Source organism: Monodelphis domestica, chromosome 3 (assembly GCF_027887165.1).
Source record: "Monodelphis domestica isolate mMonDom1 chromosome 3, mMonDom1.pri, whole genome shotgun sequence".
Classification (NCBI taxonomy): domain Eukaryota; kingdom Metazoa; phylum Chordata; class Mammalia; order Didelphimorphia; family Didelphidae; genus Monodelphis; species Monodelphis domestica.
In genome coordinates, this window is record NC_077229.1 from 443115164 (window position 1) to 443187252 (window position 72089).

At 38.8% G+C, this 72089-nt stretch overlaps 1 long non-coding RNA gene and 1 pseudogene across 1 annotated transcript; one reads left to right on the plus strand and one right to left on the minus strand.

Moving 5' to 3' along the window:
* Window positions 1–36845: 36845 nt before the first annotated feature.
* On the plus strand, window positions 36846–36914 carry LOC130458699 (U4 spliceosomal RNA; annotated as a pseudogene).
* Window positions 36915–47341: 10427 nt separating this feature from the next.
* LOC103092465 (uncharacterized) lies at window positions 47342–52385 on the minus strand. Its single transcript, XR_001628813.2, has 2 exons — window positions 51702–52385; window positions 47342–48026 (listed from the first exon to the last, which is right to left on the minus strand). It is a non-coding gene; the product is annotated as an uncharacterized LOC103092465 (long non-coding RNA).
* Between the last annotated feature and the right edge of the window lie 19704 nt (window positions 52386–72089).

Here is a 72089-nt window from a genome sequence, read left to right on the forward strand (position 1 = left end):
CCACTGAAGATCTTCCTCTGGATTAAGACAGATGGATGTTTTCTGGGATCTGGTCCATCAACCACGTGTGAGGAGACATTACTTTATTCCACTTATGCAAACAATCCAGCATAGCTGATCCTCCCATCTAAAGCATCAAGACATGTAGCCAAGCCTGGATTTTATGTTTAACACAAAAGAAATTATGAAGAATCACTGAACTTACAGGAGAACATCATGTGTATTTTGCAGCAGGCAGTAGAATCAGCATTTCCTCCTGTGTGATGGAGGAAAAAAAAACGATGTTAATGAATATAAGAAGTTAACAATTTTCTTTCCAAAGTTATTGGATTTCTGAATATCCAGGTATTGGTATAAACTGATTATTTCCCAAAGAGTTTTATAACCAGACCAAGCCAGTAGTAGTCCTACCAGAGAATAATCTATTTAGTCTCTCAAGTTAAAAAAGAAAAAATATATAAGCTAATGACATGTCTATTCCAGTAAAACAGTTTCTAAAATATTTCTGGATTAAGAAAACAAATACGGATCTTCACAAAATTATTTTTGTGGCTCTTGAAATGAGGTAATCTGCAAAATGCTTGGCTTTGAAATGTTTTCTTCAATAACAACAACAAAAAAAGACAAACAAAAATCTGTAAAGAACAGACTACCCAAAACTTATGTAAAAGTAACATATCCCTTATGACTACAGAACTTTCTAACAAGAAAATTGTGCCTTTAATTTTACAAGTAGGAACAATGGGAAAATCCCACAGGAAAAGCATCACTACATTTTCTCATTTCAGATATCTCTTCTCTTCTATAAGAAGCAAATATATTTTCCAGGATTAGCCACCAGAGGGCAATGATGGAAAATTGATTTGAAAAGTTCTGTACAGCGTGCTAACTTTATTATGCTCCTCCTTGAAATTCTTCACTCTTAACTACAAATACTCTCCTTTTATGTTAATATAAATTAAATGGAAACATTTTATTCTTATGTGGACCAAGCAAAATGTTTAACTGCTCACAAACCCAGGAAATGGAAGCAAGAATAGGCAGCTAGGTGGATAGAGTACTGGATCTCAAGCCAAGAATTCAGTTCAAATCCAACACCAGATATTTACTATCTGTGTAACCCCAGACAAGTCCCTTAACCTCTTTCTGCCTCAGTTTATTCACCTGTAAAATATTATCTGGAGACAACAGCATCTACCTTTCAGGGTTGTGGTGAGGATGAAATGAGAAATAAAGAGCTCTGTGAACTTTAAAATGCTAGATATTCCAGCTCTGCAGATCATCCCATCTAAGGCATCATGACAGGGATTCATATAGCTATTATACAGAGAGAACCACTCTAGGGCATTCTTGTTCTCACTCAGGTCAGACTAGTTAGCCCATGAGGTCTCTTCTAACTTTGAGATTCTATGATTCAATAGAGTCCAATCTCATTTTTTTCTTTTCCTCTTGCCATTTTCCCCTTTTGTTCTTCTCCTATTTTTTTGTAGACCATTTCCCTTATTTCTCGGGTTTATCCTCTTCTGTCCTGTTTTATAAACACAGTAAATGTATATTTACATTTGGTTGAAATCAATTCAGATAGCAATAGAATTACTTTTACTCAGCCTTTATGGAATATGTCCCATGACTTCAAAAATCTCAATGACAAGAAATTTAAAAATTCAAGTGATAGCCAACCTATTTTAAACACCGTTTCACTCAAAGAATCTTCACAATCTCTTTGACTTTTCTATAATGGAGTTCAACCATATTTCAATTCTAGATACTTAAGGATAATTTTTAAGTGTAAGTGATTCATTTAGTTAGTTTTATAAAAATTACAAGCTAGATAATAAGTCAACAAATGCCAACAATCAAATAAAAAGCAAGAATTCAATCTAAATAATGTCTTAAACTCCAATCTATTTATAGTTTGATTTTAAAATGTAAATATTGATGAAATAATAATAAAAACTTGATTTTTTTCAATTCTCCCTGTCTGTGAGCTAATAAAATTTGGTTACAGGTATAATTTTTGTATGATCATGGTCAATGTGTATTTTTCTATTTTCTTCATCCAACATCATTTTATAAACATCTTCTTACTTTTTGAATTTATAATATCTCCATATTTTTTGCATTTATAATTTTCTGAACTTAGAAACTCTCTGAGAATATTCAAATGAACAAACTGAAAGATTATACAAAACCTATGAATTTAAATTATTAATAACCTCTTTTAAAATGCATTTTAACAAAAATTTTAAAGTCTTGTTTGCTTGAATGTCTCCTACTGAGCTCTTCCCTGTATTAAAAAAAATGTGTTGCTCTATTGCTGTTGTTGTTAATAGGCATAATCAAAGTCATTGTATATGTTGCACTGATCATGCCTTCTTAATCCAATACACTTCATATAAGTCTTTCTATATTACTTTGTATTCTTGTTACAGTAATATTCAATTACATTCGTATACTATAATTTTTGGAGCCTTTCCAGAATCACTGGGCAAACAGATTGTTACTAGGAACTTCTTCTGTTTTACTATTCTGAGTAACAGTTATGAATATTTCTAGACAGATAAGTATTTTCCCCTTTTAATAGAATCCTAGACAAGGTATAGCAGTAGGCTCGTGACTCAGGATTTTCAATTTTTATAACAATTTTCTTGTATTGCTCAATTGCTTTTCAGAAACATTTTGCCAATTCACAGCTCACCTGTTTCACCACAATTTCATCATGATTGAATCTTATCCTTCTAACTCTCTTTGCCAATTTAATAGTTGTGGGTAAAAGGAGTTGCCTCAAAATCATTTTAATTTGGATTTCTCTGGCAATTAGAAAGTTTGAACAATTTTTCAAATTGTTAGTGACAATGTGTATTTCCTTTGAGAATTTTCTATTCCTATACTTTAATCTCCTATCTATTGGGAAATAGATATTGTTTTAGTAAATTTGTGTTAGTTTCTTATAAATGCTAGATGATGTATTTCTGTCAAAACTCCAAAAAGATTTTTTTTTTCTGAATCTCTTTCTTTTCTTGGTGTTTTGGATACCAAGTTTTCTATATTCTTGGCTTTTTGTCATGATATCTCTCATTTTTTTCACAATCAAAACCATCAATTTTTCTCCAATAATTTCTTCCAAATGTTCAATAATTAAAGTCCTTTTCTACTCTCCCTAATGCTTCATTGCATTCAATAAACCTTTACTGGGTGATTGATTCACTAGTATTTTAAAATATATTTGATAAGGGGCAGTTAGGTGGTTCAGTGGATAGTGTCAGACTTGGAGATGGGAGATACTGGGTTCAAATAGGACCTCAGATACTTCTTGTGTGACCCTGAGCAAGTCACTTAACCCCCTTTGCCTCACCCTTACTGCTCTTCTGCCTTGGAACCAAAACACAGAATTGATTCCCGATGGAAGAAAGGGGTTTAAAAAAATAATAATAAAGATATTTGATACAGTGCACACCAATCTGGTTTGCTGATACGGGGAGACGGGTTTTAATACATTTCCAAATGACTTAGATGAAGCCTCGTTATTAGCCTATCAAAGGCTAATTATTATCAAAGAAAAATCAAAATGACTTGCTCCGGAAACACCATGTAATAATAATAATAATAACTCGCATGTGCCTAGATCCTTTATGATAACAAAGGATTTCCACACCCCTCATTTGATCTCACAAAAACCCAAACGCACAGGTACCCGCACTGTTGAGAAGAGGAAGCCCGGACTCAGAAAGCTTCGGTGATTGGCCCGGCTTCAAACAGATATCACGTGACAGAGCGGAAGCGACTCACACCCTAGTCGTCCAACAGTAAGCGCTGAGTGTTTGCTGCCCAACCATCTGGCTCCCTACAACCTCCAAATTGTATTTTTTACCTTTTCTATTCACGCGGCTGTTTATGTTTACTTTGTATAATTCTGGTTTTGCCTATGGCATTTACTCAGGCAGATTCTGGAATGAAGGGCTCCCAGAGAGGGAGACCTACATTCCGGCTTGTGCCCTCCTATTTCCAGCCTTGCCTACTGTTGACTCAGCCCTCAAGACTTCTGCTCCGCTGGCAGACAAATGGGTCTCCTACTGAAATGTTGCAGATGGGGCTTGGCTTTTTCCATTCCAGAGCCATACTAGTACAAAAGTGAAGGCTGATGGGAATGCCTGGTGACTTTCTGAAAGGCGGTGAAATATAGTGGGAAGGGCACTGGATTTGGAGTGAGAGACTTGGGTTCCAAAATGGATTTTACCAAAGTGACTATACTTTAGAAAAGTTACTTAAACCCCGGGCCCCTAGTTCTTCATTGAGGAAAAGAGCTCAGTGGTTGTATGGAGTCAGAAAGATCTGAGTCGAAATCCATCCTCAGATACTAGTTGTGTGACCATGGGCAAGTCACTTAACCTCTTCCTAAGTTACTAAATTTGTTAATCGAGGATGATAATAGCACCTGCCTCACTAGGTTGTGAAAATCTAAGGAGATATCACTTAGTATTATGCCTGGCAACATAGTAGGCTCTTAAATAATGTGCCTCCTACCCCCAACTCTCCATCTGCTAAATTAGCCAGTTGGGTCTACAATCACTACCTACAGAATCCCTTTTATCCCTTCACCAATAATATCAGTTCCTTGAGGGCAAGGACCATTTTATCTTTCTTTCAGGGGATAGAGTGCCAGGTCTGGAATCAGGAAGTCTCATCATGAGTTCAAATCCTGCTTCAGACACTTCCTAGCTATGTGACCCCAGGAAAGTCACTTAACCTTGTTTGCCTCCATTTTCTCATCTGCAAAATGAGCCAGAGAAGGAAATGTTGAACTACTCCAGTTCCTTTGCCAAGAAAACCCCAAATGGGGTCACAAAGAGTCAGGCATGACTGAACAGCAGTCTGCAGCATCTGGTACGGCACCTGGTACCTGATGGGCTCTTAATAAATGCTTGTTGATTGATCATGAACCATAAGGTATAAGTAACAATAATCACATTGTAAAGTTCTTTTCAACATGTTTTGACAAAACATTATTTATTTTTATAATATCGGTGACTGGTGGGAAGTGTTAAGTATTATCCTTATTTTACAGATGAGGAAACTCAAGTTCAAAGAAGGTCATTGACTTACCCAAGGCCACACAGGGAATAAATAGTAGTATCAGGATTCAAATTGAGGTCTTCCCATTACATATTCTTTCCATTATAGCATACTTCCTCCTGTCAAATATCAAGCTGTAGTTGGAAAGTGCTGGACCAGGAACAAGAAGAGAGGGGACAAGTAATCCCAACTCCATCGCTCAGCAAGCACAGGGAGTAGCATCGGGCTGGGGATCAAAGCTGCAATAGGCAGTGCCCCCAATTTAGAAGCAGCTCTTCTTTGGTCCTGGTACTCACTAAATCCCAATGTCCTTCGGGGGCAATTATGCTCATTTGAGGGCTCCTGGACAAGTCCTTCTCACTCTGTGTGGGCTGTAAGAATCAAGGCACCACAGACAGAAGCTAATTCCAGCAACCTAAACCTGCCATGACGAGCACGCTTATTTAATTTCAAATGTTTGTTTGTTGACCTACAGAAATCAAATATAGCAGCACCAGAGCCTGCCATTGCAGCCCTGGGAGAGCTTTCTGCTCACAGAGCAATTATACAAGCCCAAGTCTAGTTAGGGACTGGGTTGCATAGTGATACCTGGAACAAAATAGACTTTGGAAAGATAACAGTTCCATAGAGGATACGATTCAACCTGGGCACAGGATAAAAGGAATAAAGTGGGGTGGAGAAGGCTAGAGAAATTCACCAAAGGGGCTGTGCTTTGGGAGTAATTGCTGGACACAAATATTGACTCCCCTTTCTGCAATACTCATGGTCAGATTAATAAGTGACCTTTCAGGAGCACTTACTGGAGCCTTATAACAACCCTATGAGGTAGACATCCTTTATACCTTTGGGCTTTTTAGTCTTGTCTATAAAATGAAGGCACAGAAAAGCTGAATAACTTGCCAGGGATCACACAATTAAGTGTTTAATGTGGAATTTTATCCCAGGGCATCTTGATTCCAGGTCCAGCACTCTATCCACAATATTATTCTACCTATTTCAAATTAAAAGACTTCAGTTCCAATCTGCCTCATCATCCATGAAGGAGCTGCTTAATTTGAGGTATAAACATATCAGCTCAAGTTATTTTAACCCAATGCCACAGACAGGTACATCTTTTTAGGACCCATTTCTCTAAATAGACCAAATGACTAAATGGATAAAGCCTTGGTCGAAGTTTAGAGGAACCATTATAGGATCTTCCCACTATAGGACCCTAAAGAAAGCTGCCAAGTGAAGGAATGGTGAATAAGAGGTACATCTCTCATGCCTCCTTCCCCTGTCCCTCAACTCTCTAAAATTCTTCCCACTCTGATTTCCTGACTCAGTTGGTGGATAGTTCATTTCTACAACTAATGTTGAAGACCTTAGGAAAAATCAAAACTAGCTTTGACCCAGGTATCACAAAGCTCAAGGAACCAGACCCAAGAAGCCAGATTAGAGTGGAGCAGAGAGGAAAGAGGCCAGTGGATTTGGGAAGGAATCACCCGTCCATTTTGGTCCCCCAAAGTAGCCAAAGCCCTCCCTCAGCCTGGACAGAAGTCAGAATAGGAAGTGAAAGGCAAAAGATAAAAAAGTTGACCCTAACTACAAAAACAAGGCACCAGCCACTTTAGGGCATCTAGGCAATAGATATAAGCAAGGGATAGATGGGGTGTTCAGGGTCCTCTGAGCAAGCATCTCTGGTGGGAAAGCTTGCCAAGCACTACCTTTGGTGTCCTGCTCTCATTTAACTCTCACCTGTGGCTCCAAGTAGTAGCAGCCATACCCTGGTTAAAAATCATCTTAGCAGACAGCCTAGACCAGGTTGAGGACCTCAGAGCCTTCAGTGAGTTGGGGAAGGGATGTCTATCCCAAGTATGTGAAGACTTCCCCTGTTGAAATGGGCTGATGAGAAAAATTTCTTCCAACAACCAAGGGGGCAGCTGAAGCAGGTGCTGTAGAGAACTTAGAGCCTGGTCAGACCTCTAAGTGGTAAAGGTCACCCAGTGTATCCTGGGTTGTCACCAGTCTTCCTGATTTTTATCTTGCCACTGGATTTTGATAACTCTGGAAGAGAGTGAGGCTGATGACTTGGTGTAACTCTTACCTCGCTAAATCTAATTCACACACACAAATTAAGTCAAGACATAACCCTGGTGATATCATTGGTCCTGTCAAAAAATGAAGGGCAAAGAACAACAATGGACCAGGGACACTCATGGCCTCTGGTCTAAAATCTTGATTAACCCTCCTTTCCCTGCCATTAATGGGTACAACATACCTGGGGACAAGTCAGCTTTTCTTATTGATTGGGATGCTTTCTTTCCAAGCAGAATGGACTGGTAGCATTTTTCTTCCACCATAAGAAGGTGAATTTTTAAAAAGCTTTAATTCCTTTAAGGTTTTCTATATGGCCCTCATATAAAGCATTTCTCTTGGTATCAATGAATGTAAGAGAGGCAGTGGGATGCAATAGATAGAGAGCTGGTCTTGGAGCCAGGAAGACCCAGTTCAGACACTCACTGTGTTTCCCTGGGCAAGTCACTTAACTTAACTCTCTATGTCTATAACTTGGAGAGGGCATGGACCTTCTTTGTTAGAGGAAGTTTCCTTACCTATCAGGTCACTATATGGATCAAATCACAAGTCTATTACTTATCATTCAATGCTTCCCTGGAATTTTTGTGTTATTCTGGACCAGATGTCAAAATTAATAGTAAAAACAATGAAAGGTAGAATGGAATCCTTGAAATTTTTAGTCTCAAAGTCAAAACTATTTTCATAATAATACAAAGAAATTATTTATTAAAATACTCCTGTCTTCCCTAGCTACATATCTGTGTGAAGCCAGATTTTCTTCATATATTTCATTCAAAACAACATATTGCAAGAGACTGAATGCAAAAACAGATGAGATTTTTTAAATTTTTATTTATTTTATTATTTTTTATTAAGCCAGATATTTAAAGAATTTGCTAAAACATATAAACAATATGACTCTCATTATTTTTTGTTTTGAAAAATAGTTATTTTCATAAAATTTATGTTAGTATGTAATGTTGTTTTGATTTCTAATAATTTGACAAACATTTTAAATTATATTTAATTTCCAATCTGATAAATAGCAATAGATGTGGCCCACATAAACAAAAGCTTTTCAGATTCTTCAATTTTTTTTTAAACCTTACCTTCTGACTTGGAATCAATACTGTATATTGGTTCCAAGGCAAAAGAGTGGTAAGGACTAGGCAATGGGAGTTAAGTGACTTGCCCAGGGTCACACATCTAAGAAGTGTCTGTGGCCAGATTTGAACCTAGGACCTCCCATCTCTAGACCTGGCTTTCAATCTACTGAGCTATCCAGCTGCCCCTGAGTACATTTTTAATATACAATTTTTAAGAGTATAAAGGCATCTCAAAACCAAAAAGTTTGAGAAATCCTAGAGTAGATAGAGAGTTGGCCTGTCACTCAGAAAGATGTGTGTTCCAGTCCTCCCTCTGACTTACATGGGCTATATAACCATAATCACATCATTTAACCTCTCAGGGCCCCAGACAACTCCCTAAAACTCTTAAGTTACAGAGCAGATGCTGATCTAGCAAAAGGGATCTTCCTAAGCCAATGAAGTCATAGCTCTAGTCCAAAAACAACAATAATAATAACATGGTATTTATACAGCACTTTGAGGTATACAAAACATATTTTTCACAATAATCCTATGAGGTAAGTAGTATGTGTGTTATTATTCCCATTCTGAAGATGAGAAAAACCGAGTCTGATTAAAGAGGTTACAAGTTGTTAATTTCAGAAATGGGCCATCTTTTGTCGCTAAGATCAATGTGCATTCTATACATTCAATCTTCATCTCTTTTTATGACATGTACATCTGTGTCAGAATATACAATTTCCTCTTTAAAAATACTTCTTTAATCCTCACCATTTTTAAATGCTTTTGTGTTATGTTTTCATTATACCTAAAAGAATCAAGATTATTTATAGTTTATGTAGGCTGAATCTGTGTATTTAGAAGTTCTGTGTGCTCTGTTTATTACTTCATAAGCTGCAAACTCTCCGGGGACTGTCAATTAAATGAATAAAATTCTTCATGGAGAAAGTTCTATTTACTGTCCCAGTGTCATGTGTCTCAAAGGTCTGGTTTCAGTTCAATAAGTTCAACCCTGCCACAAGAGGAGGGATTAGTGAAATCAAATACCCCCTCTCTTTCCAAAGCCAGGACCGGCTATTGTCTGGAGTTTAGATTTAGGTCATAGGTTGAGACAGCACATCTTTAAATGGAAACCTCCTCACTCTGCACACTTGGTCCAGCATCATCTTAATTACAACACCCTGCTGGTAGCAGGCATTTGTTTTACAAATCCTACACACGGGCAGAGCAATGCTATTGGAACCGCCAACGCTTTAAAGCCATTATCAACCTATTTCTCCAGTCTGTCCACCAACTTGGCAGGATTTCTTATAAAGGAGACAAGTAAATGTGTAAAATCTCGTGAAAACATCAGGACTTGTTACGGAAGAATTCTTTTCCTTGTTGTCAAACCCAGGTGACAGTTCCAACTTACTGCCCTCAGCTCATGTTTCCCTTTCTTTCTAACACACTATTAACAAGAGTGTCTAACCTCTGGGGTGCAGTGTCGAACAGTTTTAAAACAAAATGGGAGCCCTACTCCTCTGTCCCGACCACATATGCCCTCCTCTAAAGCAGCTTCCAGTGTCTTTGCTTGTGAGAACCTAAAAGCTTCTTGTTCTATCCATCAAGATACCCTGCAGTGGCACTTCTACAGGTCTGTTGTACCAATGCTACCCAGAGGATCAGAATGTGAGCCCTTTTCAGGGCAGCTCATCCACCTTTCACCCAACTCCTATCTGTGGTTTTCATGAAACTGTAACACATGCAATGGCCATACCCCAGTAAAACCATCTCAGTGGATGGACTAAACGAAGTTGAGGGAAGCCAGCAGCTCTCAAATCCGTCAGTGAGTTGGTGGAAAGTCTACCACAAGCGCATGAAGACTTCCCCTGGCAGAATGGATAAATGAAAACAATGCGTGCCAGTGGCCATGAAGGTAGCTGAAATAGACATTGGAGAAAGCTTAGAGCTTCGTCAGACATCAAAGATGCCAAGGTCATCCACTGCCTCCTGGCCATCATCAGTAGTCTTGACTTTTTTCTTGCCACTGAACTTTGATGACTCTGGAAGAGAAAGGAACGCTAATGACTTTGTGCAACTTTGCCTCACTTAATTCCAATTCTCACACAAGTCAAGACATCACCTTCTGGTGTCATCAGTCCACTTCAGAAGCAGAGGGCCAAAACCAACATTAAGAATAGCAACTCTGAGGAACATGGAATTCCAAAACTTGAAAGAATCTTAAAGGTGATAAAGCCCAACCTCTTTACTTTACAGATGAGGAAACTGAGTCTCAGAGAAGCTAAGTAACTTTCTTCAGAATACACAGATCATTTCTGGCAGGGCTGAGAGTCAACTCCAGGTCTATAAATCAATCCACTCCACAGCATGCTAGCTGACAAGAAGCAATAAGCAGAAAGATCAAGGGATAGATAGTCAAAAGATCTGGGTTTGAGTCCTGGCTCTACTATTTACTATCTACACGATCGTGAACAAGTCACTTAACTTCTCTCCAGAACTTCTAGGGGTAGAACCAAGATGGCACAGTAATCCTCAGCAGCTCTGTGCCACCATGAGAATCCTCATTAACCAAAATTAAAATATCACCACAAAATGAATACAGAAGTGAAAGAACCAACAAGGAGACAGAGTAAAACAACTTTCAAGAAAAGAAAAACCCAAAAGGTAACCAACAAACATCAGGGGCCCTGGGGTGAAAGGAGAGCAGACCCAGCAAGGAGCTGTAGCAAGTAGGGAAGAGCAAGCCAAGAGCAAGCCACAGACCCCACTCCCACAGGAGGAGATGCACACATGGCTAATTGGATTAGCGGGCAGTTCATTTTTGGGGGGCAAAGCATTTTAAAAGTACAAATCAAAATTGGGCACCTGAGCATGTTAATTATTTTCCTGTACCTTGGGAAGTTTTCACTCATAAATTCTAAGCCAGTGTATTTTTTTAGACCTGGTTTGTGTATATATAGTGACTATGGATACTAATTCATTGTAATTTATAATTTTCTGTGTCAGTATAAAAATCCACCTGCCCTCTCCAACAACAGACGTGATAGGCATGTGTCGCCGCAATGTCATCCATCTGGTGAAGGGGTCGCTTTACATCACCTTGCACTTTTAGATGCAAATCAGCTTCTCATTTCTGTAATAGAAAGTTCTTCATGTATTTTTACATCCTTTGTTTTTTCCTGACTGGTATTTAAAACCAAAAGGATACTCTGAACAATGGCCAACGATTTTTTAGACCTAGCATCCCAAACAGTGTGCCTAAACATTAAATTACATACAGAAATTTTTTAAAAAATCAAATGTAAAACAAAACAAAACAAACAAACAAAAAAAAATCTACTGTCTGAGGTTTGAGAACCTATGCTCAAGCCAACATCCAGATCCTGAGGTACTGCCCAAGCCAACCCAACCCATACCTCTTGAAATTCAAACCTATGGAGAATTCTGGAACCCCAGCCCAGAGAATTCTAGTCTGGGCTTGAGACAAAGACTTAAGTCACAACTTGGGGTGAATGATAATACTAAGTACTAAGTACTAATCTTTTTGCTTAAATTTCGGAGTGTAGCTCCAAGACAGGTCAATCAAGGATGTGCCTGATTGGCTCAAGTACACAATGAAACCAAAAGCTTGAGACTAAGCCTGAGACTAGAATTTGATCAGTCCCTGACCTCATCAAAATCAGAGTGAGATCAAAAGTTTACACCTAAGCCTGAGGCAAGTCTTTAAGCTATCAGCTTCACAAGGGCCAATTGAATCAACAAGGGGAGGGGGCACTGAGAGCTCTCAGCCCTCAGACCATCACATTATCCCCCCAACACTACCTATAATTAGATAGGAAAAATGAGCAAACAACAAAAAAGCACCTAACTCTAAAGAATGTTTATAAAGACAAAGAACAAGGTACAGATACAGTAGTGGACAATTAAGGCAAAGGAAACACATCCAAAGTCCAAAAGAAAAATATGGATTGGACATAGATTCTGGAAGAACTGAAAAAGGACTTCAAAAAACAATTAAGAGAGGTAGAGGAAAAGGGGGAAAGAGAAATGAAAGTGATGCAAGAAGAAATGGACAATTGAAAAAGGAGAACCAAAAACTGACAGAGGAAAATCAGACACTAAAAATCAGAATTAACCATCTAGAAACTGATGATTTAATGAGAAGTCAAGAAACAATAAAGTAAAATCAAAGGAATGAAAAAAATAGAGGAAAAATGAAATTGGAAAAACAACTGACTTAGAAATCTAGGAGAGACAATTTGAGAATTATTGAACTTCTCTCAACTTCAGTTTCCTCATCTGTAATGTGGGTATAATGATGCTTGTAGTACCTACTACCTTTTCATGTTCTTGGAAAAATAAGATGATATTGTGTAAAGTACTATAGAAACATATGCAATTATTATCACCTCTGCTTTGTTCTTCATGGAAAAAAATGTGAACAAGTTTCTGAAATATGAAACAAATATCATACCATCATGGCTTGAGATGGAAGGGACCTGAGAAGCCATCTTGTTCAACTGCCCCATTTTTTTAAATAAAGAAATTGTTTTTGATGCCTTTGCTTTGATATCACGATCATTTCTTGATCTCTTCCCCACATACAAATATACACCCAACCAGGGCACTTTCCTTGTAACCAAGGAAGGAAACAACTGTTTATTAAATACCTACCAGTCACTGGGCTAAACTCCTTAGAGATACTATCTTATTTGATCCTCATAACAACTTTTGGAGGTAGGTCCTATTTTACAGTTGAGGAAACTGAGGAATGGTTAACTGACTTGCCCATAGTCACATGGGTAGTAAGAGCATGAGACAGAAATTGAACTGAAGTCTTCTTAACCCCAAACCCAGCACTTTATTCACCACCTAGCTTTTTCAAAGAAAACAAGTAAAATCAGCCAAGACAGGGACCCTGGCTGACAACATATGCAATATTCCTCAGCAGTAGTACACCAGAAGAGGAAAACACATTTAATTATCTGTTCTCTGAGACTGTTCACAACTCACGTTACTTTCCTTTAAATATTATTACTACTACTACCACTAAATGAGACACAGTTTACCAAGGCATTATGTGTTTTAGTGATTAAAATATATTTGGTGACACTTCCATGCCTAATGTCTTGGTAGTTATTTAAACCACAGAACTTGCACAGTCAACTCTCCCTGGTTCATTTCTCTGTTCCCAGCCAAAGGTACCCAAAGGATCGTTGTTCATTTGTTTTTGGGGTCTGTCCAACTTTTTCTGACCCCACTTGGGATTTTCTTGGCAAAGATATTGGAATGGATCATTTAAAGATGGAAACTGAGGCAAGCAGTGTTAAATGAGTTGCCCAGGGTCACACAGCTAATAAGTGTCTGAGGCCAGATTTGACTTCAGGAAGATGCATCCTGACTCAAGGTCTAGTATTCTATGCATTTTGCCACCTAGCTGCCCAGGGCTAGACTAGACTAGATGACCCCTAAAGTCCCTTTAAGCTCTAATGCCTTTATTCAGGCTACACTTCCATACACTTCCATGACATTATATATATGTCAGCTTAAGAATTCTTTGGAAGAATGCTGCTATATCAATCTCTATTACTACTTTTATTGACATTGTATTTAATACTTCAATGATCTGCACGATTCCAGGAAAATAAGGTATCTGGCCCCCTTAACTATACTTCTAGGTCACTGAATAGATCTTTGAGGATTTGCAGAAGTTTATAGGCTTGAATCTCACAGCAGACCATGGAGGGATAAAAATTTGCTTTGATGAAGGGTTCTACATAGATGAAATTATGGATCCATCTAAGTATCAAAGCAAGCAGTATGCCCAGGAGCACTTAGGTGGCTCGTTGGCTAAAGAGCTAGGTCTTTGTACAGGAAGTCCTGGGTTCAAATTTGATCTTGGACACTTTCTGGCTCCATGACCCAAGTCACTTAACCCAAATTGCTTAGCCCTTACTGCTCTTCCACCTTTGAATCAATACTTAGTATCAGTGCTAAGGCAGAAGGTAAGAGTTTTTTAGAAAAAAAAATATTATGCCCAGAAGCTTGATGATACAGAATTTCATTCATAATAAATAAAATATAGAATCAGTTAATAAATAGCGCTAGCATATGTATGAGTTCAGAAGACTTGGCAAGACTGTCGTGGGTTGTACATTACTCAGCTTCTCTCACATCAGCAGAGGCCAATCTCTTCTCTAGTCTTTTGTCCCTTTCTTTTGTGGGCTCTCTATAAATTTCTTTCTCTAAGTTTGGAAAAGTTGAATTTTGGCTTGCAAGAACCTATAGCTTTCAAAAGAGAGCTTGAAAAATATTAAGCACTTCCAGTTTTGGGTTTCATGCCCAAAGTAACATGTGACATCTTCACCATGATCTGGTCCAGCAAATGGGCAATCCAGCTTACAACATATGTCCAGCCAACTGGTTGGATGCCATACAATTAGTCCCTGCTGTAGATTAATGAGATTATGTCACTCTTATAGGCAGCAAATGTTCCTTCCACCAGAATATATTTTACAGTTTGGGGATGTTCTGCATGTTAAAACATTTTTAATTACTTTTGTATATTGTGCCAAAAAGAACCATATGCCCATTCGTCTCTTTAAATGGCTGCTACCACAGTCACCTGTGCATTCCTGAAGGCAGAAGAGAACTTTGGAGACCTTGAATATCCTTTGGCCTCAGCCTGGAAGTAGAAAAAACCAGATTTTTGCATTTTGCTCATGCACTTGAAGGCAAATGCTCACTGTTCCTTATGAGCCATTTAATGTACAGACTAGGAAAAGAAGCACGTTCTTTCTCAAGCCCGAGAAACTCACAGAACAACAAAGGAAAACTCAATTCAAAACAAGAACATGTCATGTGTTTGTTTTTTAAAAAAATAAAAGCTGTACCAAAGCTGTGTTCCACCTATTACACAGTGTTACACACAGTGAAGATGACAAAGGTATGTATGTGCTTTGGTCCCCAAATGGAGGAATCTCCTACCTGTGCCCTAGGAAGGAGCAAAATCAGAAGTTCCCTATTTGTAATGTGGATTCTCTATTTGCTACGTACTACTTGTGTGATCTTGGCAAAGAAATCGACACATCCCGGACTGGGTGCATTAACACTCTGTGCCTGCTTTAGGACTTTGGGCAATTGAATTCAGTTCAACAAGCATTTATTTTTTAAACTTTTACCTTCTGTCCTGGAATCAATACTCAGTTTTAGTGTCAATTCCAAGGCAGAAGAGGGGTAAGAGCAAGGCAACTGGTGTTAAGTGACCTACCCAGGGTATTTGCATTTTATTTATTCTGTATTTATTTATCAATTACATATTGTTTTATTTCCACACAAAATAAGTTCCATGAAAGCAGAGATTGTTTTCACTTTTGTTTTTAAAACTCTAGTACCTAGCACAATGCTTGGTATATAATATGAGCTTAATAAATGCTCGTTGAAAGGCTGCTATGTGACTCAGTGGTGAGAGAAAGAGCCAGCCCTGGAGTTGGGGGAATCTGGGTCCAGATCTGGTCTCAGATATTTAATAATTGTGAGATCCACAGCAAGTCACTTAATCCTGTTTGCCTCAGTTTCCTCATCTGTAAAATGAACTGGAGAAGGAAATGGCCAACCACTCCAGTATCTTTGCCAGGAAAACCTCAAATCCAGGACAATTCTGAGGGATTTATGAAGAAGAACGCTATCCACTTCTAGAGAAAATACTGTTGAAGTGGGACTGCAGATGAAAACATAACATTTATCACTTATTTTTGGGTATATGATTTGGGGTTTTGGTTATACAAGATTATTCACTTACAAAAATGAATAATATAGAAACGTGTTATAGGATAATACATGTATAACCCAGATTGAATTGCCTGTTGACTCTGGGAGGAAGGAGAGAAGAAGGGAGGGAGACAGCATGAATCATATAACTTTGGAAAACTTATGTAGAAATGTGTTATTAAAATAAAATAAAGATAAAACATTCTAAAAACCCACATGAGGTTCAAAAAGAGTTAGACAACTGAAATGACTGAACAACAAGAAAAATGAATGAAGAAGAGTAATATGGAATAAATCTGGAAAAATAGGATGGAGTCAGTTTGCAAGCGTCTTTAAATGCCGGACAAAGGAATTTCTACTTTGCCCTACAGGCAATGGAGAGCCTTTAGAGCAGAATTCTTAAACTTTCTTTGGGCCATGGAAGTATTTTTCAGTCTGGTGAAGCTTAGGGGGGAGCCCAGAGGGAGGGCATGAGCCAAGCATGGAGGTATGTGCCCACAATCCCTGCCACTTTGGGAGATTGAGGATGGGGTATTGCTAAAGTTCATCAGTTCAAATTCCATGCCACTAGGATAAGCCATTAGGGGCTGAGGGTCACCAAGCTGCCTAAGGTACATGCTTAGGCTGGACAGTGGAGCAGGTTCAAGTGTCTGTCACTATTCAGCACTGGAATCCTCTGTGACTGTGCCACATTTTCAGCCCCAGAAGGAGAGAAAAAGCTATGATGGTAGCTGACTGAGTGGAGAAAACGTGATGGTGATTACGGAGGTGGTAGAAAAAGCACGGATCAAATTTGGCAACTCACTGGATAGAAAGGGCAAGAAAGTCTTTCAGTCTCAGTTTTCCTCATCTGAAAAATAAGGTGGTTCAATTCCATGGCCTCTAAGGTCTTTTCCAGTTCCAAATCTGTGTTCCTTTTTTTTTTTTAATCCTTTGGGTATCACAATTTACATGTGGGATATGTGCTACTATATACACCTGGAAAATTTCTGAAGATGATTGATGAGGTATATGTTAAAGGATATTGTATCATTCCACCTTTTGAGAATGGCTATAAGCACTCACAGGAGCTTCAGCAGAGCAACCAACCGTTTTATCATCTTCTGCTCCTAGGAGAGGGCTTTTCATAGTCACTCATTTGAGTTTTGACAGAAATTTTGGAGAAATCTAGATCAGACTTAAAGGGTAATATATTTTCAGATATTAGAAACATTGCATATTATTTTTACAAAGGCAAAATCTATCTATTCAATACCTTTCTAAAAGGAATATTGGAGGGAAGAAGGAAAGAAAAGAAGGAATTTTAGGAATTGATCACTGGCAGCACAGTAGATAAAGTGCCATGTCTGAAGTCAAGAAGACTCATCTTCCTGAGTTCAAATCTGTCCTCAGACACATATTAGCTATGTGACCCTGGGCAAGTCACTTAACCATATTTGCCTCAATTTCCTCATCTGTAAAAAGAACTAGAAAAGGAAATGGCAAACAACTCTACTATCTTTACCCAAAAAGTCCCAAATGAGGTCATGAAGAGTTGGACACGACTGAAAATGACTGAACCCCAACAAAAAACAGCATCTAAAAAGAAAATAAGTATGTGAGCAAGAGAGATAAGTCATTTATAAAAAAAATTAAGAGATGAAGAAAATAAATCTAGGTCCTTATTAGTGCAAATAATGAATCCTCTGAAGAGGTCACACTTATTCAAATTTGCACTATTTGACATTATAATCATGTAATAAAATAAGGCAATTCATTCCAGCTCAGTGGAAATCTTCAGTGTGATTTTAAAAAAAAGCAATTACTTAAAGAGAATTAATTATTCGGATTAATCAGTATATAAACTACAAAGTTATCTTCTGAATTATCTTAACCTTTTGTCCAAAATATTTTTGTTACAATAAAAACTTTTTAATATTTTTGTTTCTGAAACTCATAGTAATCACATACATCTTGATTGAAACACCAATATAATGGCACTCTTCCAATATGTGTTTATGTATAGATGTGTGTGGGTGTATCCACATTACATACATGCATATATATGTATATATATAAAACAATACAAGCCAAAACAGAAGCATATGTACATCTAATTCATCCAGCAAGCTCACAAGTAGAATTAAAAAGAAGAAAAGCTTCCTCACACTCTCACATCCTCACTTGATTCTCTTTGAACTAGAAACTTGGATTCTTCCCTCTGTCTCTGGAAAGGGACCACTGAGGACTTCCTGGAGATGAGGAGAGCTCATATATCTCATATATGTCTCTGGTGACTGACCTTCATCTTGGTTTTCAGAACACAGACAAGTGAATTCTAGAGTGAGAAAAGGGAGGAGAATTTAGGCAGAGCTATTCCCACCGCACACTCCAAGGCTAGTCTCTGGATCCTTTTGTTCCCTACCCAGAGCCACATCCTCTTTGGGGATCACAGGGAGCCCAGGCACACGGGGGTATGTGTGATTCCTTTCTTGTTCTTACATCCCTCGACCTTTGAGCACCACAGTCTGCTCCACACTTAGGAAAGAAACAGCTTTCAGTGGACTTATATCCTCAATCTGTCCCAGAAAGACAACCGTCTAGCTGTTCCTTAAAAGTTTCTTTAAAAATTCTTGATTTGGCAACACAAATTAATAACATTTGGAACAAAATGCAGGAAATCATTTCAGCTCGTTTGCAAATTTATTAAGCATCCCATGTTTTTAAGTCTTTAAAGAAGTGTCCACAACCTCTGCAAATGGTATACTTCTACAGTTCTCAGTCCTTAATGCTCCTTAGCAATCCACAGAGATTTATTGAAGACCAATTGATTATGTACCAAATCCTATTCTTGTGTAGGTGTCTGCTTCAGGCAAGTTTTCCCTGAGATGATGGAAGCTTCTTGAGAGGAGGAGGGGCAGCTTAACTACTGACTTTGTAAACCCAGCACGAGTACAGAACTTGGCACGTGTCAGGAGTTTAAGAAATGTTTGTTGAAAGACGGATTGATTGCAGTCATGATCCTTTGTATATAGATAGCATCAGGATAGGGATGAGACCAGTAATTTCATTGGTATGGAACTTTCTCTACCAGAGGTTAGACCTCAAACAAGAGATGCTAGTCCACCAGGAACATCCTACATCCACCATTGGTGTCCATCTTTCACTCAACTCTCTCCTGTGGCTCCAAGAAACTGTACCATGCATAACATAGCATCCATATTCTGGTAAAACCATCTCAGCAAGCAGGTTAAACTAGGCTGATGTTAACTGACAGGCATCAAACCAGTTTCTTAGTTAGGGGGATAGCTACCCTAAGCATTTGCAGACTTCCCCCAGTGTAATGGGTGAATGAGAACAATCTGTTCCAATGGCCATGAAGACAGCTGAAGAAGGCACTGTGGACTGCGTGGAGTTTCATCAGATATTGGAGAAGCCAATGCCATCCAATGCATCCAGGCTATCGCCAGTCATCTTGACTTTTGTCCTGTGTAATGAATAAAATTAATATTCAATACTCCGAGTTCAATACTCCAAGTATTATTTTAATGCTATTTATTAAAATCGATTTAGACCTGTCACTGGAATTTGATGACTCTGGAAGAGTGTGGCTGACAACTCTGTGCAACTCTGCTTCATTTAAATCCAAGGCATGCCCAAGTCAAGACATCATTCTCATGATATTGGTCCTCTTCAAAAATGAAGAACAAACAACAACTAGCAGTTATAATCATCTCTGCAATTTCAAGTGTTAGAATTCTGCCTTGATCCCTAAAAACCTAAGTGACTAAAATGGGGCTAAGAGTCATAGCCAATTGGGTATCAGAAGTGAGATTCTAATGAATGGGCAAGGTACATAAATAGGCAGTTTTCAGATAAAGAAATCAAAACTATTAATAAGCACATGAAAAAGGTGTTCTAAATCCCTCCTGATTAGAGAAAGGCAAATCAAACAACTCTGAGGTACCACCTCACACCTAGCAGATTGGCTAACATGACAGCAAAGGAAAGTAATGAATGCTGGAGGCCATGTGGCAAAGTTGGGCCATTAATGCATTGCTGGTGGAGTTGTGAATTGATCCAACCATTCTGGAAGGCAATTTGGAACTATGTCCAAAGGGCGTTAAAAGGGCAGACGCCCTTTGATCCAGCCATAGCACTGCTGGGTTTATACCCCAAAGAGATAATAAGGGAAAAAAACTTGTGCAAAAATATTCATAGTTGTACTTTTTGTGGTGGCAAAAAATTGGAAAATCAGGGGATGCCCTACAATTGGGGGAATGGCTGAAAAAATTGTGTTATATGTTGGTGATGGAATGCTATTGTGCTCAGAGAAACAATGTACTGGAGGAATTCCATGTGGACTGGAATGACCTCCAGGAAGTGATGCAGAGTGAGAGGAGCAGAACCTGGAGAACATTGTACACAGAGACTGATACACTGTGGTACCACTGAATGTAATGGACTTCTTCATTAGTGGCAATGCAGTGATCCAGGAAAATTTGGAGGGACTCATGAGAAAGAACCTATCCACATCCAGAGAAAGAACTGTGGGAGCAGAAACGAAGAAGAAAAACAACTGCTTGATCACAAGGGTCAATAGGGATATGACTGGGGATGGAGACTCTAAAACAGCAGTTCTCAACCTGTGGGTCGCGACCCCAGCGGGGGTTGAATGACCAAAACACAGGGGTCGCCTAAAGCCATCGGAAAATACATATTTCCAATGGCTTTGGCTGCTGAGAAATTGTGCTACTTTAACAGCAAGATCTCGGAAAGAATGGGGACCCTGCTGCCCGCACATTGTACTAATATTAGTTACCTATCAGCAGCCCTCCCCCTATGAGGGGCGATGGATTTACCCTGTTGCCTGGAGACCGGACTCAAACAGAGACCCAGAGAGAGCACCTGGGCGCTGGCTCCTGAGGGGTTAAGAACGAGTCCTGGAGTGGATAACAGAGCCGAGTAACCCCAGCAAAGTGAAGCCTCAGCTCAAGCTGGAGGGAGACAACAGGAAGAAGGCAGTGTCTGTGGACCCCCTCCCCAGGCAGGACTTACCTCCCGCCCCAGCGCTCAGGCTGCCTCCTGCTGGATTAATATTTCTCAACATATAATTAAATATTGTTTTTGTGATTAATCACTATGTTTAAATTATGTTTGATTTGTAGCAATGAGAATACATAATGCATATCAGGTATTTACATTCCAAATCATAACTGTAGCAAAATTACAGTTTTGAAGTAGCCACCAAAATAATTTTTTGGTTTGGGGTCACCGCAACATGAGGAACTGCAGGGTCACGGCATTAGAAAGGTTGAGAACCACTGCTCTAAACGATCACCCTAGTGCAAATATTAATAATATGTAAATAGGAAGGGCATTAAAAGACTGTCTGCCCTTTGATCCAGCCATAGCACTACTGGGTTTATACGCCAAGGAGATAATAAGGAAAAAGACATGTACAAGAATATTCATAGCTGCACTCTTTGTGGTGGCAAAAATTTGGAAAATGAAGGGATGCCCTTCAATTGGGGAATGGCTGAACAAATTGTGGTATATGTTGGTGATGGAATACTATTGTGCTCAAAGGAATAATAAAGTGGAAGAATTCATGGGAACTGGAACAACCTCCAGGAATTGATGCAGAGCTAAAGGAGCAGAACCAGACAGAACATTGTACACAGAGACTGATACACTGTGGTACAATAGAATGTAATGGACTTCTCCATTAGTGGCAATGCAGTGATCCGAACAACTTGGAGGAATCTACGAGAAAGAACACTATCCACATCCAGAGGAAAAACACTGGGAATAGAAACAGAAGAAAAACAACTGCTTGACTACATGGATTGATGGGGATATGATTAGGGATATAGACTCTAAATGAACATTCTAGTGCAAACACCAACACTATGGAAATAGGTTCTGACCAAGGACACATGTAATACCCAGTGAAATTGTGCATCAGCTATGGGAGGAGTCGGGGGAGGGGACAGGAGGGAGGAATAGAAAATGATTTTTGTAATCAAGGAATAATTGAAATTGACCAAATAAAAAAATAATATGGAAATAGGTCAGAATCAACAACACAGAGTGAAAGGAGCAGAACCAGGAGAACGTTGTACACAGAGACTGATAACACTATAGCACAATCAAATGTAATGGGCTTCTCGACTAGCAGCAGGGCAATGATCCAGGACAATTCTGAAGGACTTATGAGAAAGAGTGCTATCCACATTCAGAGTAAAAACTGTGGGAGTAGAAATGCAGAAGAAAAACATATGATGGAGCATATGGTTCAATGGGATGTGATTGGGGATGTTGACTTTGTAATAATATGGAAATAGGTTTTGAACAATGATACATGTAAAACCCGGTGGAATTGCTCATCAGCTCTGGGAGAGGGGAGATTGTTAAAATCTTTTGCTTACATGTTATTGAGAAAAAATAAAATTAAAATTAAATGTAAACCCTGCCTCCAATCATCAAATATTGGCCCTGGAAAGCTCCAACTTGGAAAACATCTGGTCCAATGCCTTTATTTCATATATGTTTAATTTGGAGCCTAGAAAGATAAAATGACTTGACCAAGGTTAGCCACTAGTTTGTGGCAGAACTGGTACTGAAACTCAGGTTTCCTAACTGCCAATCCAAAGCAAAGCAGGAAGATTTGGCAGACTGTTATTTTCCCCATTTTTTTCCTATTGATTCCAAATCACAGTCTGGTCCTATTTCTCCAGATGCTAAGTGGAGAAAATGAAAACTGAGTGGGGTTTCATATACCAATGTCAATGCTTGAAGTGGCCCTCTGGGAAAAAAAGGAAGAAAACAGATTGGTGTCTTTGCACTACCATTTCCAAATAGCAAGTCTATCGAAGAGGAAACATTCTGCCTTTGGACATCATCCATTAGCTCAACTGGTGGGAATGTGAGACATTGGAAGGCTGATTCTAATTCTTTACTATTGTCGCATTGCCTTATGTGACCCTGGATTGTTCAGATTGAGACTGTATCCTTTGTAATGATGATCAGAATAACCAACTATTGTGGATTTAGGCAGTTGTTATAAGAAGCTGACTAACTGTCTTCTGTTTTAAGAGGGACAGAACCAGACAAGGTGGGTTTAAATTCAAGAATAGGAATCATATATTAGAAAAAGAGAGAGTCTGATTTAAGCATCATTGTATACTGCAAGTGACTACTAAGAGTATACTTGTAGGATCTTGTTTCTTGAGACTCATTTATGACAACTTTCCCTTAGAAGCAGACAGTTGGACTAAATGATCTTTTGAGGTCTCTATTTTAGAGGTAAAAATTAAAAATTGTGCATGAGTTTTTTACTCTGTAATGCCACAAACAAAAAGGAACCATGGTATCATGATTAGGGTCTCAGTACCAAAAAGTAGTACACCATCATTCTTAGAGTCTTCTTTTTTTTCATTTGTTAATTCTTTTAAAAATTTAATTTAATTAATTAATTTAGAATATTTTCCCAAGGTTACATGCTTCATGTTCTTTTCCCCCATCTTGAACCTTAAAAATAGTCAGTGAGGAAACAAAAGTATCCCTCTGCAGATATGATGGTACACCCAGAGAACCCTAATTAGTAACTTCACCAAGTTTCAGGATATAAAATAAACTCCCATAAATCATCAGCATTTCTATACAGTACCAACAAAACCCAGCAGCAAGAGACAGAAAGAGAAATATCTTTTAAAATAACTATAGACTTTTGGGACAAAAATCCACTATTCAACAAAAACTGCTGGGAAAATGGGAAGACAGTGTAGGAGAGATTAGATTTGGATCAACACCTCACACCCCACACCAAGATAAACTCAGAATGGGTGAATGACTTGAACATAAAGAAGGAAACTATAAGTAAATTATGTGAACACTGAATAGTATACATTTCAGATCTTTGGGAGAGGAAAGATTTTAAAACCAAAGAAGACTTAGAGTCACAAAATGTAAAATAAATAATTTTGACTATATCAAATTAAAAAGGTTTTGTACAAACAAAACCAATGTAACTAAAATCAGACGGGTAGCAACAAATTGGGAAAAAAATCTTCATAAAAACCTCTGACAGAGGTTTAATTACTCAAATTTACAAAGAGCTAAATCAATTGTACAAAAAACCAAGCCATTCTCCAATTGATAAATGGGCAAGGGACATGAACAGGCAGTTCTCAGCCAAAGAAATCAAAACGATTAATAAGCACATGAAAAAGTGTTCTAGATCTCTTATAATCAGAGAGATGAAAATCAAAACCACTCTGAGGTATCATCTCACACCTAGCAGATTGGCTAACATAACAGCTATGGAAAGTAGTGAATGCTGGAGGGGATGTGGCAAAGTAGGGACACTAATTCATTGCTGGTGGAGTTGTGAATTAATCCAACCATTCTGGAGGGCAATTTGGAACTATGTCCAAAGGGCGATAAAAGATTGTCTGCCCTTTGATCCAGCCATAGCACTGCTGGGCTTGTACCCCAAAGAGATAATAAGGAAAAAGACTTGTAAAAGAATATTCATAGCTGCACAATTTGTGGTGGCCAAAAACTGGAAAATGAGGAGATGCCCTTCAATTGGGGAATGGCTAAACAAATTGTGGTATATGTTGGTGATGGAATACTATTGTGCTCAAAGGAATAATTAAGTGGAGGAATTCCATGGAGACTGGAACAACCTCCAGGAAGTGATGCAGAGCGAAAGGAGCAGAACCAGGAAAACATTGTACACAGAGACTGATACATTGTGGTACAATCGAAGGTAATGGACTTCTCCATTAGTGGCAATGCAGTGTCCCTGAACAATCTGCAGGGATCTAAAAAACACTATCCACAAGCAGAAGATAAACTGTGGAAGTAAAAATACCAATGAAAAGCAACTGTTTGACTACAGGGGTGGAGGGGATATGACTGAGGAGAGACTCTAAATGAACACTCTAATGCAAATACCAACAACATGGAAATGGGTTTGAATCAAGAACACATGTGATACCCAGTGGAATTGCACGTCGGCTGTGGGAGAGGTGGTGGGAGGGGGGGAGGGAAGAAAAGAAAATGATCTTTGTTTCTAATGAATAATGTTTGGAAATGACCAAATAAAAATTAAAAAAAAAACATTAAAGTACAAAAAAAAAGTTTTTGTACAAATAAAACCAGTGCAACCAAAATTGGAAGGGGAGCAACAAATTGGGAAACAATCTTCATAACAAAAACCTCTGACAAAGGTCTAATTACTCAAATCTATAAAGAGCTAAACCAGTTGTACAAAAAAATCAAGCCATTCTCCAATTGATAAATGGGCAAGGGACATGAATAGGCAATTTTCAGTTAAAGAAATCAAAACTATTAATAAACACATGAAAAAGGTGTTCTAAATCTCTTATAATCAGAGAGATGTAAATCAAAACAACTCTGAGGTATCACCTCACACCTAGCAGATTGGCTAACATGGCAGCAAAGGAAAGTAATGAATCCTGGAGGCCATGTGGCAAAGTTGGGACATTAATGCATTGCTGGTGGAGTTGTGAATTGATCCAACCATTCTGGAGGGCAATTTGGAACTATGCCCAAAGGGCACTAAAAGACTGTCTGCCCTTTGATCCAGCCATAGCACTACTGGGTTTGTACCCCAAAGAGATAATAAGGAAAAAGACATGTACAAGAATATTCATAGCTGCACTCTTTGTGGTGGCAAAAAACTGGAAAATGAGAGGATGCCCTTCAATTGGAGAATAGCTGAAGAAATTGTGGTGTATGTTGGTGATGGAATACTATTGTGCTCAAAAGAATAATAAAGTGAAGGAATTCCATGGAGACTGGAACAACCTCCAGGAAGTGATGCAGAGTGAGAGGAGCAGAACCAGGAGAACAATGTACAAAGAGACTGATACACTGTGGTACAACCGAATGTAATGGACTTCTCCATTAGTTGCAGTGATCATGAACAACCCATAGGGATCTATGAGAAAAACCACTATCCACATTCAGAAGAAACACTGTGGGAGTAAAAACACCAAAGAAAAACAACTGCTTGATTACATGGGTCTGGGGGATAAGATTGGGGATGTAGACTCTAAATGAACATCCTAGTGCAAATACCAACAACATGGAAATGGGTTCTGATCAAGGATACATGTAATACCCACTAGAATTGTGCATTGGCTATGGGAGGGGTGGGGGAAGGGAAGGGAGGAATAGAAAATGATTTTTGTAACCAAGGAATCATGTTTGAAATTGACCAAATAAAAAAGTAATGTCAAAAATAAAATAAAATAAGTGTAGACAATATAAAATACTTGAATTGACCTGCCCAGATAAACCTAAGGATTATATGAACACAATTACAAAACATTTTTAACAAAAATAAAGACATCTAAACAAATGGATAAATATTAATTGTTCATGGATAGAACAAGTCAGTAGAGTAAAATGACAATTCTACCTAAATTAATTTACTTATTCAATGCCATTCAGTCAAACTACTAAATAATTATTTCATAGAGCTAGAAAAAAAAACACAATAAAACTCATCTGGAAGAAGAAAAGGTCAAGAATACCTAGGGAATCAATGAAAAAAACGGGGGAGAGGGGGATGCAGTCTAGCAGTATCAGCTTTCAAACTATATTACAAAGTTGTAATCATCAAAACAAATCAAAACTAAGAAATAGTTTGATGAATCAGTGGAATACAGAGTAGTAAATGACTACATTAATCCTGAGTTTTATAGACCCAAAGATCCACACACTATCGTGACAAAAATTGCTAGGGAAAAAGGAAAGCAATTTGGCAGAAACAAAGCATAGACCAACATTTTACATCATATACCAAGAAAAAGACAAAATGGATAAATGGCATTGACATGAAGGATGATATCACAAGTAAATTAAGGGAACATAGGAATATGTGCTTGTCAGATCTACATATCAAGGAAGAGTTTATGACCTAATGAGTATGTTTTGCTTTTTTAAGTCATGTAATCAAAATTATTTTACTTCTCTACCTCTTATTTGGTAATAAACTTTGTGAATTAAAAAGCTTCTGCACAAACAAAATCAATGCAGCCAAAATTAAAAGGAAAATAAAAAAACTGGAAAAAAGTTTTATATGACAAGTTTCCCTGATAAAGGCTGAATTTCTCAAATGTATAGGTTACTGAGCCAAATTTATAAAAATAATAGCTATTCCCTGGTTGGTAAATGATCAAATGATATGAATGGGCAGTTTTCAGAAGAAGAAATTAAAGTTATCAATGGTCACATAAAAAATGCTCTAAATCCCTACTGATTAGAGAACCACAAATTGAAATAATTCTGAGATACCACCCTATGCCTATCAAATTGGTTAACATGACAAAAAATGAAACAAGTGCTAGGAGGTATATGGAAAAATTGAAACACTAAGGAATTGTTGGTAGAGTTGTGAATGGACCATTCAGGAGAACAGTTTGGAACTACACCCAAAAAGCTATAAAAATATGTATACTCTTTGATCCAGCAATACTACTGGTAGGTCTATACCCCAAAGAGATTAAAGAAAAGGGGAAAGGATCTGTTCATTCAAAAATATTTATAGTAGCTCTTTTTGTGGTAATAAAGAACTGGAAATTGAGGAATGTCCATCAATTGGGGAATGGATAAACAAGTTGTTATATACAGTTATGTTGGAAAACCATTGTGCTATAAAAAAATTACATGTAGAATAGTCTCAGAAAAACCTGGGGAAACTTACATCAACTCATGCAAAATAAAGTAAGAGAAGCAGAAAAATATCGTACACAGTAATAGCTATGCTGTAAGAATGATCCAAGACGAGTCCAAAGGATCCATGATGAAAAATTCTACAGAAAAAAAAAAACTGATTAATTCTGAATGCAGATTGAGGCATGCTTTTTCAAAACTTTGTTTTCCTTGTTTGATTTTCTGTCTATGTCTTTTGCAACATGGCTAATACAAAAATGTGTTTTGCATGGCTTCTTATGTATAACTGATATCAAATTGCTTGCCCTCTCAAGTTGGAGTATGGGGCAGGCAGGAAGATGAGAATGTGAAATTCAAAATTTTTTTAATGACTGTAAGAAATATTTTCACATGTAATTGGGAAATATTTAACAAAACAAATATAAATCTATTTTTTAAATGTTAAAGCCTTATCTGATTATTATTTAGTAAGGAAGGAAATAAATATTTATTAAATTTCTGCTATGTGCCTAACACCATGCTAAACAATTTATAAATATTTTCTCATTTGATCCTCACAACAACTCTGGGAGAGAAGTGCAATTATTATCTCTATTTTGCAGTTGAGAAAACAGGTGGACAGAGGTTAAATGACTTTCTTAGAGCCACACAGCTAGTAAGTGTGTGAGGCTGGATTGAACTAAAGTCTTCTTGATACTGGAGGCAACTAGGTGGCTCAGTAAATAGGGTACTGGACCTGAGGTCAGGAAGATCTGAGTTCAAATTCAGCCTCAGACATTTACTGGCTATATCCCTGGTCAAATCACTTAACCTCGATTTGCCTTAATCCACTGGAGAAGGAAATGGCAAACCACTCCAGTATCTTTGCCAAGAAAATCCATGGATAGCATTGGCTTGCTTTGGTCCATGGAGTCATGAAGAGCTGGACATGCCTGAACAACAGCTTCCTGGAAGCTGGATCCAGCACTCTATTCCACTGCACTAACTAGCTGCCTCTAGACAAGTTCTTGACAAGTAGGGGTTAGACACACATGAGATAGTTATTGGTTTGCTTTTGGGGAATGGGAGTAGGATGCAGTTTATCTTATTAACAGTTACATAGGACTTTTAAGGTTTACAAAATGTTTTGCTGATGTTTTCTCATTCAGTTCTCACAACCCTGTGAAGTAAGTCCTTATAACACACCCATTTTATAAATAAGGAAACTGAGGTCCAGGATTTAAATGCTGGTCTTTGTAACTCTAAGTCTAGGACACTTTCCATTAGCTGAGAGCTGAGATAGCTTTTCTGTTCCCCTGTCCTTTCCAATACCCCTCTGTGTGCTTGGCTGTTCTCTTACCATCTTGTGTCCCCATGCTGTGTGCATCTATAACTCAAGCCCGTGAAAGTATACAAATGTAAATATGCTATGAATATTTCAACACTTCAAAAGACCTGGGGACTATCTCCACTGACCTTGTTCATAACTCTTCATGACAGTTTCAAGAATCTTTGTGGCAATTCATAGGGACTTATGAGAAAGAACACCATCCACATTCAGAGAAAGAACTGTGGGAGCAGAAACACAGAAGAAAAACAACTGCTTGATCACATGGGTTGATGGGGATATGATTGGGGATGTAGACTCTAAATGATCACTCTAGTGCAATTAACAATAATATGGAAATGGGTCTTGATCAATGACATATGTAAAACCCAGTGGAATTGCACGAAGGCTATGGGGGAGGGGGGAGGGAAAGAACATGAATCATGTAAGCATAGAAAAATATTCTAAATTAATTAATTAGATACAATTTTTCAATTAAAAAAAATTTTTTTGTGGTCCAAAAAATCATCACCTTGAGCTAGTCTTCTAATGATGACCATCTCTATTCTAACCTAGACTGATCCGTAATGTCAGACAAGGAGTATGGCTCTGACTCCATACAGGAAATTCTTCCATTTTGATAGTGCCTTCCTGAGCTTATGTTCTGGGTATAAACTTTGAGAACCTAGGGCGATCTCCATACCATAATGAGGAACAATAATGTATGATTAAAGAATTTAGATATTAAAAAGGACTTCAAAGAAAATTTAGTCTAACCTCCTTATGTTACAGGTTAAAGCCCCTAAAGGCTTTAAAGTCTAGAGACATAAAGTTTTAGCTAATAAGTAGAGGAGCTGTGATTTGGATCCATGTCCTCTCCCTTCAATGGGGCAGCTGAGTAGTACAGTGGATAGAATACCAGACCTGGGGTAAGGAGGACCTTATTTCAAATCTGGCCTCAGACACTAGCTTTTTGATCCTGAGCAAGTCACTTAGCCCCGTTTACCTTAATTTCATTCTCTGTAGAATGGACAGAAAAAGGAAGTGGCAAGCCATTCAGGTATCTTTGCCAAGGAAATCCCAAATGGGGTCATGAAGAGTTGGACATTACTAATTGATTAAACAATAATGAAATCTCTGCCTTTAAATATGTTTTTCCCACTAAACAATGACCAGAACCAATTGTTTATGTGCCCATTTTACCACTTTTCATTCTGTATCTCTAAATACTATTTGCACCACCTCACTCCCAACAAATACACACATACAGATCCACACACCTGGCTTGGGGCAGGAAGGAATCATGGCAGGGTAGACACAGTGCCACACTCTGAGGTCAGAAAGACCAAGATCTGTCTGACCTCTGCCATCTGGTAGTTGTCTGTCCTTGGGCAAGTCACTTCAAATTCTCAGAACCTCAGTTTCCTCATCTATGAGATAGAATAAATCCTATAGAATCTATCTCAACAGAGCACTATGAGGCTCAAATGAGAGGATATCTGTAAAATGCTTTGTAAACCTTTAAGATCTGTATAAATATGTTATTATTGCTACCACAACTACTCATTTACAGGCATGGGAAGGAAAATTTACTGGCAAAAACTGGTTTTATTTTTTTCCTTTTTTAATTTTTGTTTATTTTTAATATCCTTTTGAAAAATTTTTGAGTTCCAAATTCTTCCCCTCCCATTGAGAAGGCAAGCAAATATGATGCCAATTATATATGCAAAACATTTCCATATTAGCTATACTGCAAAAAAAAAGCAAGAAAAAGAAAGTGAAAAAAATTACTTCAATTTGCACTGAGTTCATCAGTTCTCTCTGGAGATGGCTAGTATTTTTCATCTTGAGTCCTTTGGAATTGCCTTGGATTATTGCATTGCTCAGAAGAGCTAGGTCTTTCCCAGTTGATCACTGTTACAATACTGCTGTTGCTATATACAGCGTTCTCCTGATTGTGTTCACTTCACTCTGCACCAGTTAGTATAAATGTTGCCAGGTTATCTGAAACCATCCTGGCAGGAGTGTTAACCACCTCTTCCTCCAACTAACCACACTCCTCTACCTTTTACACCACAAAAAGACACTTCCTCTAGAATAAGAATTCTTAAAGGGGTAGGGGGGAAATCTGTGAACTTAGGTGGGAAAAATAAATTATATCTTTTTTCCACTATCCTTAAATTGAAATGTAATATTTCCTTAGATTATTTGGAAAATATGATTCCAAAAAGGGGTCCGTAGACATCACCAAACTGCCAAAAGGGGTCCATGACACACAAAAATAGTTTAAAAACACTTGCTCTAGAAGCAGGAGCCAAACCCAGTTCTGATGTAGCCTGATGTAGATTGGGAACAGAGATCAGAGATGTATGAGGGACCATCTGAGGAGTTAAGTAATTTGCCCAAGGTCACACAAGTCATAATAAAGTTAGGATTTGAACACAGGTCCTCTGACTTCCCCCTACCCAATCCAGTTCTTTCCATTGTAGCATTTTTCATTCTGTCTTTCTGTGCTGCCTGGGAGAAAAGCTGCAGCAAATGATGTGTTTTCTTCTAACTCCATTACATTTTTTTTCTTTTAAGAATCAATACTAAGTATCAGTTTCAAGACAAAAGAGCAGGAAGGCTAAGCAACTGAGGTTAAGTGACTTGCCCAGGGTCACACAGCTAGAAAGTGTCTGAAGCCAGATTTGAACCAAGGATATCCTATTTCCAGGCTTGACTCTCTAATTACTGAATCATCTAGCTGCCCCACTCCATTGCCTTTTCACTGGCTGTCCCCCATATCTGGAATACCCTCTCTCCTTAGCTCCAAAGTCTAGCTCTCCTGGCTTTCTTCTAGATTCAATTCAAATCTCACCTTTCCTATATTCCTCTCCTAAACACCTCTACCACTTTCACTCACATATCTTCCATTTACTCTGAATAGATCTTCCATTAGAATGTGAGTTCCTTGAAGGTAGGGATCCTATTTTTGCCTTTCTTCAGACTCCAAGCCCTTATCCCAGTGCCTGGCACGTAGTAAATTCTTGACCAGGGCTTGCTGAACCACTGACTGAATGCAATAATCTCCAAGGAAGGATTTCCTGGAGCTTTGGGGATCTTGATGAGAATGCTTCCTTGTACTGCTTTTTAGAGCATCAGGGAATCCCTTTTCTGGCTGGGGAGGGAGTAGTTATTTTCTTCATGGCTCAACATTCCACTTGAAATAGATACACAAAAACTGTTCTTGCCTCCAAAGGATGGGAAGAGCTGTAAATTAACTCAGCAACAAACGCCTACAACACTAACTGGTGTAGTGAATGTAACAGGATACTTTTCTCTGGTCTGAATTTGGTCAATCATCTTCCTTTCTATTTAGTAGGTTCACATTCTGAAGTCATTCAGTAGCTTCAGCTTTTTTGTTCTGTTTTTTCAATTACATGTAAAAACAATTTTAACTTTCAATTTTTAAATTTTGAGTTCCAAATTCTCTCCTTCCTTCCCCTCTCTCCTAATAGTGAAAGCAAGTGATTTGATATGGGCAGTCATGCAAAAACACACTTCCATTTTGGTCATGTTGTGAGAGAAAATTCAGACAAAAACAATTAAGCAAATTTAAAAAAAAAAGGTAAAAAAATCATAAAAAAGTCACACTCCATGAGTTCTTTCTCGGGAAGAAGATAGCATTTTTCTGTTTAAGTCCTTCAAATTTGTCTTGGATCTTTCCAAAAGAATACCTAAGACACTCACAGTGAATCATCTTACTATGTTGCCCTTAGGGCATACAATGTTCTTGTTCTTGTTCTGCTCGCTTCACTTTGTATCAGTTCATGTAGGTCTTTCCAGGTTTTTCTTTTTTTTCCCCCAGTTGAATTAATTTATTTAGTCAATTTAGAACATTATTCCTTGGTTACAATAATCACATTATTTCCCTCCCTCCCCTCCACCCACCCTTACCGCAGCCAACACGCAATTTCATTGGGTATTACTTGTGTCCTTGATCAGAACCTATTTCCATGTTGTTGTTTATACTAGGATGTTCATTTAGAGTCTACATCCCCAACCATATCCCCTCGACCCATGTATTCAAGTAGTTATTCTTCTTCGGTGTTTTTACTCCCACAGTGTTTCCTCTGGATGTGGATAGTGGTTTTTCTTGTAGATTCCTCCAGGTTGTTCAGGATCACTGCATTGTCACTAATGGAGAAGTCCATTACATTCGATTGTACCACAGTGTACAATGTTTTCCTGGTTCTGCTCCTCTCACTCTGCATCAATTCCTGGAGGTTGTTCCAGTTTTCCAGGTTTTTCTGAAATCATCCTGATCATCATTTCTTATAGCATAATAGTGTTCCATCACAATCATATACCACAACTTGTTTAGTCCTTGAGCATCCCCTCAATTTCTAATTCTTTGCTACTAGGAAAAGAGCTACTATAAATATTTTTTTATACAAGATGTCCTTTCCATTTTTTAAAATCTCTTTGGAATACAGACCTAGTAGGGCTATTGCCAATAGCCTGATTTTTAAAGCACCATTTCTGTGACTTATATTTGTATTATATATTTAACAATCTCCCATATATGATTTGAGACCATACCAAAGTCAAGCTTTGTAGTCAGAAAGTTCTGAGTTCAAATTCTACCTTGGAAACTTGCAAGTCACTTAACCTCTTTTTAACCTAGGTTTCCTCTTCTGTAAAGTGGGAATTATAAGAGCACCTATTTCACTGGGTTGTTGAGAGGATAAAGTGAGATAATATATGTAAAGTATTTTGCAAATCTTAAAATGCTATGTAAATGCTAGCTATTATCCTTATCTTTTGTTTCAGATACTGCTTCTCCTTAGAAAACATTTTTTCCAAGTCTTCTCTAGCTGCAGACAAATACAGAGCCATATCAATGAAGAGTGACCAAGGAGGGAAGTTAGGTGGTTCAATGGATAGAGTGCCAGGCCTAGAGATGAGAGAACCTGGGTTCAAATCTGGCCTCAGACACTTCCTAGCTATGTGACCCTGGGCGAGTCACTTAACCCAGTTTGCCTAGCCCTTGTCCTTCTGTCTTAGAGTTGCTACTAGGACAAAAGGTAAATTAAAAAAAAAAGTGACCAAGGGAGTTCCAGGAAGACAGTGGGGCCACACCTACTGTAGATTTAGCACCTCTCAAATGTACAGTAAGGTCTAATGCCTTGAGGCAGTCAAGAGGTTAAACCAGTATGTTCAGTCTGAAATAAGAGTATCACTGACAACTCCCTGCAGAGCTTCCCTTTACTCTGCTCCGGCTCAGGCTCAGTAGTAATGAGGCAAAAGAAATGAAAGGAAAAAAAGGAGAGGGATTGGCCAAGACTCTGGGCACAGAAAAAGAACGTTTACTCACCACTGTGGAGAGCACAATAACAAGCTCAGCCTTTAAGAACCTTAAGAAGCCTTGGTTTCCTAAAGAGGAAACAACGATAGAAGTACACGGGGAGTTTAAATACCAATTCTAGAGAATAATACAATTATGATGAGGCTCATATTAGCTATCATGACTAAATATATAATTAAGTGTTGAGGGAATAATTCAGACATTAAGTTCTGGGGTCTTTACCTGTGAATTCATTGATATAGGAAACTTCTGATGAAGAAACTCCTACTATGACAAATTGGCAATTTATAGCCCTCCCTCCAAATCAGAGTCTCAGAGAGCTGGCAGGGCATTGAGAGGCTAAATGAGTTGTCCAAAGTTACACAGTCAGTATGTGTCATAGGCAGGAATTGAACCCAGGTCTTCCTGACTACTAAGCCAACTTTCTATCCACTGGGTACTGCTTGCTCTTACTAAGCCCTGGTTTTTTGTTTTGCTTTATTTTGTTTGTTTTTTTTAAACCAGTCCTACCTGTGTTTTTATTCTTCTAGGCAACTCCCATTGAGGTAACTCAATTTATGAGGACAGATTTGTCAACTTAGTCTCTTTTTAAAAATAATATTTCATTTTCCCCTTAATTATATACAAAAATAATTTTAACACTTTTTATTTGAGCCAAATTCTTCCCCATCCTCTTCTCCCCAGTCCCCAAGATGACAAGAAATCTGATATATGTGATATATATGTGCACAAATGTAAACTACTTTTCCATATTTGTCATTTTGTAGATAAGAATTCGGACAAAAAAATTAAGAAAGTGAAATATAGTATATTTTGGTCTGCATTCTGACTCCATCAGTTCTTACTCTGGAGGTGAAAGTTGTTACCAGGACAGTTTTAAACCTACCTTCTGTCCTAGTAACAACTCTAAAAACTCATGAGTCCTTGGGGATTGTCTTGGATGACTGTATTGTTGAGAATAGCTAAGTCATTCACAGTTGTGCATTGTATGATATTGCTGTTATTGTGTACAGCATTCTGGTTCTGCTCACTTCACTTTGCATCAGTTCACGTAGGTCTTTCCAGGTTTTTCTGAATCATCCTTCTCAACCCCTTCCCTTCTGTCTTAGTAACAACTCTTAAATGTCTGATGCTGGATTTCAAACTAGGTCCTCCCGATTCCAAGGCTAGTGCTCCATCCATTGTGCCATCTAGCTGTCCCTTTACTTATAGTCTTAACCCAGGTTTTCAACTCACTCTCCACTATCTCACTCAGCATTTTATTAAGTACTTTTCAGTGAGTAAACATCAAATAAACATGAACTGGTTTAGACTCTGACCCCACACCACACTAAGTGAATTTATCTTATTCATCACCAACAGATCATTTAACCTCTATTAGCCTTTAGGTTCTCCATACAAGCCCTGCCTCAGGTTGGGGTAAAAGTGGCCCAGGGGTTTTGGGGCTTGTAAATATTTGGCCAGCCTAAAAGTTCATCTCCTCTAAATGTCTCCTCTCTGAGGATCTTTGAGACATTCCTGAGAACTGAAGTTTTGGGGAAAAGTTTTTTTTCCTTTCCTTTTTTTGCCATAACAGCCCATAAAACAGACAACAATGCAAATGGCCCTAGGTTCTCTATGGTCTTCTCCCATTTCTTCTTCCATAATGGAATGGGGAAAAGGGAGCATAGGATACTAAGAATTACATAATTCCTAAACGATTTATAAACCAACTGCTTTGAACATGTCAGCTTCACCCAAAGATCCACACATTCACACATTATTGGAGAAATTGAATCACACCCCTATTGACATTCTTGGTATAAATGAAACCAGAAGAAATCAACAAATCACAGCTAAGTCGAAGGGTGGCTCTCGGGTTCTCCTCAGAGGGGGAAATAAAGGAGCTAGCTTCGTCAGTCAATAGGCCAAAGACAACAAGAAACATCATTTCTTGGGACACTTTGTCCCTTCCTCTTCCAATTTATACTCATGATGAGTAGAAACAAAAAGGCTACTATGAAGAGAGGTGACATTCATGTGCCAACAGTCACTGGAGAGAATTAAGAGCTAGAAAAAGCCTATGAAGACACATAAATTTTGAAAATTTACAGATTTATACTTTGATAGCCCATAACTTTACAATGTGATCAACTATATCAAACAATATGCAGGACAGAAAAGGGGGCAAAAAAGGGAACCAAAAGGGATTGGGGAAATCTTCCTGAAGAATGTAGTATTTTAGTTGGGACTAAAAAGAATTCAAGGATGTCCATAGTTTTTTAGAGCAGAGGAGTGGAAGTATTCCAGACATGAGGGACAGAGAGAATGCTGGGAACTGAGAGATAGGGTGTCCCATTCATGGAATGGCCAGAAGGCCAGGGTCATCATCAACATTCTATTTTACCCCCCCCCCCAAAAAAAAGGTAATTTCTGTTACATTCAGTCAGAAGAATCTGAGTGTGGTAAGCACCAAATGACACTACAAGAAATGAAATGTAATATACCTTATTACAGGCCAGAAGTCAACTTTGCATAGTGGCAGTATTGTAGCCAATGAGGTTTATCCAAGGTGCCATTATTGCTAATTGAAACAGACCAGAAGTGACTGATTGAATAAATGAACAATGATGTCAGAATCAGCTCTATGCCTACAGTTATAACATCAACTGGTTAAAGCAAAGGCCAAAGCAAAGGCCAGAGAAGAAGAAATAAAGATGAGAAGATACCATTGATAATTAAAGCAGCTCTGGCCTCATCTGTTCAACCCATCTGCTAACTCTGAAAAAGTGGGAAGCGAATAAAAGTAAAGATCATGCTAATCATCATTTCTTCGAAAAGTTTATCTGATTAAAAAAACCTATCAGAGTTAGAAATCATCCCAGAAAGCAAATATGTAATCTTGTCTTTTAGAAGAAGGGGCAGATTTCCTTCCGAGCCCCCAGCTCTCTCCCCTTGGGGAAAGGAAACTAGAGAATTATATATAATCCTAGGGATACTGGAAGCAGAATTTTTTGCCTATGTGCTCAGGTACATATTCCTACTGGGTCATTTATTGGGGGGGGGGTTGTTTCTTTTTTAAACTCTTACTTTCTGTCATAGAATCAATACTATGTATTGGTTCCAAGGCAAAAGAGTGCTAAGGGTTAGGCAACTGAGGTTAATTAAGTGAATTTCCCAGGGTAGCACAGCTAGGAAGGGTGGGAGGACAAATTTGAACCCAGGACCTCCCAGCTCTAAGCATGGCTCTCTATCAACTAGCTGCCCCCCGGTCATTTATTCTTAAATAACTGTTCTGTGTCTTATGTCTCATAAGCCTAAGTGACTGATGGCCACCTTTTAAGAAAGTGTTAAATGCTGATTGTGACATTTTTCAGGCATTCTCTCCTTCATGCTGTTGTCCCCACTTTGGCTTTGTTCCTTCACCTCCTGACCATACTGGCCCCCCTCTCCTGTTGGCATTGTGTCCCTCGTTTGTCACTGTCATTATTTCTGGCAAGTTTCCTATTGTTATTCTGTTCCCCTTATCCATATAGTCACTACCATGGCTCCCAGCTGCCCATGGCCATGACTCTCATCACTCACCACCTGTAGCACCTGCTAAAAAGCTCATTTTAAAATAACCTAGGGAACAATAAGGGGAAATTATATCCAAAAGATAAAAAAGAAATACATGCTGGAGATGATATATTTTTAAAGGCACCAAAGCATGAAATTTCAAGGTTGAATAATTTCATTCAGTAAGCATTTACTAAGCACCAACTATGTACGTGCAAGGCATGGGTGTACAAAGGGGAAAAAGCCACTGCCTTCAAGGACCTCACCTTCTACAAAGGGGAACAGCATTCACCCAGATAAGTAAACTTGAGATAATTTTGAGAACACTGAGGATAGGTGTTTTTTTGAAGGAAGCATCTCTGAGATGGGTATTGAAGAAAATTAAGAATTTGGCAAGAGAGCCTATATAAATAATAGCTAGCATTTATCTAGTAATTTAAGGTTTGCAACATACTTTAACATTTATTATCTCTCTTGATCCTCACAACAATGCTGAGACTAAGTAGGTGCTAGGATTCTCCCCATTTTATAGATGATGAAACTAAAATTGAGAGAGAAGTGACTCTCTAATCCACATTCACACAGAAAGGAAGTGGATGAGACAGGATTCAAACACAGGTCTTCTTGACTTTAAGTCCCGTGTTCTATGCACTGCATCATCTAGCTGTCTAAAAAGGAGGTTAGAGATGGAGAATGATCACTTATGGGAACATCAGGTTGGCCAATCTAGATAGAAGGTTAAGTGTGTGAAAGAAAATCATGGGTAATAAACCTAAAAAGGTAGATTGCATTCAGGCTGCAAAACCCTTTAAATGCCCAGTTAAAGATTTTGCATTTTCTCTTGGATTCACCAGGAAGCCACTGAAATCTCATGAGCAGAGGAATAACGTGTTCAAACGACTTTAGGAAGAAGTTTTTTGGTAGCTATATGGAAGATAAGTTGCAGAGGGGAGAGTTTATAAATAGGAAGGCCAATTAGGAGATTGTTGTAATGGGCTGGGCAAGAGGTGAAAACAGTCTCAATGAGGAATTTTGGTGGAGAGAATGGTGGGGAGATACGGGGAGTGTAATGGAGGAGATGAATGGAAGGAGGGAAAGGAGAGTGAAGGGATTGGTTTCCTTCTCCTTTACTTATGGGGAGAGGTGAACCAGGTCTTGTCTCCTTGGAAAGGATATGACTCCACTAGGACACTGTTTGAGAAATGGAGGACAAGGGCTTGGAGAGGGATTTGATTCAATGAAGTGGCACTGTGTCTCCCTCAGAGGAGTTATAGCCCCTGAGGTCAGAACTGTCTCTGTGAGACAAAATGGCCCCATGTAATTTCTCCCTCCCAAGGGGGCATTAATGGCCAGCCCCCAAGGATTTAGATATGACCAACTGCCAAGGAAAGAGTGATAGCTTCCTTGGTCAAAGATACTGGGCCACAGGGGTTGGAATCAACCCCCTCCTTGTGAGAACCTAATCCCCTTGCTTGATCCCTAAAACAAACCCAAACCCAAAGTCTAAATATTTCCAAATGGTTTACTGAGGTTATTTGGGGCAGGTGATGGCAAAGGTATGAGGGGGAAAAGGAAGGTGGATGAAGGGAAGCCTTAAAAGTCTCCCCCCTTGCAGATTGGCTTTCAAAGTCTGGAGGCCAGAGGCTTTTTGTGCCCTGGCCTCTTCTTTTGCCAACTGCTTCTTAATCTTATTCTTAAAGTTAACTAAATCCTAAGGTGCAGTTCAAGGAAACAGGTGAGAGAGAGAGATCCCAAGGGAAGGATCTGGTTGGTTCTAGCCAGAAAGAGTCCAAACTCAATTCTTTTGAGAAGTGATGTAGCTGCTGTTGAAAAGTCTCAGTGGAGGTATTTTGGGGTCCCAGAAGGAAGGCAGGTCTCAACTGGGCTCTTGGCTCCACTACCACAAAAACCACCTTCCCTCTTCACTTCCCAGACTGGAAGTAACTCCTCCTGTCAGTTGGCTTCCAAAGTCCCAGGCAGCTCTCAGAACTGACAACATTCTCCTCCCTTCCCCCGCTGCTTCTCAGGAGATCCTGTCAATCAGGCTGGCATCTCTCTTCCTTACCTTACAGGAGGTAGGGCTAATAAGCTTCGCAGGTGACTGGTTATAGGAGAGGAAGGAAGAGGAAGGAGTCAAAGATGAACCTGAGTGACTGAAAGAATGGTAATGGCCTCTTCAGAATTAAGGAGACTTGATTGAGGGAAGGGTGCCAAATGAGACACATAAGGATAGACATGGCCAATATGGTTATTTGTTCTGCTTGACCGCATATTTGTTAAGAAGATATTGTTTTTTAAATTCAGCAGTGGAGAATGATGGGAAGGAGAGATAATAAAAGTTAATTTAATAAAATAAAATTTAATTGGGGGGAAGCAGGGACTTAAGGCAAAGATAATGTATTTTATTCTAGATAAATTTGAGGTTTTTTTGAGTTTGAGGTACCAATGGGAAACCATACTAAAGATAAATAGCAGGCAGTTAGTGATACACAGTTGGAACTCAGGAAAGACACAAGGGATGGATATATAGAGATGAGAATCAGATGCATAGATAATCATTTTACCTTTGGGAACTAAGGAGATCACCCAAGGAAGAGAATGTAGAGGGCAAAAAAAAAAGAGTGTTCAGGAAAGAGATTTCTAAAGGAATGAAAAAGATCATAACCAGTGCTTTCATAAAACAAAAAAGTAGCCTAGAAGACACCAAAAGCTACCACTCCACGTCTATAAAATCTTTATGACAATATTCTTGACAAGCATCCTTGAAGAAAACCTAAAAGAGGGATCGGATAGCTTTTTGCAGATGATTTTCTAACCCATACCACTATGGTAGTATGATAGAATTGGCCAAGAAGTATAGCGAATAGAAGATTCCAACTCTGCTCATCTTTTGTGCTTTTGATTTTTAAAAAGAAGCTGACAGTCAAACAAAACAAAGCTCCCAAATATTTCTTCAAAATGTCTCCAATACTTATGTCAACATTACATAAGACTAATGACAGATGCAACAGTGGAAATGATTTTATTCAATGCTCCATTGAGTATCAACATCAAACAAAGTGTAAAGCAGAGAAACATATGCTCACTTATGTTGATTATCGATGTCACAGAAGACATCCTGCCCAGATGCCAGATTCCCTTTGGATGAAAGGTTCCAAGAATTCTCCTTTTGCAGGTATAGTACTAATTGCATAAATATCCTCACTAAAATCCAAAATACTGCATGAGATTGTTCTAACCACTCACACAAGAGAGCAAAATAGTTGAATCATGATGATGATAATAGCTAGCATTTTTGTAATTCATTTGATTCTCACAACAACCCTGGGAGTTAGGTACTATTCCAATCCCCATTTTAGAGCAAAGAAACTGAGGCAAATGGAGGTTAAGTGCCTTGCCCAAGGTCAACAACTAGTTAAGTATCTGAGGCTGGATTTGAATGAAGCCTTCCTGATGCCAGCATCCATCTACCACACCAGTTAGCTTCCTCAAAGAGGCATAATAAAATAGTAACTACATTTAGGCAAAATTCTGAGCTGCATAAAACACTTTATATATACTATTTTATTTGAGCCTAAAAACAACCCTATGAAGTAGATTCTACAGATATTCTTATTTCCATTTTTCTTAGGTGAAAGTTGAGGCTTAGAATGGTTGTGATTTTGCCCTTGGCCATATGGCTAGTAAGTATCAAACTGGGTATTGAACTCATGTCTTTCTGATTTCAAGTTCAGCACTCTTTCCCCTAGACCTGTTTAGCAATAACAATCACACACACACACACACACACACACACACACACACGCATGCACACACGCACAAAAATATTGCCTAGTCTTTCTTTAAAATGATATATTATATCTACCTAAAACCTTTAATAAGCAGCATTTGCAGTGGGATAAACTAGAAGCCTTCCAATAAAATCAGGAGTGAAACAAGAATGCTCATTATCACTTCTATTATTTAACATTGTACTAGAAATGCTAATTTTAGCAATAAGAGAAGAAAAAGAAATCAAAGAAATTAAAACAGGCATTGAGGAAACTAAACTATCATTCTTTGCAGATGATATGATGAGAATCCTAAAGTCTAAAAAACTAGTTGAAATCATTAATAACTTTAGCCAAGTTGCAGGATGCAAAATAAACCCTTTTCAGGGGGCAGCTAGGTAATTCAGTGGATTGAGAGCCAAGCCTAGAGATGGGAGGTTCTGGGTTCAAATCTATACTCAGACACTTCCCAGCTGTGTGACTCTGGGCAAGTCATTTAATCCCTATTGCCTAGCCACTCTTCGGAGTGGGAACCAATACACAGTATTGATTCCAAGATGGAAGGTAAAGGTTTAAAAACAAACAAACAAACAAATAAATAAATAAACCCCTTTTAAGTCACCAGAATTTCTATATATTACCAACACAAAGTCCAGCAGGAAGAGCTAGAGAGAAATTACACTTAAAATAATTCTAGACATCTATTTGCCAAGAGAAACACAGGAATTATATGAACACAGTTACAAAACACTTTTCACACAATAAAGTCAGCTCTAAATAACTGGAAAAAAATTAAATGCTTATGGGTAGTCTGAGCTAATAAAAAATGACAATTCTATACAAATTAATTAACTTATTTGGTGACATAGCAATCAAACTATCCAACTATTACTAGGAAACTAGAAAAACATAGAAAAAGAAATTAGAACAAATAATAACAAAATTCATCTGTAAGAACAAAAGGTCAAGATTATCAAAGGAACTTAAAAAAAATGTGAAGAAAAGTGACCTACCAGTACCAGATCTGAAGCTGTACTATAAAGCAGTAACTGTCAAAACAAACTCGCTAAAAAAGTAGAATGGTAGATCAATGGAATAAATTAGATACATAATATCCAGGAATAGGATGACCTCAGTGTAGCCCCAGTAGTAAAAGTACTGGTGAGTAAAGCAGAAAACTGAGTAAAATGGCAGAAACTAAACATAGACCAATATTTCACACCCTATACCAAGATAAGGTCAGACTTAAAGAGTGTGAAGTAAATTAAGTAACTAAGGTCACAAATAGTTTACCTATCAGATCTATGGAGAAGGGAAGAATTATATGGCCAAACAAGAGTTAGAGAACATTAAAAGAAATAAAATGAATAATTGTGATTACATTAAATTAAAGAGTTTGTACAAACAAAAGCAACATAACCAAAATTAGAAAGGAAACAACAAACTGGAAAAAAATTTTACAGCATATTTCTTTAATAAAGGTCTCATTTCTCAAATACATAAGGAGCCAATTCATAAAAAATGTATAAGGATAAAAGTCATCCTCCATTGTTGCTGGTTGTCTCTCGAACCAAGGATGATGATTGTCTTTGTGTGTTTTTGTGCACAAAGATACTTGTGCATGAAGACTTAAGTGGAAAAGTCGATGCACAGAGACAGTCCCACTCTCTCGGCGTTGGAAGCCTGGATCCAGTGGCACGAAAAGTCGTTACACCTAGAGACTTCCTCAGCTGCATTGGATGGCCGTGTTGTCCTTTGTGCTCCAACACGCCCTAAGCACTCCACAGTGCCTTGCTGCGTCACCCTCTCAACCATTGAACCTTCTTATTGGTTTCTTCCATCTGTTCAGCCGAAGCAATCTTCACATGCTGGGTGAGCAAAGCCCTGGTTCACCAGGGGTCAACGTCGACCCGATGGCTACCCTCACAAGGTTTAGCCGGCCTGTCGAAGCCGTTGCCCGGGGTGTGGCCACTGCCACATGCTAGCAGCTACTGGGAGCCACAAGTGAGAGCTGGGTGTCAGGTGAGGGTCAGAGGCTGGAGAGCTGCCCTAGAAGGGTACGACAAGCCCTCCATACCAGAGATGCTACCCCTCCCTGAGCACCCCATACACTCCATCCTCCAGTGACAAATAGTCAAAGGATATAAACAAGCAATTTTTAGATGAAGAAATCAAAGCTATCAATAATCATATGAAAGAATGTTCTAAATCACTCAATTAGAAAAATGCAAATTAACACAACTCTGAGATACCACCTCACACCTAGCAAATTGGCTAATATGACAGCATCAGAAAGTAATGAATATTGGAGGGGATGTGGCAAAATTAGGACATTAATGCATTGCTGGTGGAGTTGTGAGTTGATCCAACCATTCTGGAGGGCAATTTGGAACTATGCCCAAAGGGCGCTAAAAGACTGTCTGCCCTTTGATCCAGCCATAGCACTGCTGGGTTTGTACCCCAAAGAGATAATAAGGAAAAAGACATGTATAAGAATATTCATAGCTGCACTCTTTGTGGTGGCAAAAAATTGGAAAATATGGGGATGCTCTTCAATTGGGAAATGGCTGAACAAATTGTGGTAAATGTTGGTGATGGAATACTATTGTGCTCAAAGGAATAATAAAGTGGAGGAATTCCATGGGAACTGGAACTTCCAGGAAGTGATGCAGAGCGAAAGAAGCAGAACCAGGAGAACAATGTACAAAGAGACTGACACACTGTGGTACAATCAAACTTAATGGACTTCTCTACTGGTAGCAATGCAATGACCCAGGACAATTCTGAGGGACTTATGAGAAAGATGCTATCCACATCCAAAGGAAGAACTGTGGGAGTAGAAACACAGAAGAAAAATGTGATCAATCACGTGGTTTGATGGGAATACAATTGGCATTTTGATGTTAAAAGATCACTCTACTGCAAATCTGAGTAACATGGAAATAGGTTTTGAACAAAGATACATGTATAACCCAATGGAACTGCTTGTTGTTTCCTGGAGGAGGGAGGGATGAGGACAGAGACAATATGAATCATGTAACCATGGAAAAATATTCTAAATAAAAAAATTTTTAAAAAGAAAAGAATGCTATCTATCTCCAGAGAAAGAACTGTTGGAGTTGGAATGAAGATCAAAGCATGTGATTTTTCACTTTAGTTTAATTGTGGGTTTTTTGGGGGGTGGATTATATTAGTATGCTTTCACCAAAATGACCAATATGGAAGTATGTTTTGCATTATAATACAGGTATAATCCAGATCAAATTGTTCACCATCACCAAGAGGAAGGGAAGAAGGAAGGAAGGAAGGAAGGAAGGAAGGAAGGAAGGAAGGAAGGAAGGAAGGAAGGAAGGAAGGAAGGAAGGAAGGAAGGAAGGAAGGAAGGAAGGAAGGAAGGAAGGAAGGAAGGAAGGAAGGAAGGAAGGAAGGAAGGAAGGAAGGAAGGAAGGAAGGAAGGAAGGAAGGAAGGAAGGAAATTTGGATCTTATAATTTCAAAAAGTTTATGTTGAAAATTGGTATTGCATTTAATTGGGAAAATAAAATATCTTTTAGAAAAAAGAAAAAATTGCTCAGACTATAATATAGAGTAATAAATGTATATCACTGTATATCATATTGTCAGTTAAGTGGTACAGTAGATAGAGCACCAGGTCTGATTTCAAATACAACCTCAGACACTGATTTGCTGTGTGACCCTGAGCAAGTCATTTAATCTCTGTTTTCCTCTTCCATAAAATGGGTATAATAAATAGCCCCTATCTCCCCAGGGTGTTAAGAGAATCAAATGAGAAAAAAAATAATAAAGCAGTTAGCCCAATGCCTGGCACATAGTAACAGGCCAGGTAAAAGAAAATTAAAATAGAGGAATGCCTATTACATGTTGGGAATCTTTCCGCAAGGGGATTTATTGAAAGGCATCACCAAGACTAAGAGGTGTACAAGGGTGATATCCTCCTGCATTAGTGATGAGTCAGATCAATGAAGTATTGAATACATTAAAGTATGTATCAAAGTAACTGTTAAAGATTTTTAACTTTTCCATTTAAATCACAAGCAACCACTATATGGACCTAATAGAATATAATGACCCAAAGTGGATAATCAACTGCATTTCAAAGGCAGATAATTAGGCTTTCAGACATTAGGACTAAGTCAATATACATCTCATATGTGCCTACTGCTCTGCCATTTCATGCATTTATTTAGTACCATGTGCTCTCAGACACGGTGTTCAGTGCTAGAGATACAAAGACAAAAATGAGCCTATGTTGATCATAAATTGCAACTTCGTCTGATCCACTGTGGTCCTCTAAGTTATTGATCCTCAAGTCAGCATTCCTGAAGTGTAGTTTGACTTGATATACTATAATAGTTCCAATTTATTGGGTCAAGAATGACAATTTCCATAACTCAGCATTTGCCTACATTGGAAATTTTGCACAGTGGATACAAAGTGAGAAATAGAGAGGAATAATCTCTCCTTTTTTTCATAATTCTAAAGATCTTGTGTCTAATACAATTAGTATCAACTGAATACTTGGGTCAACAGTTGTAAAAGATGCTTCATCCCTCCTAATAGTATTCCATTAATATCTCTTTAGTGTAATACCTCTGTGTATTAGAGTTAGCTCATACTAACTCCCAAGAGTTGGTTGTTAAATTTACACCTTGGAAATCAACAAATGCTACAAATTAGAGCGTGATTTGTTGTTTTGCTGCTTGCCTAGACTTAAGAAAGTGATGGAGAAAATGCTAATAATTCAGCTTAAACATCAAAGTGTATTGTTCTCTTCTTTCTTTGGCCACTTAGCTGCTAAACAGTTACCAACAATGCACTTGCCTGGATATCACTCTAATAAAATTCAACAATGCAGTTATGAGAAATTCTGCCATGTTTGATTTCTAAGATGATTAAACTCAGTATTATTGGCTGAAAAGAAAATTATGAAAAGCCTTTTCTAGAATGATGAAGTTTTGTGCATAGTATTTTTTTTACCAGATGTGTGTGTGTGTGTGTGTGTATGTGAAGAGCTCCCTGTTATGAAATTTCTGCCAGTGAAGGTTGGTACTTGCTCTGCAGTTAAGTAGCACAGTGGATACTGGAGTTAGGAAGACTCAGCACCATGAGTTCAAATCCAATCTAAGACGTGACCCTGGACAAATCACTTAACTCTGTTATGGAAAAGAAATAATAAACTACACCAGTATCTTTGCCAAGATAATCCCAAATGGAGTCACAGACAGACATACCTGAATAACTGAAACAACTAGACAACACCATTTTCTCTGCAACGTGCAATCTTACAGAGTTGCCTCTAAGTTGACATCACAGTATAATAGCTCAAGAACTGATCTCAGAGTCCCATAACACTTGAGTTCAAGTCCTGCCTCTGATCTATACCTTATGATTCAGGAAAGTCCCTTAATGTTCCAGTCCCTCAAGCAACTCTTTTAAATTGTACATAGACTAATTAGAGGATAAGAACTTCCAATTAATGAATATCCATTGTATGTTAATCACTGTGATAAGTGTTTACCTGGAGGATAGGTTACAAATAATAACTCACATTTATTTAGTACCTTATGGTTGCAAAATATTTCCCATTTGTCATCTCATATGAGTCTCACAACAATCTTGAGAGATTTGTACTAGTAATATTAATATCCCTATTTTATAAACAAGAAAACTAAGACTTAGAAATACTAAGTAATTTATTCAAGATCATACAATTAGTGACTGGTAGAACCAAGCCAGAAACTCATGAATTCAGTGTTCTTATGACAATACTAGATTTTATCTCAAAGGAAAGAGAAGATAGTTTTTCCCTGATCTTGGGAGATTAAAATCTAAAAGAATAATTTACCACACTGTTACACTTGTACTAAACAGCAAGCTTTGAGGACAGGGACCTTATCTTTCTAATCTCTGTATGCCTGTCATAGGAGTGTATAGGGTGTTCCTAGAGAATTAGCACCTTTAGGGGTGAGGGCTCACTGAGCCCTTTTCAGGGTTCCTCATCCACCTCTGGTGTCCACCTATCAACCAACCTGAAGTTCCAAGAAGCTGTGGCATCACAGCAGCAACACCTTGGTAAAACTGTCTTCAAAGAAGGGCTAAACCAATTAGAGGACAGGTAATCAACAGACCTCAAACCTCTTGGTGAGTTAAGGGGACTTCTGCCCCAATTATATGAAGACTTCCCCTTGTAGAATTGGCAAATAAGAACAATTTGTTCCAATAGCCATGAAAGCAACATAAGTAGGCACTGCGGAGAGATTGGAGTTTGTTCAGACATCAAAGAGGCCAAGGTCATCCACTGCATCCCAGGCCATCTGTAGTCATCCTTGTCTTTTGTCTCGCCATTGAATTTGGATCACTCTGGAAGAAAAAGTGAGGTTGATGACTTCATGCAGTTTTGCCTCACTTAAATCCAATTCACAGACAAGTCAAGATACTTCTCCATGATATCTTTGGTCCTCTTCAAAAATCCAGGACAAACAACAACAACAACATGCCTATCACAATGCTGTGTGCATGAAAATTGGTATCTGGTAAATGTTTGTTGAACTGAATTCCAGAAAATGCCCAGAACAGTCCATCTTCACATAGGCAGACAGCAACTGCTATTGGAGGGATACTTTAAAAACTAGAGCTAGAAGGGACTATAGAGATGATCTAGTTCAGTTGCCTCAGTTTACATATGAGGAAAATGAGTCCCAGAGTGGGGAAGTAACTAGGATAGCTAATAAGAAGCAGAACTGATTATTAGATGAGGCTTCATGATCCCATGTTGTCTTCCTTTAAGCTAAGCAACCAAAGAAACTGACTTGCTTGTCCATAGTGACAATCCAAAAACAGTAAAATTTTTGACCCTCATCATTGGACCTAGGAAAAAAAATTCTTCCTAAGCCTATAGGAAGGAATGTCCAGTAAAAAATAAAATGATTCACTGACCTATTAACATAGTTGTAGTGATAAAAAATATAAACTTAAAGGTAATGACTTCTTTTAGTGACATTATACATTTAGAGACATATACAAAAAGTACAAACTTAATGGCAGTGACATTTTTATTTGTTAACCCCAGCACTTATCTCAGTGCCTTACACATAGCTTTTATAACTAAAAAATATGTGTATTGAATTGAATCAAATGGCAATGGCAATCTACAATGTCACTTTCTCATGACCACTTTGGTTGATTTAAAAATTATTAATAATCACTGAAATGACTTAAATCAGATTCTAATCTGAATTCTGAAAATTGAGGCTTGAATATTTTCCTCAAAATTTATTTCTAAACTTTTCCACATAATATTGGCTAAGAAAAAAAAAACCGTATTTTCATGGTTTTGGTGGAACCACTCACAGTATCTAACAAAGTAAAACAAAAAAAAGTTGCCAAAGCTTCCAAGAATCAGTGATGAGAACCATAAAAATCAGTAATTATATTTGGAAAATTAATTAGTGGCTGGAACAGGAGCCAGTGAGACATTAAAACTAGAGTGATGCAATCAGTGAATCTGGAGCTAGTTTCAAACCTTGAAATGGCATCTGGCATCCCCTTTAAGTCTTTAGATGTTGTAAATTGAAAGAGTGAAAAACAACAAATGACAATACAATAATAGAAAAACAGAGAAGATGCCCAGGAATGTCTCTTGTTTACTCTTTGGAAATTTCACGGAATTTAAGCACTCACTGGAATAGACCTTGGAGACCAGCTACCACCTAAGCATCACCTCTACATCATACCTCTAAGGTCATCCAGCCTTCATCTGAAGACCTCAAGGGATGGGGAGTCCCTTTAGCTCTCCTGGTTAGAAGTTTTTCTTTGCCTGAAGCTTAAACCTACCTCCCTGACATATTCACTTCTTGCTTTCACTTCTGCCCTCTGGGGCTAAGCAGAGCAAATCTAATCCCTTTTCTACATGACATCTTTTCAAATGTCTACAGACAGCTACCATACCCTCCCTGTGTAATCTCTTTTCTTCAGTCTAAGCATAAGAGGTAACAAGATGTAGTGGAAAGAATGCCAGGTTTGGAATAAAAGGATATAGATTTGAATCCCAGACCTGCTATTTAGGCAAGCCACTTTATCTCTTTTATCCTAGGTACCTTGATCAATTGAAATCAGTAAAATTAGACTCAATGATATTTGAGGTCACTTCTTTACCTCAAAATCTATGATCCCAAGACCAACCAACTTTCATAGGACATGACCTCAAGCGCCTTCCCCAGATCATTGGGCTCTGCTACCTTCTGGTTTGTAAATGTCCTTCCTAAAGTAAATTTCCCTCCCCAAAAGGGCCTCAGCTAAACATATTACTCCAGAAGTGTCCTGAAAAAAAGCAAAGAATAACAGCCCAAGTTTGGATTAGCTTTTTCCACACTGTTAACATATTAAGCTAAGATCTCAAATACTCCAGATCATTTTCAAATATCAATTTAAAAAGCTTATCTTACATCTTAGAATCAATACTGAGTATTGGTTCGAAGGTAGAATCATGAGAAGGGCTAGGTAATTGGGGTTACTTGCCCAGTGTCACATAGCTAGGAACTGTATAAGGCCAGATTTGAATCCAGGACTCTCTTCTCTCGTGCTGGCTCTCAATCTCCTGAACCACCTCGCTGCCACTCAAATATCAATTTAATCATATGGTCCCCCCATCTTATACTTGTGGGATTGATTTTTGAACCCATGGAGGACTTTAAATATACCTCTATTACATTTTATCTTCTTGTTTCCAGTCATCATTCTTGCTCTTTGAGATCTTTTTGGACTTTCATCCAATGTGTTAATCATCCCTCCCAGCTTTGTGCCATCTGCAAATGTGGTAAGCATGACACTCATGCCTTTGTCCAAACTATCAATAGGAATATTAAACAAGACAAGGTCAAATACAGATCCTTGAAACTGGGAATTTTTGACTTACTCCACCCTGCTTAGTCTTTAGAATTCTAGCAACCAGGAATATATACACTCCCACTTAAGGATTAACTGTGAGGAGGATGGCCTATGACCGACATGTGCTAGCAAGTGACAAATCAGAAACAACTGATAGACTCCTTGGGCTATCCTAAGCCAAGCTTAAGCTACCATTGGTATATGTGAGATGCAAGAAGTGATGTAAAGAACTGCCTATTTATTTTGCATCACTTCCTCTCTCTCTGGGTGGCGTTTTGGCGTGCTTGTGGCGTTTTGGTCCTGTAGCGTAGTTTAGGTGAGGCATCTTCCCTGAGCGACCTTAGTGAGTAGTAAAACTAATTCCTCCTTTCCTTAACCTCCAAGGAAGCCTCACATCTTGGAGGAGACCTCATTGCTGGAAGCCAAACTAGATTTAATCTTCTGAGAAGGCCCCATGACTGAGGCACCGAATTTCCCTTGGCTTAGGCTAGGCTGGAGAAATCTTATACCCTTTCCCCTCTCTCTTCTTCTTAATATCATCCTACTATTGTAATTAAACTACCATAAAAATCCCAAACTGACTTGAGTATTTTATTGGGATTTAATTTTAAAATCCCTGGTGACCACGAAAATAATATATTCAATCAACACCCCTAATTTTACCCCTTAACAAAACTCTCCACTATAGATTTCTTTCTGATCTGATCAAGTCAGTAATGACTATATTCAGTTGTTTAGCAGTGGAGTCCAACTCTTCACTACCCCTTTTGGGGTTTTCTTGGCAAAGATAATGGAATGGCTTACCATTTCCTTCTCCAGATCATTTTACAGATAAGAAACTAAGGCCAACAGTGTTAAGTGACTTGCCCCAGGTCATATACAGCTAGCAAGTATCTGAGACCAGATTTGAACTCAGAAAGATGAGCCTTCCTGACTCCAAGTCTGCACCACCTAGCTGCCCCTGTTAATGACTATATTTTTTGTCAATTCATCCAAGAAGTTCTGAATCCAATTGAGTGTATTATGTTCTAATCTAAGTCTCTCCGTTTTGCCAAAAAAAGATTCCACCAACACAGTCTCCTCCAGGAAAGGAAGCTCTCTCTGGAACCAATCTCTCCAGAAGCCAGAAAAGTAATGCCAGCTACTCACCCAGCAAGCCAACGTAGGATCCAGGGAAAGAGTCTCTTCCTTCAGTCCAGCTCACCAATGCAGCTCACCAAGGCGAAGTCCAAAAAAACCAAATTCCCAAGAACTCCAAAAGTGAAGTCGAAGTCAAAGTCCAAGAAGCCAAACTCTCCAAAAGGTGAAGAAGTCCCTTGAACAGGAAGTTCAGGATTTTTTATAGTCCTTTTTCCATGCCACTTCCTGTCCCTTCTTCCACTTTATGGGAACCAATTGCAGACTTTCAATTTGCCTAGCATTGCCCAAGGGGGTTGGCATTGTCCTCTGGAGTTGTTACCCATTCTGGCAAGTGACTTGTGAACTCTCATACTTAGTGTTAATTAGGGGTGCTCAAGTTTTTGATTGATTAATTTAAAAGTTGCTGATTGATAGACAAAGAAAGTTTTCATTCACTCTTCACACTATCTCAAGTAGGGGGAAGGAAGGGAGAGAGGAAAATGGTTTAGATCTTATACTTTTGGAAAACGTGTTGAAAGCTATTATTACATGCAATTGGGAAAATAAAATATCTTTGAATTTTAAAAATATTTGGTTTATATGTAATTCAAACCCTCTTCATTCTTTCTATTAATTGTATCTAATTTATCTTGTATATACTTTGCTTTGTATATATTGTGAATCTTGAAATTTCTCAGACTTATGAATGTTAAAAATTCCCCATTGGGGAATTCTCCATTGGGACAATTTCCTATTGGGAAAATTCCCCATTTAAAAAATGTGAGAACTCTACTTAGATCAGAAATGTGAAGACCTCTACTCCACCTTACTTAAGACTGCTTTAGGGAAGAAAACTCCTTGCAGAACAATGAAAAGTACTTAAACCCATACTTAAGTCATGCCTATTTTTAGAACTAATACAAAGGGGTGCTAAATACCTACAAAGGTCAAGCAACTTGTGAATTTACAAGGAACAAAGAGCTGAGAAACTTACTCAGAGCCTTCCTGGTGTGAATTACTCAAAAGTTCACCCCTTCTTAGGTGTGAACTAAGAATAGTCTGTCCTTTGAAAAACGTCTACTGTGATTGGTAGATGTAAGAATTTAGGGGAGGTGACAAAGGAGAAAATGCCTTTTAAAAGGAGACGAAAAGCTCTCTCTGAAAAGACAGTCAGCTGGGAAAGGCTGCCCTGAAGGGTCTCTCTGGAGACTCAGGGACATTCGGACTCATTCTGAAACATTCAGATTGAGGATAGAGCTGCTGGAGGCAGCTGAGATGGAGCTGGACTTGTGTCACTAGAATCCTTGCCTGGACAGATCTTGTGGTGAGTGATTAAGGACTGACTGATCTTTTCTCTTAAGACTTAGGCCTGGGTTGGCCAGGACTGGCCAGGGCCGGCTTATCCTTTTCTCATTATTTCCTTTTTCTCTCTTTCTCTCCTTTTCTTTAATTCCTCATTTGTATTAATTAAAATCTCTATAAAACCCAGTTGACTTGGGTATATTCATAATTGGGAATATTTCCCTGGCGACCACCTTATATTTGATTTGAAACAAGACACTGTAGTGAAAACATATTTCCTGTGGTCACAATTTACTCATCCACTCTTTTATCTACTACAATTTATATCATCTACTATTTTAATCACTATAGTTTATAACCTCAACCATTTTAACTATTACAGTTTATAGCTCCCACTCTTTTAAATGCTACAATATCCATTTTCATGCTTCATTAGTTTGGGCAGGTAGATGGTACAGGGGATAGGGCACCAGGCCTGGAGAAGACTTCACTTCAAATCTGGCTTCAAACAATAACTAGTTGTGTTAGCCTGGGCAAGTCACTTAACCTCTGTTTACCTCAGTTTCATCAAATGAAAAGTGGGTATAAGAAAAGCACCTATCTCAAAGGGTTGCTGGGAAAATAAAATGAGGTAATATTTGTAAAGCACTTGGCACAGAGCCTGGATCATAATAGATATTATATAAATGCTTACTCTCTTCCCTTATGTACATAATTTTATTATATTCAATATATTCACCTTCCCAGGAGTATTTACATTTCAAAAGAAGACTAAAAGATAATAAGTAATCTCCATTCCCTCCTGACTTCCCTGTCTAAAGCACTCCCTCACCACTCCCTTATAGGCTCCTTCCCCAGGCAGGGCAGCAATTGTCCTGCTTGTTTTACAATGCTTATTTCCCCAGAAGTGAAGAAGGTGAAAGCTCTACCCAGCTGCAAGTATTTCAAGGGATCCACCCTCAAGGAGAGAATTATTGGGTGATCCAGGTGACTATGAGGAATGGAATGGGGAAAAAAAAAAACTGAATTTGGGCCCATGTTTAGAAAAAATTCCCTCCAGGATAATTAGAATACTCCTCAGAGGGAAAAACCATGATTGGAAATTTAGAAACAGACCAGACACTCAATTGCTAACCAATAAATTATAACACAAAATAATAATCATCACAATAATAGCAGCAAAGTCACACCTTTCATTAGGAGATCAAAGTTTCTAGTAAACATTTACTAATTAAGTCTTTCAACATCATCATGAGGTTATTATTATTTAGCATTTACTTAGCACTTAATGTTTTCAAAGTGTTTTTACCAACATAATTAAGTGTTCTTCACAGCAGGGCTGTGAAAAAGGTCATATGTCATTGACACTCTAGAGAAAAGCAAGACAATCAATAAATGAACACAGAATCTATTAGTCTATTCTTTTCATTCACCATTTGTCTAGGGCTATCCCCACCTTGCAATGGTGTCCATTTCATGCCTGGATAACTGTTTAGATAGAGAGGTAGGAATCTCTTGGGTGAGCATCTCTGTTCCAGAGACCCATCACCTCATGGAAGCAGGGGAATTTGTGTCACTTATTCAGATAGTCCCTACTCCCATGCTATGCTTTCCCGCCCATCTCTGATGGGTTTTCCCCATTACTGTTATTCTTAAACTATAAAGAAATACACACACACACACACTTACATACACATACATGTAAAATATGTAAAATATGATTAACCCACAGAAACCTGTGAGGCAGGTAGAACAGGTGGAGCCCAGCCCTCTAAGTTTATCTGAAAGCTCACAGACACCTGCCCCAAGAGGTCTCCAAACTACAGTCCTTGGGCCATATGCAGGCCTCTGAGGCCATGTATGTGGCCCCCACCGCACTTACTGAAGGAGCACCTCTTTCACTGGTGATCAGTGAGAGGAGCACTGTATGTGGTGGTGCCGCAAAGCACGGCGGTCATTCATGTCACTACTTCTGGTGACATAATCCTTTGCATGGCACCTTGTTCTGAGAGTAACTGAATGAGAATGAGTTGTTATACAAAGGAAGGGAAGGGAAGGGAAAGGAAGGGGAAAGGGAGAGGAAGGGGAAAGGGAAGGGAAGGAAAGGGGAGGGGAGGAAAGGGTAGGGGAGGAGAGGGGAGGAGAGGGGAGAGGAGGAGAGGGGAGGGGAGGGGAAGGGAGGAGAGAGGAGGCTAGGGAAGGGAAGGGGAGGGGAGGCTAGGGAAGGGAAGGGGAAGCTAGGGAAGGGAAGGGAAGGCTAGGGAAGGGAAAGGAAAGGAAACAAGACTGACAGTTGGTGGGGGAAGGGGCAACTGGGAGTGGCAGTTGGGTCTTGTGACTAGCACTTCCTTCCTACTGACTTGATATCTTTCCTGGTGTTGGAGGTGGGAGGAGTGAGGAGCTCGTTCAGCCCAGTCTGGAGTGGAGTACCTCTACTTGCTTCAATCCAAAGACACCGGCCCAATAAGCTCTGAGGGTTAAAACTTTCCTTGGTTGCTTGCTGTCTACTGCTAAGGTTCCTAATTTGACAAAGTTAGAACAGATATAGAGTAGACGGGAGTGGGAGAAACCCTCCACCAGCCTGTGAGGCCTGACCTCAGCTCTGAAGCTGCGAAAAACTCCAACCTTATTTAGGGACATCCTTCATCCCTCTTTCCTGATACCTCTCCAATCTAAACTGGTTATTAAACTTTATCTTATTTGAATTCACAGTCAGATAAGTGGACTATCTTTTCTGGGACATAGAGGGAACTGAACATCAGTTCAGTCATTCAGCAACAAACAATCCTTATCGGACCCCTGCTGCTTCCTCTCAGCAGGGGGCATCTCTCTCCTTTGCCTCACTGAGCAATATTCCCTCTCTCCCCTCAACTCCTCCATACCCTGCTACAAACCTTCCGTTATCCCCTGTTTTTCCAAATCCCCAGTATCTTCCTCAATAAATATTACAGTTTTTGGCAGAGCCAGCCAGGTTTTCCAATCTATTTTGTCAAGAATTTGGGAAAAATAAGGCAGTTGGAGGTGTCAGAGAAGTTTCAGAGAAATTGGGTCTACATATATTTCAAAAGCCTGTGTGACTGTGGAAAGCAGCCATTTTGAGAGCAATGTTGAGTGCAACTAATCTGCCTACTAACACCATAGCCAAAAGAAACCACTCCTTCTGAAGAGAGGAGGGGACTCTTAAAGGGCCAGACTTAAAAACATTTTTTCTGTTACAAAAGGCTTTTCAAGATACAGGATGGCAAAGAAACTATTACTTGCCATGGGTTATCTAGCCTGGATTGGACATTTCTTTTATGTGTTTTACAACTTATTTTTTGTCACGATTCCAGATTATATTTATTTTCTGCTTAGGATCTATGAAAGTTTGCAATGGGGAAATGGCTGTATATATCGCTTGATTTCATTCATTCCCACATAGGCTGGATCATTATTCTTCTTGATCCAATTATACTATGCCCTAAAAAAAGGTGTGCATCTAATTTATGGGAAAAAAGCAAAAGACAATGAAATGGCTGTGATGATTTTAGCCATGAGGGAGGAGATGATGCAACTAAAGCAAATGATTAAGCAACTAACTTAGGAGAAACAATATGGCAAATGTATTAACATACAACGTGACATACCTAAAAATAACAGTGTAGTTAAACAAGAAAATACTGATGGGGCTGAAGGTGGAATACCAATATTGTCACTAAGAGATCAAACAAGCCTACAACCAGATAGCGGCATAATTCATATGAAAGCACATAAACCATTTACAACAGCTGACCTTGAAAGTTTGAAAAAACAGATGCTTTCCTGGTTTTCAGAACCAGTGAGATGTTTGGATGAATTTAAAAGAGCAATTAGACTTTATGATCCAGATTTCCAGGACACTGAAATTCTTCTCTCAGAATTATTTTCAAAAAGGGAAAAACAACAATTCATTGATGAAACTAGAAACAATCCAAATTTAACATCATGGCCAGAGGAAGGAAGAGACTTAGAGTTATCTAATAATGAAAATCTGTTATTTAAGAAAGGCCAGAGAAGACTTATTAGAGGCAATGAAAAGTTTTTCAAAAATACCAGATACTTGGGGACAATTTGAGAAATTGAGACAGGAAAGTGGGGAACATCCATCAAAGTTCCTCAATAGAGTGATTGAAGTAGCAGAGGATGTGCTTGGATTTGAAAATTTAACTGAACAAAATTTCAAGGCTATTGCCTATAAGATCATATTTTAAACTTCAATGCCCAGACTGGGAAACACAAAGTCTTGAAGATTTAAGAAAATCTGCAACTTACATATTCACAGGTCATAAAGAAATCCTAGAGGAAAAGGATGAAATAATAAAAGAGCTTAAAGCCAAGCTCAAGGAAGCAAATAGCTCAAGTAAACATAAATAAATTGAAGAAATAAAAAATCTAGCCACTCTGCAATCATACAAACCCACAAGAAATTACAAAGTTATCAAAGGAGAAATGTACCCAAATGTTTCCTATGTGGAAAATGGGTCACATGTTTCGAGACTGTTATTTAAAGGCACAATTATTCCAAGCTAATAACAAATAAAGGTCCTAGAAAAGCAACATAAAGTATAGCAGCAATAATACACAAATACAAAATGTTGTAATTGTAATTGCAAGAATTCATTGCAAGCACCAAGTTTAGAAACTATGCAGAGATACATCTAACAAGGAGCGAAACCACGTTCTTTGCAAGTAGTCTCAGGTGCTGCCAAGCAAAGTCAGTTATGAAGCCAGGTGCATGGGGTAACATCAAAAAGAAAAGATGGGAACGAAAATGGGGAAAATAAAAAGGAAGGAGACTGCATGCAAATAGAATTTGGGTTTCCAACAGCACAAAATAAAACTAAAGAGCAGATAGAAGAAGAAATCCAATTAGATAATGATGTAACAGAGATTAAAGAGATAATTTTTGGAACAGTGGAACAAGCTATAAAGAGGAAGGAACAGAACTGGCAACAGTTTGTAATATACAAACTGCAAATGAATTAATTGAAGCACATGAGAAAATAACAGAAGGGTCCAAAGGGGAGGAAAATGCAATAACAGAAAACATTCAAATTAGCAGACCTCCTGGAGACAATGACACTGAAGGCAGGGATGATACTACAAAAGAAAATGCCACTAACAATTACTGATGATTTGGATCTATCCCTTTCTTATAATGACAAGGAAGTGGAAAAATGGAAGCAGACATTTAAAGCAAAAGAAATAAATGGAATATGGGTATCATCAGATAGCAAACCCTTACTCTCTAGAGCTTTCTATAACCAGATTTGTCACTCTATTCATAAACATGGTCATTTTGGCACCCAAGGCATTGTAGACTGTTAAAAGAGTATGGATAGCACCTGGAATAACTACAACTGCCTACAAATTATGTACAGCTTGTCCTACCGGCCAGGCCTTTAATCACCATGCCTTTTGAGGGCCTTTGATGGGCATCCTCTCACTTACACACCATTTGAGCATCAACAAATTAACTTTATCTCTATGCCAAAAGCTGGACAGTATAAATTTTGTCTGGTCATTGTCAATTAACTGACCAGGTGGCCTGAAGCATTTCCCACTGCTCATGCCACAGCTGCTTTTGTTGCTAAAATCCTTTTGAAAGAAATTATTCCTCGTTTTGGCTTGCCAGCACTTATTGATTCAGATAAAGGAACTTATTTTACTATAATAGTATAATAGTAACCTTCCATATCCCCCTGTTCTTCATATCCTCCCCATATTTCCCAATAAATATTAAGGAAGGGAAGCGAAGGGAAGGGAAGGGAAGGGAAGGGAAGGGAAGGGAAGCGAAGGGAAGGGAAGGGAAGGGAAGGGAAGGGAAGGGAAGGGAAGGGAAGGGAAGGGAAGGGAAGGGAAGGGAAGGGAAGGGAAGGGAAGGGAAGGGAAGGGAAGGGAAGGGAAGGGAAGGGAAGGGAAGGGAAGGGAAGGGAAGGGAAGGGAAGCGAAGCGAAGGGAAGCGAAGCGAAGGGAAGGGAAGGGAAGGGAAGGGAAGGGAAGGGAAGGGAAGGGAAGGGAAGGGAAGGGAAGGGAAGGGAAGGGAAGCGAAGGGAAGCGAAGCGAAGGGAAGGGAAGGGAAGGGAAGGGAAGGGAAGGGAAGGGAAGGGAAGGGAAGGGAAGGGAAGCGAAGCGAAGGGAAGCGAAGCGAAGGGAAGGGAAGGGAAGGGAAGGGAAGGGAAGGGAAGGGAAGGGAAGGGAAGGGAAGGGAAGGGAAGGGAAGGGAAGGGAAGGGAAGGGAAGGGAAGGGAAAGGAAAGGAAGGGAAGGGAAGGGAAGGGAAGGGAAGGGAAGGGAAAGCTAGGGAAGGGAAGGCTAGGGAAGGCTAGGGAAGGGAAGGGAAGGGAAGGGAAAGGAAAGGAAGGGAAGGGAAGGGAAGGCTAGGGAAGGGAAGGCTAGGGAAGGGAAGGGAAGGGAAGGGAGAAAAAGAAAAGAAAATAGAGGGCAGTTTATAGTTGAACAAGAAAATGACATGGACAAGATTATGAAGAGAGAAAAATGAGGCCAGAATAGGGACAGAAAATTGGACAGTATCTGAAGATCTCAACTTGGAAGAAGAAGGACATGTTAGCATAGACTCATGTCCTGGGCTCAGATTGATCTAGCAATGGCAGCTCAACTCCAATGCTAGCATAATGAGAAAGGAGAATAGCAATCTTGTTGTAATAATTCTGGACAGAGTAGCAATAGGACAGGGCAGTAGTTTGGGGGTAAAAGAAGGAGACACCTACCACAAATACCTTTCTTTTCTCATTAATCCTTTTCTTTCATTAACAGCCAATCTATGTCCCACCACAAATCTTCAAAAAATGACTGGGGCCATAAAAGTAAAAAATGTGATGATTTTTAAGATGGAGAGGGGGAAATCCTATCATTCTGTACAAGTTATTTCATCTCTCTAGTTCTTGGGTTTCCAGTCTATAAAATTAGATGGTTGGTCTTTATGTTTATAAGGTTTGCTTCACTATTATAATTGTGTTCCTTCAGTAGTCTCATATGAGTATTTTGAAAGAAACTTTATTTGACAGAAGCTTGTCAGACTGCATAATTATTTATTACTCTTCATTTCTTTAATATTAACAAGTGAAGGGCAATTAATAATTGTATTGTCAAATGTAAACAAACCTTTTTCAATATTGTCTAAGAACATAAATGGAGTGTATTTATTTAGGAATTACTTCCTGAATTCCTTTTGTAGGCTATCCTAAGAAATACATAATGTGACTAAGCAAACATTTGTTTTGAGATACCCTGAGTGATTGTATTATTGATTATGCTTCTGGTGCAGTGTTTCACTTTTTCCTTTGGAGAGTGGAAGGCGGGGAGGAAAGTCAGCTGAATCTTTCATTTGAAATTAAGTCAAAATGCTTACTTAAGGTAATCAATTATAGTTGTAGATGAAGCTTTAAAAAACAAGTTGTCAGATCATAGTCCAACTCTTTTTTTTTATTGCATGAATTTTGACTATATCAAAGCAAAGTAAATTGAAATTAGTAACATGCTGTTTTCCAGTCATCTGAATGACAATTAAGCTAAATGAAAAGAACTTGGCCCTGAAGTGTGTCGAATTATTCCACATTAAACAAAAAAGAACTCAAGCCAGCCAGAGTTACCCTGGTCAATACTCTGTAAATTATACTTCATTATTTTGCCAAAGTTTGCTTTGGAAAGCAGGAATTAATACAAGCTACTTTTTAAAACCTGTCATTTCATTAGCAGTGCATTTTAGTTATTCTGGGGAGATGTTTATTTTCTTTATTTCTTCCATTCCTTTCAGTCTTACAAGTCTTTATAGCCCCAGTTTGAATGGTAAAAGGTAAGCTATAAAAGAACTCCAAAAATAGAAAATGACGAAAATGTTGACATTGGGGGAAGTCCAGGAATGAAAACATGTCAAAATCAACCACTTACATCATTGGATTTTTCCCTTAATGCTTTCTGTGGACTCTTACTATTTAGCTTCATTTTTGAGGGTTTTGTTTTTTTCTTACTCCAAAGTAATTGAAGGTGATCTCTTTTAAAAACAATTTCTTTTCCCCATTTTGGTGTAGCTCTGATCTCCAAATCTCATTCTCTCCCTCACTCTCTGCCCCTTACTCAATATTTAAATTTGTAGAATCCAAAAGAGGAAAAATGTAATCCATCCTAAGGCCTATTCTCAGGACTGATGAGTCACTTGGCCAGGCCACCATTTTGTGAGAGGTCTAAGCCATATTCTCTGCACTTCCAACTTAGCTCATTCTTTGGGTTTCTCCATCGCCTAGCTTCTCCTTCCTTCCAGCTCCTCCTTGAATGTATGACTTCCCTTCAATGTAAACTGCTCAAGGGCGAAGACTATCTTATTTGCTTATATTTATATCTCTACTAGTTCAGCACATACTAAGAGATTTTAAATGTTTAACCTTCCTATGCATCTATTTTCCCAAGGGGTCAAGTAAAAAGAAGTTGCCAACCTTCCAGTCAAACAACAAAAGTGATTTGGCACCTATCCTATGCAGAGCACAATTCTAGGCACTGTATGGGGATACCTACACAAAACGAAATAAAACAAATAATCATCACCAAGAATCACAGCCCTACCCTTGTGGCATCAGAGATGAGGAATGAAACTACCATAAAACATACTGAAAGATGTAAAACCCAGTGGAATTGCTTGCTGGCTAGAGGAGGAGGGAGGGAAAGAACGTGAATCCTGAAACCATTGGGAAATAGTCTAAATTAATTAAATAAATGAATTCAAAGAATAAAAATTTTAAATTTTAAAAACATACTGAGAAGAGGGGCCAGAATCACCACAAGGAGGCAGGACAGAGCCAGGGCAGCTCCCAAGTCAGTCTCTTGACTTGCACCCATATAGTTACACCCATCGCTCTTAGAATTCTTCCACTTTAGGCTACGGCTTCTGCATCCATGCAGGTTGGGGCGGGTGTCTGTGAGCTTTCAGATGAAGTTAGAGGGCTGGGCTCCACCTGTTCTACCTGCCTCACAGGTTTCTGTGGGTTAATCATAGTTCACATATTTTACATGTATGTGTGTGTAAGTGTCTGTGTATTTCTTTCTATATAGTATAAGAATAATATATGTTCTCTATATGTTTCTATATAGTATGAGATTTATATCTATATTTCTACACAGTATAAATATGTGTATATTTATTGTGTATCTGTATAAACTATGGTAATATATTATTGATATGCACCTACATGTATAATTTTAAATATTTCTATATGAACACATATAATAGAAACACATTTATATTTTATATAATTTAAAGTTTACAAAGTGGTTCCTCAAAACTCTCCTAAGTTAGTGCAGGAATTTTGTCCCATGCATGATAAAGCTGCAGAATATAGTGACGTTTCTCAAATTGTTTAGTCTTGGGACCCTTTTATACTCTTAGAAATTACTGAAGATTCTCCCCCCAAAAAACTTATTTTTTTAGAGTGGGCTATACCTATTTATATTTACCAAATCAGAAATTAAAATCGATCATTTAAAATATTTATTAATCATTTAAAATGACAATAGAGTCATTATATATTAACATAAGAAACATATTTTATGAAAAATTATTATGTTTTCCAAATAAAAAATTAGAAGAGTGGTATTGTTCTCTATACTTTTGAAAATCTCTTTAATGTCTGGCTTAAGAGAAGGTGGCTAGATTCTCATATCTGCTTCATTCAATCTGTTGAGATAATGTTTTCATTGAAGTCTATGAAAAATATCCAGTCTCAAACAGATATATAACTATACAAAAGGGAAGAGTATTTTAGTAGGCAAACAACATCTTAGTATTCTTATGGAAAGAATTTTGATCTTAAGGAGCCCCTGAAAAGGTCTTGGGGACCCCAAAGAGTCATCAGACCCACACTTTCAGAACTGCTCCAAGAGTGGACAGAGAGCCAATCTTGGGATCAGGAAGAGCTGGATTCCAGGGCTCTCTTTGACCCAAATGATCTGGGTGTCCCTGGGCAAGTTACTTAACCTCTCACTGCCCCAGGCATCTCTCTCTCTTTAACACTGAACATTGTATATATGCATTGGTAAAAGGAGTTTGCTCCTTGGGATTTCCCTACACCGATGAACTCACATTGTGAATATTATAATCATCCCTTTTTTATAGATAAGGATATTCAAATTCAGGGAGATTAAATAAGCTGAACAGGGACACAAAACTAGTAGAAATCAGAAACTTAGATCGAAAGCAAGTCTCTGGAGTCCAGGTCCAGAGCTCTTTGTGTTCCATCTTTAAGTAGCTAGCTAGCCCAGTGGATTAAACAATGTCAAACCTGGTCTCAGATACCTAATAGTTGTGTGACCCTGGACAAGTCACTTAACCCTGTTTGCCTCAGTTTCCTCCTCTGTAAAATGAGCTGGAGAATAAAATGGTCAATCACTCCAGTATCTTTGGCAAGAAAATCCCAAATGAGGCCAAGAAGAGTCAGACACAACTGCAAAATTATTGAACTACAGATCCTCTGATGGAATCACTTGGAAAAGCACAAAGTGCCATAGCAGTGGTATTGTGAGGCTCAAATGAAATAATGAGTGGAAAGCACTAGCAAACCTCAAAATGTTCTATAAAAATCAGTTATTTGTTATTGTAGTTATTCTACAGTTTTCCTTACTCCCCCCCACCCCCACCTACCCCAGAGGACTTCATTCCCTGAGCTTTCTGCTGTACTCCAGTTGAGCTGAAGCAATGTTATTAGGGCAATACAAAGGTGTGCTAGTAAATATTTAACAACCAGGTAGGGGCAGGGAGGGGAACTGTAAGTACATTCACTTCTAAGATTAATCTGCATTATTAACACATTCTTAAGCCTAAACAATCAACAGAATTCCTGAGGTATATTTGCTCACACTGAAAATTTAACAAATGGCTTTTAAACACTTAGAGCTGACTGACTCCCTTGCATCCCTGAATGTGAGACAGCATCACCCACTTACCCCTCATCCTTGACTTTCTTGGATGTTAAAAATAAGGCAGAATTCCTGACCTGGACCACAGAGAAATATGCATAAGTATATACAACATAAACTCATATTGTTTCATCATGAGATAAGATTAGCGTAATTTCCAAATAGAGTGGCAAGGGCAAAATCCAGCTAGATGACAGTTTGTTCATTTTTTTCCTGGATGACTTAGTTAGTCTTCCTGACTACAGACCCAGTGATCTATCTACTGAGCCACCTAGCTGCCCTAATTTATCATGTAACGATCTAAAATTTGATAGATTATTGGGAATAAAGGTATTATATATATACCTTGAGGGTGAGGTAGGGGTATCCCCTATTCATTTAGTCATTCATAATTCAATGAATATAGGGCAACTAGATTGCTCAGTGGATAGTGAGTCAGGCTGAGAGGCCCTGGGTTCAAATCTAACCTCAGACACTTCCTAGCTATGTGACCCCAGGCAAGTCACTTATTAATCCCAATTGCCTAGCCTAATTTAGCACTCTTCTGCCTTGGAACCAAAAGCATTCTAAGACAGAAACATTCAATTAATATTAAGAGTAAAGTACTATATTAGGTGCTGGGCAAGAAATTAAGATTCAGTAAGATAAGATCCTTGCCTTCATGGAATCTACCTTCTAGGAAGTTGACCTTTGGAGCTGAAAGTTCCACAAGTTCCTGTTCCCACAAAAGGGAAGGCAGGGTCGCAATTCAGGAATCTGACCCAGTGAAAAATGCACTGGCTTTGGAGTTTGAGAAGCAGGGTTTACAAATATTATCCCATCGCTGTCTTATCTTGCCTCTGTTGTCTTGGGCTAGTTGCTTAAAGTCTCTTGGCCTCAGTTTACTCAAGTGTAAAATAAAGGGATTGCACCATGTGACCTCTAGATCCCTTCAAGCTCTCAATCTATTTTACCCCATGTTTACCCCCAGGTTCCTAAGCTATTACCAATAGTTTCAATGAGGGCACCAGACAAAAGCAGGGAGAGTCCAGGTGTCTGGACTGATATTTATTTAGGCTGGCAAATTATGCTACAGTGGCAGAGCTGTGTGTATTGGCATAAGAGAGACAGAGAGTTGTGGCATCTCTTCTTGGCAAGGCAATGTGACTCAGGGGTGTGGTGCTCCTGGGTGGCTTTCCTGGTACGACTGTGTTCCCCTGGGCTCAGTGGGTTCCAAGGAGAAGACTTGGGTGCTATAATGTTCCTTGGGAAGGAGAGAAAAGGAAGGGAAGAGCAACTGCTAGGTGCCAAGTCTGGGCTAAGTGCTTTACAAATATTATTTCATTTAATCCTCACAACAACCAGTGCTAGGTAGGTGCTATTGTTACCTTCCTTTTATAGCTCAGGCAAACAAATGTTCAATGACTTGTCCGGGGCCACACAGTTAGGAAGTAGCTGACCTAAAGGCAATCTTCCGGACTTCAGACCCAGTGCTCTATCCATTCTAATGCCCAGCTGTCTTGAGGTTTGCAACATCAAAAATAGAAGGGTTTGGGGTCACGATGACTTTTTACTCCCAGGTCAGAAGCAGAAGTCACCTTTCTGAGGTGTTCTGTGTTTATAGAACTGCGTACTCTCAGTGCAAGAAGGGCTCTCAGGAGCATCTAGATCAATCCATACTTGGCCCAGAATGCCCTCTGTAGCCTACCAACAAGTAATCATCCTCCTTGAAGACCACCAGGGATGGGGAAACTACCATAAGGCAGCTTTTTCCACTTGGGGACAACTTAAATGGTTACGAAGTTTTCCTTATAGCAAGCCTCTTTGCACCTTTTATCCATTGCTTCTTATTCTGCTTCTTGGATACCTTTTACATATAAAAGCCCTTCAAATATGGGAAGTATGTAGTGCAGAGGATAGAGCCCAGGATCTGTAATCAGGAAGACTCATTCCTGAGTTCAAATCCCACCTCAGACACTTATTAGCTATGTGACCCTGGGCAAGTTATTTAATCCCTGTTTGCCTCAGTTTCCTCAAATGTAAAATGAGCTGGAAAAGAAAATGGCAAACTACTCCAGTATCTTTGTCAAATGGGGTCATGAAGACCCAAATGGAGTCACAAAGACTTGGACACAACTGAAAAATGACTACACAACAAGAGCAAAAAGCCCCCTTTAAATCTTTTCTTTGTGAATTCTCATTTCCATTGAATGATTCTCCTATATCACGTTCAGTAGACCTTTCACCAATCTGGTCTCCATTCCTCAGGTGCTCTCCAGTTTACCAATATACCTCCCTAAAGATGCTTTGCCAAAAGTCACAGAACCCTCCTTAGATGTTGAACATAAACTTCTCATTTGACAAATTAGAGGGGGGGCAGGGAGGAGGGGTGGATGTGGAAATGAAATCTGGAAAGCTTAAGTGAGTTGCCCAAGGCCAGGCAACTAGACCAGGCCAGAACCAGGACTAGAACCCAGGCATCCTCACTCCCAGATCTTTCACTATTGCCCTGCTCCAGGCTTACAGTCTAACCAGGAATATGGCGTCTTCCTGATAATGTAGTAGAGTTTACTCTAATTACTCAGGGTGTGGGAATATTAAAGAGCTCTTTTCAGGGCTGTTCATTCTCCTTTGATGTCCAAGAAGCTGTAGCATGTGCAGCCATTACACCCCAAGGAAACCATCTCAGCAGGTACAACTGACCAAGTCAAGTAACCCAGTCCTCAAACCCATAGATGAGCTAGGGGGATGTCTACCCCAAGCATATGAAGGCTTCCTCTAGCAGGATGGGCGAACGAGAACAATTTGTTCCAATGGCCACCAAGGCAGTGGAAGCCAACTCTGTGCTATGCTTAGACTTTGGTCAGCTATCAAAGAGGTCAAGGTCATCCAGTGCATCTTTGGTCATCCTGACTTTTGCCTTGCTGCTGGCCTCTGATGACTTTGGAAGAGAGAGAGGAGAGGCGAGGCTTTGTGCAACTCTGCCTTACTTAGATCCAGTTCCCAATAAGGTAAGACATCACCCCATGATGTCATCAGTCCTCTTCAAAAGGGACAAACCTTAGAACAAATACTCTGGGATTTTAGGATTCATTCCACCACATCTATTGTCTTGCTTACAGTGAATGCAGCTGTCAACAAAAGGATAGTATTCCTATCTGTGTTCTACTATTAATAATAAGAGTAGCTTTAAAGCTTTGCAAAAACACTTTTCAAATATTATTTCATTTGATTCTCATAGTAATCCTGAAAAGTAGATACTATTATTATCCCTGTTTTACAAATAAGAAAGCTGAGGCAGACAGATTAAATGACCTGTCCAGGATCACACAGCCAGTGTCTGAGACCACATTTGAATTGATGACAGGTCCAGTGCTCTTTCCGCTGCACCATCTAGCTGCCTCCATACAGAGAGGATTAGGCGTTATGTCATTTCTTTTCCAGCTGTAACTACCCACAGGGTTAGCAACTTCTATGATAATAAATAACATGATTTGAGAACCTGAGAAATCAAATCAGAATTTTGAAAATACCTTCTGTCTTTTCCATTTGAGGGAGGGATGTTCCAATGAACACTTCTATAAACTGATATTTGCCACTGCTTAATAGATTGAAAATAGAAGGTCACTCTGTCTAGGCAATGAAGTGGATAGAATGCCTAGCAGGCAGGGTATCCCTGCACGAGTCACTTAACTCTGTTTGCCTCAGTTCCTCCTCTGTAAAATGAGTTGGGGAAGGAAATTACAAACCACAGCGGTATCTTTAACAAGAAAACCTCAAATGGGTTCATAAAAGGAATGAGACACAACTAAACAGCAACACAGAAACTATTTCCATATCTGTAATTCTAGTATTTGTCATGTGGTGGTAACTGGTTTTGGCTAAACAGTCCTAATGGTAAGGTTTGCCCTATTTGTAAGTAACTGAGAGAAAGAAAGGATTTGCTACATGAAAGTGTTAATAAAAAAAGACTGTTGGAATCCCCTCCTCTGACACTTATAGGCTGTGTAACCATGAGCAAACCACTAAACTTATATTGGAACCTTCTTAAAATTTCTGAATTCCCCATTTTACAAAATCACAGATCCTTGACTTAAAATTATTTCAGTCCTGGGCCATCATCCCAGCACTGACTCTCTTCTTTTCCCTATCATCTTGACCCCTTAGTGGACCTATTCAACTCTGCACTTTCCTCTTCTTGGGAGTCCCTTCCTTCATTATTGCATCATTGATCTTGCCCTGTCAAGCCTCTGCCTTGGATCATTCCCACTATCCTCTGCCTCCATAGCTGGAGAAAACTATGAAACCATGCCGATTAGGTCCACTACACATTGATGTTACATAATCTCTCCTAGGGCTCTCTCTGGTAAAAGGCAATCCTTTGACAACTTGGTAATTCCCTGTCTCACTAACTCCTTCACTTTCCCAAACCTTTTCTTCCCTCCTCAAACCTCCTGTGGTTTTCCACTCCTCATCTTCTTGGCTGGGAACTTTGCATCACGTTGACTCTTTGCAGAAAGATTTCCCTTTTCTCCTCCCCTTCATCTCACATCATCCAGATGCCTTCTGTCACTATCTCCTCTTTCAACCCTGTCTCACACAATGAGATGGTCCTTCTCCTTGCCAAGGCAATCTCTTTCCATGTTCCAGTGATCCCATTCCATCCCACCCCATCTTCTTGAGCAGATGATATCCCCCACAACCACCACCAATGCCAAATATTCTGATTCAAAGTCACTGGCCTCTTTGTTGCCTTTGAAGCTAATTTTTCAAATTATTTTATTTTATTTCTTAATAAAAATCCTTACCTTTCATCTTACAATCAATACTGTGTATTGGTTCCAAGGCAGAAGAGAGATAAGGGGTTAAGTGACTTGCCCAGAATCACAGAGCTAAGAATTGTCTGAGGCCAAAATTGAACTCAGGACCACCCATCTCCAGCCCTGGCTCTCTATCCACTGAACTCCCTAGCTGCCCCCCTTGGAACAAGTATCTTGATTTCCCTCCTTCAAATCCTTTTCACTGGCCATATCTCATTCGGAATTCTGAGTCTGTTTCTGCCTTCTGGTTTCTCTAGTTTCCTTCAAGTCCCAGCTAAAACGCCAGTTAAAATGCTAAGAAGAAGAATGGGCCACCAAGTGCTGCCCAACCACTGCCCCGCCAATGTTCACTGTGTGTCCAAGGACAAGGCTATGGGGAAATTCATCATCCATAGCACAGTGGAAGCTGGAGACTTCAGGGACTTGTCCAAGTCCACGGGGTCTTCGATTCCTGCCTGCTGCCCAACATGGATGTGGAACTGCATTACCGGGAGGTGCCTGATCTACATCTACAGCAAGGTGGACCTTGATCTCCAAAGTCACAAAAAGATCAGACCTCCAACACTACTTCAGAAATGTTGGTGATCCTTACCCTCTCACCTCTCCCATTCCTCCAGCCTCCTCCAAAGCCCAAGCAAGGAGCATCCCACCAGCAAAGACCCCTGAACCCCTCACAGTAAAATGCAATGATTGGTCCTTCTTAAAAAAAGGGGGGGGCAGCTGGGTAGCTCAGTGGATTGAGAGCCAGTCCTAGAGACGGGAGGTCCTAGGTTCAAATCTGGCCTCAGACACTTCCCAGTTGTGTGACCCTGGGCAAGTCACTTGACCCCCATTGCCTAGCCCTTACCACTCTTTTACCTTGGAGCCAATACTCAGTATTGACTCCAAGACGGAAGGTAAGGGTTAAAAAAAAAAATCTCCCCCCCCACCTTAATTCTACTGCCTTTCTTCTATTGAATATTTCAAATTTTTCCTAAATTTAGCTTGTTTTGACATGGTTGTTTATACATGTTCTCACCCATTAGAATGAGAGTTCCTTGAGAAGAGGGATTACTTTTTATACTTTATATCTCCAGCACTTAGCACAGACCTTGGCACATAGTAGGTACTTAATAATTAAATACCATTTGTCGCTTTATTTCCTCCTGCATTTTTCTGTAGTTTAATGCCTTGTTTCACATGTCAAACAGGAAAATATGTATTATATGATAATATATATACAACGTATGTAGCTTGCTTTCTTGGGGAGAGGGAAAGGGTGGGGAGCAGGGAAAGTTTACTAATCTCTTGTTGAATCAGGGTTTTGAAAAGAAATAAAATTAATGATAATCATATCCAAAAGAAAGAAAATAAAATATACTTGAATCATTTAAAAATACAGTAAGAAGAAGCAGCTAGGTGAATCAGTGGATAGAGCCAGGCCTAGAGACAGGAAGTCCCGGATTCAAATTTGACCTCAGACACTCCCTAGCTGTGTGACCCTGGGCAAGTCACTTAACCTCAACTGCCTAGCACTTACCACTCTTTTTAATATATTTAGTATCTTAAAATATATATATATATATTTAGTATCTTAGTATGCTTAAATATTTAGTATCAATTCTAAGAAAGAAGGTAAGGATTTAAAAAAAAAAACCCAAATAATCTCTTATTGCTTAGTATTAAAAGGCACTGCAGAATAAGACTAAAAACATCTAAGTAAAAGTTAAATTTTTTTCTCACAAAACTTCAACTCGTGTACATACTAAAATACACTGAAAGAAATAAATATTAAACCATGCAAGAACATGTTGCTAAGCTCAATTTTTAGTTTCCTTGTCTCTATTCAGGAAAACATAATATATTCTCCTATTTGGGCATTGGATATCCAGATTTCCCAGACCCTTGACAAGCCACTGTCAATTCATCGCCTTTTTTTGCTTTGGTTAAAATTCATTAATATTCTGACTTATTCTTGTTACTAGCAGTGCCTGTTCTCTCTCACTAGTCAGTGTGTCTCCTGAGAATTGCCTTATTCATTCCTTGAACTCAGACAAATCCTTAATCCACCTTCCCCATTATCCACCATTATTTCATCTTTTACCTTCCTTCCTAGGAAACAGAAACAATGGAGGAAAATATACTCTTATGGTTTTATCTTTGATCCCTGGAGGGGGAGGGGGACATGACTTTCTTTTCCCCAAGCAAAAAAAAAGGTTCACCTAGCAAATAAATCACTTTTTCTTCCCTATGAATCTTCTCATCTTTCACTTTAAAGTTGTTTTTCATCAAATAGCTAAACATTTTCCATAAACCCAAATTAGTAACTTCTAATCATTGAGGGAAAGGGTATGGAAAGTTGAGAGTTGAGAGAGAATATCTTAAAGCACTCAGGTTCCTTTTATTTTACTTTTAACACATTTGGACAGAAGAGGTTTTTAATAAGTTTACATTGATTTGAAAATGATTTTTTAAAAACCCTTTACCTTCTGTCTTAGAATCAATACTACATATTGGTTCTAAGGCAGAAGAGTGGTAAGGACTAGGTAATGGGGGTTAAGTGACTTGCCCAGGGTCACACAGCTGGGAAGTGTCTGAGGTCAGATTTGAAACCAGGACCTCCTGTCTCTGGGCCTGACTCTCAATCCACTGAGCCACCCAGCTGCCCCCTTCAAAATGATTTCTGACAGCAAGGTTGACTAGGAATGTTTTATAAACTCAAAATTAAATCCTATTTTATAGAAAGTTTTTCATCACCAGATGATGATTTTTCTTCTAGAGTAACTCATGAATATTGTCTATTAAAAGATTGCAATCTTGAGGGAGTTAAATGACTCAGCCAATAGTAATGGACCATAAGTCAAGATGCCCAAATTTATCATTCAGCCTCTGAACAACCCTGGGAAAGTTATTTTATTTCTTTTTTATAACCCCTTACCTTCTGTCTTAGATTCAAAATAAGTATCAATTCTCAGGCAGAAAAACAGTAAGGGCTAGGAAATTGGGGTTAAATGACTTGCCCAGGGTCACACAACTAGGAAGTGTCTGAGATCACATTTGAACCCAAGACCTCCCTCCTTGGCTGCCCCAAAAGTCACTTAAAAAAAAAACTATTTGCCTCAGTTTCTTCAACTGTAAATTGGTAATAATAACAGCACCTACCTTGCAAAGTTGTTGTGAGAGTCAAATGAAATCATATCTGTAAAGCACTTAGCACAGTGCCTGGCACATAGTCAGTACTTTATAAATGCTTATTCCCTTCTCCTTCCCTTCCCTTGCACTCTCCAGCTGTAAAAGCTGTACTGCTGATGAAATCACAGATTCTTGAAGTATTGGAGAGTATAGAGCCTCCAGATGATTTAACAAGGTCAGATGACAATCTACACTTCCTAGAA